The following is a 72,089-nucleotide window of genomic DNA, read 5'->3' as shown; positions in this document are numbered from 1 at the left end:
ATGGTCGCAATCAGCGGGAGTGGATAACTGTACTTCACCGTGATCTGATTGAGACCACGGTAATCGATGCACGGGCGTAAACCACCATCCTTCTTCTTCACAAAAAAAGAAACTCGAGGACGCAGGGGAAGTGGAAGGCCGTATGTATCCTTGTCTCAGAGATTCGTCTATGTAAGTCTCCATAGCTTTCTTCTCCTCCTGAGACAGAGGATACACATGGCTCCGTGGGAGCGCAGCTCCTGCCTGGAGGTCTATCGCACAATCTCCCTGCCTATGGGGTGGCAACCGTGTCGCCCTCGACTTACTAAACGCGATAGCCAAATCCCCATACTCAGGGGGAACGTGCAATGCGGGCACCTGGTTTGGACTCTCCACCGAGGTAGCCCCTACGGAAACGCCCAAACATCGACCCACACACTGGGCAGACCACTCCATCAGAGCCCTCTCCTGCCACGAAATAGATGGGTTATGGGTACTCAACCAGGGCATGCCCAGCACCACCGGATACGCAGGCGAGTCAATCAGAAATAGCTGAATCATCTCCTGATGACCCCCCTGCGCACACATCCTAAGTGGCGCAGTGACTTCCCTGATCAAGCCCGCACCCAACGGACGGCTATCTAGGGCATGAACGGGGAAAGGGACATCAACAGGAAGAAGGGGAATCCCTAAGGCTAAACAAAACTTCTTATCAACAAAAGTCCCAGCCGCACCTGAATCTACCAGCGCCTTATGCTGGGAATGAGGTGCTACCTGTGGAAAACTCACAGGTATACAGAAATGTGCAACAGAGAGCTCTGGGTGAGTGGGGCGCCTACTCACCTGGAAGGAATCCCCAGTGCGGGACCTGTCGTCCTCTCCCCTAGGAGGCCATCCCCAGCACCTAGCCGCGGTGTGTCCTCCCGACCACAGTTGGTGCAGGAGATGGACCCCCTAGTAAGCCGACCCCTCCTCTCTCTAGCGCCAGCGCCCCCGAGCTCCATGGGGCACGGCTCGGAGGCGCTGGAGGGTGAAATGGACGGACCCCCCTCGGAACGTCCTCGGGTAGCTAGCAGGTTATCCAGCCTGATGGACATGTCGACCAACTGGTCGAACGAGAGGCTGGTGTCCCTACAGGCCAGCTCCCGACGGACGTCCTCTCGTAGACTATATCTGTAGTGATCGACGAGAGCCCGATCATTCCACCCTGCATCTGCCGCTAGAGTACGGAATTCGAGGGCGAACTCCTGGGCACTCCTCCTCCCCTGCCGGAGGAAGACCAGACGCTCCCCCGCCGCTTTCCCCTCCGGGGGATGGTCAAACACCGCCCTGAAGCGGCGGGAGAACTCGTCGTAAGTGATGGTGTCCGCGTCGATCTTCCTCCACTCCGCGTTGGCCCATTCCAACGCCTTCCCGGAAAGGCAGGAGATCAGGGCGGACACGCTCTCATGTCCCGAGGGCGCCGGGTGCACGGTGGCCAGGTACAGCTCCACCTGGAGAAGGAATCCCTGACACCCGGCCGCGGTCCCATCGTAGGCCCTCGGGAGCGAGAGTCGGACTCCTCGGGGTTCCGGTGCGGGAATGGGCTGACTGGCCGATGGTGCTGGCAGGGAGGGTGGTGGTGGAGGTGTCCCCCAGCCTCGGATGGTGGTGATCACCTCCTGCAGTGCGGTCCCCATCTGCAGGATCTGGTCCCTTTGTTCCCGAACCTTGTCCTCCAGCGTCGCCTGGGCTGCTGCGGCTCCTGCTGATTCCATTCTTTAAGGTGTGTTATTCTGTCACGAGTGCTGTAGGTGGGTGTAGTGGTGGAATCAAACGCAGGACACCGAAGTATAGTCCAACAGACTTTAGTCAATCTCCAACAAGGAAAATACGACACGACTTGCCCGAAGGCGAAATTACGCACGAAGGCGAACAAACAAAAGCGCACTAAACAGGTGCGTAAACACTCCAACGCAGTGGAGGGAAGCTCAACCGAGCGAAATAGCGAAATAAGCCCAACACACGACAGACCAAAATCAATAACACACAACACTAGACAAACACAACGAGAAACTTATAGGACACTAATTACGCTAAACGAGAACAGGTGTCACAACAAACAGACAAAAGCAAACGAACATGAAACATACAACGGTGGCAGCTAGTATTCCGGAGACAACGAACGCCGAAGCCTGCCCGAACAAGGAAGAGAGGCAGCCTCGGCCGAAACCGTGACATTATGCTTGTCAACCCGGTAAATTGGCTGTACACTACAATAGATTTGTCCTTCTATAATGCAGTCATCAAGATATGTATTTAATGATCCAGGCCTAATAGCTAGCCTATCTCTGATTTGATCTAATTAGGCACTATAAAAGTAGATGTCTCAAAAGTCCTACGATATATGGGCTATATCAAGAGAAGTGAACTTGTGTCATAGAGTTCACTTGTGTGGCAGTTGCTGGATATGGTGGAAAGTAAAGTCAGTGGGAAGCAATAGGCTACACTTCTTATACTTTCATCAGTACGTTTCTACACCAGCCGTGGAATTGGAGAGAGGGTAAAAATATCCGCAGCCTGTGTCTAGAGGGTGAGGTCTCAGGCTTGGCTCTGCTCTCTGTGGTTAATACAGGGCTGTTAACACTCTGCTCTAACACGCCACCCGATGACACCTCAGAAACCGCGAGGTGCACTGCGGTAAGCTGAGAGAGAGGCTCCAGATTGGGGTCACTAGTCTACACGACGGACGGACGTGACTCTGTTCAAACGGTCGCAGGTGACTTATAATCTTACTGGGACATTTATGTCTCCTTCTGCTGTAGGCCTAGATCAGAACAGGGCAACAGGCGTAGGGCGAGAGAAGCTTATAAACACTACATTAGGCCTAGCCTAGACATTATAAGCACAGGTGAGATGATTAATAGATGCAGAGAGCAATCACTGATGACTGCATCCATGTGCTCAAGACCAAAGAACAAATGATTGAAGAAAAGACAATAGAATCTCTGTGGTCATAACGTAGGCTATACCACACACACGTCTGATCCCTCCTCTCCCACACACACGTCTGATCCCCTCCTCTCCCACACACACATCTGATCCCCTCCTCTACCACACACACGTCTGATCCCCTCCTCTCCCACACACACGTCTGATCCCCTCCTCTCCCACACACGTCTGAATTCCTCCTCTCCCACACACATGTCTGATCCCTCCTCTCCCACACACACATCTGATCCCTCCTCTCCCACACACATCTGATCCCCTCCTCTCCCACACACGTCTGATCCCCTCCTCTCCCACACACGTCTGATACCCTGCTCTCCCTCACACACGTCTGATCCCCTCCTCTCCCACACACACATCTGATCCCTCCTCTCCCACACACACATCTGATCCCTCCTCTCCCACACACACGTCTTCCCACACCTTATCTCTCACGTCTGATACCCTGCTCTCCCTCACACACGTCTGATCCCCTCCTCTCCCACACACATCTGATCTCTCGTCTCCCACACACATGTCTGATCCCTCCTCTCCCACACACACACATCTGATCCCTCCACTCCCACACACGTCTGATCCCCTCCTCTCCCATACACATCTGATCCCTCCTCTCCCACACACACGTCTGATCCCCTCCTCTCCCACACACATGTCTGATCCCCTCCTCTCCCACACACGTCTGATCCCCTCCTCTCCCACACACGTCTGATCCCCTCCTCTCCCACACACGTCTGATCCCCTCCTCTCCCACACACGTCTGATCCCCTCCTCTCCCACACACGTCTGATACCCTGCTCTCCCACACACATGTCTGATCCCCTCCTCTCCCAAGTCCCGACCCAAAAGACTGAAACCAAATGATTTAAATACCCTCTGTGTCAGTATATATGCTACCCCCATATATGCTACCCCATATATAATATGCTACCCCATATATAACATGCTACCCCATATATAATATGCTACCCCATATATAAACAGGTAGGTAGGCCTATGTTATCCCCTCTTTTCTTTTACATTACCATGTTGTCACAAAACGACTCAATGCATTGATGTGTGCCTGAATGATAACAGTTAGGGAAAGAAAACATGGCAATAAAAACTATTATGAGAATTATAAACTCTTCTCAAAAGTAAACTCCATCATCGCCGTGGCTACAATGGATATGCACATTCCCAAGCCCTTTAGCCTATCAAACGCTTTTGCAAAATCCATGTGACATGTAATCAAGTAGAGATTATGGGCAATAAACATTTCAAACCACTCAACAAAATGTTTTCAGTGAAGTGCATAAAGTAGGCCTACAATGTCCGACTGTCTTAGGCAACTTGAAAGAGTTTGCATAGGGGAAATGGCGCACTACGGTCACAGTGCGCGACAAGCGCAATAACTTGTAGACAAGGTGTTGAATGGACATCTTCGGCAGTTTGGGTTTTTGGGGAATGACGTGGAGGACAGCGAGCTGGGAAGATGAGTGGGTTCTCAGGCCTGTTGGCAGCGTTCGGAACCTTGGGGTTCCCAGGAAGTACTTAAAGATAATGTTATTGTTTCACCTTGCCCTTCAGCCAAGAGACACAGAGGGAATTTTAAGTTGAGGAACTATCTTTCTAGCTCCAGACAGAGTTGTTTGGTTGTTTGATAATATTTATTTAGGCTCAATATTATTGTTCTACTGTAAATAGAATGAACCTCTCATGCAGTCTTTATAAGACAAGCTACCACAGTTCTGGCCTTAATTTATGGCCAACAGTGGCCTGTATGAGAGAGTTACGGGTTAATCTTGGCACAGCATTCAGCTGTTAAGCCTCAGTCAGCCATTAGTGCTGCTGTTCCAATGTGTGGTAACACGAGCAGCAGCCCTACAGGACTCAGCTGCCTATGTTGACTGAGACCCAAGAGTTTGAAAACTGGGTCAGAAGCATATCAAATATAGGTTGGATGTCATGTTATCACATAAATCTCTTTACTAGCCATGTTAAAAGATAAAAAATAAACTGATATAAATGTGAACAATAATGAGTCGTTAGGACGTCCCCCGTGACATCCCAAAATGTTTGCCTGCTAGTAGATACCCATAGCATGCTAGTATATACCCATAGACTTCCAGTCATTGCGCTAACACTAGTTAGCATTGGCTGGCAAGGCCATCTGGTACGGAATATCTGGTACGGAATATGTCACAATACCTTGGCTTCAACGGCTGATTGATTGGCTGGAAGTACAGCATGACAAATAGATCAATCAGAAAAGAGAAAGCTATTGAAAAACCACCATTTACTGTCAACCACCTGCCAACAGTATGCCTGTCTGCTGACTGGTGTCATGCAGTGGTCTAAGTGGAACTCATGAAAACCAGATAGCCTTGGCAGCAAGTCCTCAGTGGCATGTGCTTCACTCCCCTCTAACAAGGGCCAGCAGGTTCATTGTGTGTTCAAAAGTGGAAAGGTCACATCAAATGAATGCAGAGGTCAGTGAGGTTGTGCTAATGAAGATTCTGGGGTTTAGGGGGGAAGGTTGGTGGGTCTTGGTCGGATAAGTGAAGGTCAATCGGGCCTGTGCTGTTGTTGCTGAGTGTTGAACTCCCTGCTGGTGTCCCCTGTAGCTCAGTTGGTAGAGCATGGCGCTTGCAACGCCAGGGTTGTGGGTTCGTTTCCCACGGGGGGCCAGTATGAAAATGTATGCACTCACTAACTGTAAGTCGCTCTGGATAAGAGCATCTGCTAAATGACTAAAATGTAAAACATGAAGACACAAATTTCACATTTTGAGACAATGGCAGAAGGAGTGTGCTGCGGTTCCCTTAATCAAATATAGCCACTCGGTGAGCCACTTTCCAAAACTTAGATTAAGCCAGCTCCTGGACTAATAAGCATGCCCAATGGAAAATCTGCCAGAGAAATGTGGCCCTTAATGATGAGCCACTCTCTCATGATTTGGGTTCTGACTGATTGAGTGAGTGACATGTGACCTTTCTGCCACCTAAGTCTATCTATCTACCAGTAGCAGCTCCATAAAGGGTAGGCCTAACTACAGCTGGGTCTTGCTGTAGTTTAGTTGGTGGAGGGCACAACAAAGTTTCTCTAGGTTCTAAACCGGCAGCATAGTTCTACAATGATCACTTTAAATACAAAACCCAAAATTACATTTGCCATTTGGACCATTTCATTTCATCACATTAGGTTGCCATTCAATTTCTCATATCAAACAGTTAGAGAAAGCTTACTTACATTGGTAAAGTATTTACAATCAAATCAAATCAAATTGTATTTCCCACATGCGCCGAATACAACAGGTGTAGACCTTAGAGTGAAATGCTTACTTACAAGCACTTAACCAACAATGCAGTTTTAAGAAAGGAAAAAAAGTGTTAAGTAAAAAATAGATGAGTAAAAAATAAAAATATTTAAAGAGCAGCAGTAAAATAAAATAACAGTAGGGAGGCTATATTCAGGGGGTACCGGTACAGAGTCAATGTGAGGGGGCACCGGTTAGTCGATGTAATTGAGGTAATATGTACATGTGGGTAGAGTTAAAGTGAGTATGTATAGATAATAAACAGAGTAGCAGCAGCGTAAAAAAGGGGGTGGGGTTGGGTGGGGTGGGGTGGGGGGGACAATGCAAATAGTCTGGGTAGCCATGATTAGCTGTTCAGGAGTCTTATGGCTTGGGGGTAGAAGCTGTTAAGAAGCCTTTTGGACCTAGACTTGGCGCTCCGGTACCGTTTGCCGTGCGGTAGCAGAGAGAACAGTCTATGACTAGGGTGGCCGGGGCCTTCCTCTGACATCGCCTGGTATAGAGGTCCTGGATGGCAAGAAGCTTGGCCCCAGTGATGTACTGGGCCGTACACACTTCCCTCTGTAGTGCCTTGCGGTCGGCGGCCAAGCAGTTGCCATACCAGGCAGTGATGCAACCAGTCAGGATGCTCTCGACTGTGCAGCTGTAGAACTTTTTGAGGATCTGAGGACCCATGCCAAATCTTTTCAGTCTCCTGAGGGGAAATAGGCTTTGTCATACCCTCTTCATGACTGTCTTGGTGTGTTTGGACCATGATAGTTTGTTGGTGATGTGGACACCAAGGAACTTGAAGCTCTCAACCCGTCAATGAGAATGGGGGCGGCTCAGTCCTCTTTTTTTTCCTGAAGTCCACAATCATCTGCTTTGTCTTGAACACGTTGAGGGAGAGGTTGTTATCCTGGCACCACACGGTCAGGTCTCTGACCTCCTCCCTATAGGCTGTCTCATCGTTGTCGGTGATCAGGCCTACCACTGTTGTGTCGTCGGCAAACTTAATGATGGTGTTGGAGTCGTGCCTGGCCATGCAGTCATGGGTGAACAGGGAGTACAGGAGGGGACTGAGCACGCACCCCTGAGGGGCCCCCATGTTGAGGATCAGCGTGGCAGATGTGTTGTTACCTACCCTTACCACCTGGGGGCGGCCCGTCAGGAAGTCCAGGATCTAGTTGCAGAGGAAGGTGTTTAGTCTCGGAGTACACGTCCTGGTAATCCATTTGGCCCTGCGGCCTTGTGAATGTTGACCTGCTTAAAAGTCGTACTCACATCGGCTATGGAGAGCATGATCACATAGTCATCCGGAACAGCTGATGCTCTCATGCATGCTTCAGTGTTGCTTGCCTCAAAGCGAGCATAGAAGTGATTTAAGCTCGTCTGGTAGGCTCGTGTCACTGGGCAGTCTTAGTCCTGTATTGACTCTGCCTGTTTGATGGTTCGTCGGAGGGCATAGCAGGATTTCCGGGTTAGAGTCCCGCTCCTTGAAAGCGGCAGCTCTACCCTTTAGCTCAGTGCGGATGTTGCCTGTAATCCATGGCTTCTGGTTGGGGTATGTACGTACGGTCACTTTGGGGATGACGTCATCGATGCACTTATTGATGAAGCCAGTGACTGATGTGGTGTACTCCTCAATGCCAACGGAAGAATCCCGGAACATATTCCAGTCTGTGCTAGCAAAACAGTCCTGTAGCTTAGCATCTGCGTCATCTGACCACTTCCTTACTAACCGAGTCACTGGTGCTTCCTGCTTTAGTTTTTGCTGATAAGCAGGAATCAGGAGGATAGAATTATGGTCAGATTTGCCAAATGGAGGGCGAGGGAGAGCTTTGTACGCGTCTCTGTGTGTGGAGTAAAGGTGGTCTAGAGTTTTTTTTTCCTTTGGTTGCACATTGAACATGCTGGTAGAAATTAGGTAGAACGGATTTAAGTTTCCCTGCATTAAAGTCCCCGGCCACTAGGAGCACTGCCTCTGGATGAGCGTTTTCTTGTTTGCTTATGGCCTTATACAGCTCATTGAGTGCAATCTTAGTGCCAGCATCGGTTTGTGGTGGTAAATAGACAGCTGCAAAAAATATAGATGAAACTCTCTTGGTAAATAGTGTGGTCTACAGCTTATCATGAGATACTCTACCTCAGGCGAGCAAAACCTCGAGACTTCCTTAGTATTAGATTTTATGCACCAGCTGTTGTTTACAAATATACACAGACCGCCACCCCTTGTCTTACCGGAGCCAGCCGTTCTATCCTGCCGATGTAGCGTATATCCCACCAGCTGTATGTTATCCATGTCGTCGTTCAGCCACGACTCGGTGAAACATAACATATTACAGTTTTTAATGTCCTGTTGGTAGGATAACCTTGATCTTAGGTCGTCCATTATGTTTTCAAATGATTGTACGTTGGCTAATAGGATTGATGGAAGAGGCAGTTTACTCGCTCGCCGTCGGATCCTTACAAGGCACCCCGACCTACGTCCACGATATCTCGGTCTCTTTCTCATGCGAATGACAGGGATTTGGGCCTTGTCGGGTGTCTGTGGAATATTCTTTGCGTTTCGACTCGTTGAAGACAAAATCTTCGTCCAATACGTAGCGAGTAATCGCTGTCCTGATATCCAGAAGCTCTTTTTGGTCATAAGAGATGGTGGCAGAAACATTATGTACAGAATAAATTACAAATAACGTGAAAAAACACACATAATAGGACAATTTGTTAGAGGGCCGTAAAATGGCAGCCATCTCCTCTGGCGCCATCTTGAATGAAATACAAATAAGGCTTGGAGTCAGCAAGGAAAACAAACAATGATAGCAACAGTTTTGTCTATGGCAAAAATGATAGCAACAGTAATGTCCATGGCAACAAAGATAGCAACAGTAATGTCCATGGCAAAAATGATAGCAACAGTAATGTCCATGGCAACTAAGATAGCAACAGTAATGTCCATGGCAACAATTATAGTAACAGTAATGTCCATGGCAAAATATGACAGCAATGTACACTTCATTATCAAAAGTATGTGGACAACTGGTCATCAAACATCTCATTCCAAAATCATTAACATGGAGTTGGTCCCCCCTTTGCTGCTATAACAGCCTCCACTCTTTTGGGAAGGCTTTCCAGTAGATGTTGGAACATTGCTGCAGGGACTTGCTTCCATTCAGCCACAAGAGCATTAGTCTCGGTCGGGCACTGATGTTTGGCAACTAGGCCTGGCTTGAAGTCGGCGTTACAATTAATCCCAAAGGTGTTTGATGGGGTTGAGGTCAGGGCTCTGTGCAGGGCAGTCAAGTTCTTCCACACTGATCTTGACAAACCATTTCTGTATGGACCTCGCTTTGTGCACGGGGGCATTGTCATGCTGAAACAGGAAAGGGCCTTCCCCAAACTGTTGCCACAAAGTTGGAAGCACAGAATCGTCAAAAATGTAATTGTATGCTGTATGCTGTAGTTTTAAGATTTCCCTTCACTGGAACTAAGGGGCCTACACCGAACCATGAAAAACAGCCCCAGACCATTATTCCTCCTCCACCAAACTTTACAGTTGGCACTATGCATTCGAGCAGGTAGCGTTTCCAGGCATCTGTCAAACCCAGATTTGTCCGTCGGACTGCCAGATGGTGAAGCGCGATTAATCACTCCAGAGAACGCGTTTCCAATGGCGGCGAGCTTTACACCACTCCAGCCGATGCTTGGCATTGCGCATGGTGATCTTAGGCTAGTGTGCGGCTGCTCGGTCATGGAAACATATTTCATGAAGCTCCTGACGAACAGTTATTGTGCTGACGTTGCTTCCAGAGGCGGTTTGGAACTCGGTAGTGAGTGTTGCAACCAAGGACAGACGATTTTTACGTGCTATGCGCTTCAGCACTCGACGGTCCCATTCTGTGAGCTTGTGTGGCCTACCACTTCGCAGCTGAGCCATTGTTACTCCTAGATGTTTCCACATCACAATAACAGCACTTACAGTTGACCTGGGCAGCTCTAGCAGGGCAGAAATTTGATGAACTGACTTGTTGGAAAGGTGGCATCCCATGACGGTGCCACGTTGAAAGTCACTGAGCTCATCAGTAAGGCCATTCTACTGTCAATGTTTGTCTATGGAGAATGCATGGCTGTGTGCTCGATTTCATACACCTGTCAGCAACGGGTGTGGCTGAAATAGCCGAATCACTCATTTGAAGGGGTGTCCACATACGTTGTATATATAGTGTACTTTACCGCACACATAACTTATTCTACATTACTAACAAACAGATATTCCCTAATTATAGCTTGACTTCTAAAAATGTATGTAAAAACACACTCTGTAGATGCAGAAACCTATTTCACTTCCTCAAAATCCCCAGGATGAATGAAAAAATAACGAAATAAATCTGCAATGAATTTTGATGTTTTTGCAGAGGATGTTTTAGTTGCGCAATTTTATATCTAACTAAGGTGTTTGGTGCAGTATTTCTCAAGTAAAAAAATGTGCGACGTGTTGTCTTATGTAAACTAAGTCAGAGCTGCTGGGCAGGTCTGTCTCACTGTCTATGCTATTGGATAGCGAGCACTCACTGCAGCTGTTCACCCCATGTTAGTGGGCAAATGGACATTGTCAAATCAAAACCCAATCTTCATTTACCCGTTGCGACGCACAGATGTTCCAAAATCCTTTTTAGACGAGACTGACTTTATGATATAAAATTATCCTATTTACACTTTGTAGTCAATTTTGACACTAGAATAACTGTTTCTGACTAATATCGATGCCACATAGCCGTTTTCAAAGGGATTCGTTGCGTTTTAAAGGCAGTCGCTCTTTAAGGCAAGTACATAACCCAAAAAAATTCTACACACTTATAAAAAGTGTACTTTAAATTAATTGTTTTTCAGTCTTTTAGTATACTATACCTTCACTGTCATTATACTTAAACACACTTATTAAAAGTGTACTTCAATTGTATATGCTTTAATTGTAATTTAGTATATTCATTCCTAATACACTTGGAGTTGTTTTTAAGTTGAAGCATTGATTTTATTAATAAAAACTCTGCTCGTGATCAAGTACACTATAAATATAGTTTCCAATAATGAGTTTCGAAATATTTTCTGAATTCCTGTTCAGAAGTGTGCAGCGAAAGAGAAAGTTGACAATGATAATGATTGTTTATTTCACATAAGGGAACATGCACTGCTGAGGAACATGCTTCTTGAGAGAATACTTTTTCGTATCTCAAGAAAATGTACTTAAAGGAAATTTTCACCCAAAAACTATCTTTTGGCATTCATTTCATTAGTCCATTGTTGATATAGTCCCAAAATGTTTTGCATGTCAGCAATCTTTTTGAAAGTTATTTGATTTGATTTATTTGAGTAATTAGGATCCCAATTACCCGATGCCAATGGCAACAGCTAGTCTTAGTGGGGTCTGACACATAACGAAACAGACATTACAGGAAAAAGACTTGACAATTTACATACATTTAAAAACATTAACATGTAGTGTGTGTGTTCATCTATCAGTTACACATACATGTCAGTACATACACACAACAAGTAGGTCACATGGGGTCACATGGGGGAAAGCCGTTGTGCTGTGAGGTGTTGCTTTATTTGTTTTTTGAAACCAGGTTTGTTGTTCACTTGCGCTATATAAGATGGAAGGGAATTCCATGCACTCATGGCTCTGTATAATACTGTATGTTTTCTTGAATTTGTTCTGGAATTGGGGACTATGAAAAGACCCCTGGTGGCATGTCTGGTGGGGTAAGTGTGTGTGTCAGTGCTGTGTGTAAGTTGACTATGCAAACAATTTGACATTTCTAACACATTACTGTTTCTTATAAAAACAAGAAGTGTCAATCTTTCCTCAATTTTACCTTATCATTTTACACACAATACCCCATAATGACATAGTGAAAACATGTTTTTAGACTTATTGAAAATTAAATAATTTACATAAGTATTCACACCCCTGAGTCAATACTTTGTAGAAGCACCTTTGGCAGTGATTACAGCTGTGAGTCTTTTTGGGTAAGTCTCTAAGAGCTCTCCACACCAGGATTGTGCAACATTTGCCCATTATTCTTTTCAAAATTCTTCAAGCTCTGTCAAGTTGTTTGTTGATCATTGCTAGACAACCATTTTCAGTCTTGCCATAGATTTTCACGCAGATTTAAGTCAAAACTGTAACTCAGCCACTCAGGAACATTTACTGTCTTCTTGGTTAGCAACTCCAGTGTATATTTGGCCTTGTGTTTAAGGTTATTGTCCTGCTGAAAGGTGAATTCATCTCCCAGTGTCTGTTGGAAAGTAGACTGAACCAGGTTGTCCTCTAGTATTTTGCCTGTGCTTAGCTCCATTCTATTTATTTTTTATCCTGAAAAAATCCCTAGTCCTTAACAATTACAAGCATACCCATAACATGATGCAGCCACCACCATGCTTTAAAATACGGAGAGTGGTACTCAGTAATGTATTGTTTTGGATTTGCCCCAAACACTTTGTATTAAGGACAAAAAGTGAATTGCTTTGCCAAATTTTTTACAGTATTAGTTTAGTGCCTTGTTGCAAACAGGATGCATGTTTTGGAATATATTCCGTACAGGCGTCCTTCTTTTCACTCTGTCAATTAGGTTAGTATTGTGGAGTAACTACAATGTTGTTGAACCATCCTCAGTTTTCTCCTATCATAGCCATTATTTCAACTCTGTAACTGTTTTAAAGTCCCCATTGGCCTCATGGTGAAATCCCTGGGCGGTTTCCTTCCTCTCCGGCAACTGAGGTAGGAAGGACGCTTGTATCTTTGTAGTGACTGGGTGTACTAATACACCATCCAAAGTGTAATTAATAACTTCACCATGCTCAAAGGGATTTTCAATGTCTTTTTATTTTTTATTTTTTACACCCATCTACCAATAGGTGCCCTTCTTTGCGAGGCATTGGAAAACCTCCCTGGTCTTTGTGGTTGAATCTATGTTTGAAATTCACTGCTTGATTGAGGGACCTTACAGATAATTGTATGTGTGGAGTACAAAGATGAGCTAGTCATACTAAAATCTTGTTAAACACTATAGTTGCACACAGAGTGACTTTTATAAGCAAATGTTTACTCTTGAATTTCTTTAGTCTTGCCATAACAAAGGGGTTCATTACTTATTGACTCAAGACATTTCAGCTTTACATTTTTTCTGAATTTGTACACATTTCGGGAAAACATAATTCCACTTTGACATTATGGGGTATTGTGTGTTTGCCTAGTGACAAAAATATCTCAATTTAATCCATTTTAAATTCCGGCTGTAACACAACACAATGTGGAAAAAGTAACAACAAAACCTGCAAAAAAGTCAAGGGTGTGAATACTTTTATAAAGCTGTTTGAGAAAAGATACTAGAACAAGGAGAGGATACAGGGCGTATAGCTCCACCCCCTCACAGTTTCGGTCAAATCTTTGGGCCAAATGTGCCCTGCCCTTTCGAATTTCAAAAGACGCTTACACCCTGCTAAATCGTGATTTGTTCAAATAACCAGTGACGAAAAAAACTTGCGAGCCGTAACAACTGTTGCTTGTTAGTTGTCCCATCCTACAGTCTTTCGACAGACATTAATATATAATTTATGTTATGTAGTCTGTCTACGAGAGATTACAACTATACAGATAGTTGAATAATCAAAATTTTCAGAATTAACACAATCTCAAACTTTCTTTATAAGTCTTGCATGATAACCAGCCATTTTCTGAAATAAACTGTTCCATCACATTTAGTGCTATGAGTTGTTGTGTTTGATTACTACCTCCTGCTGCTCACAAAAGCTGTGAGAGCACCTTCTGGTCTGCCATTGAAAGATAATGTGTAGTATAGTCTGACAGTGCTGGAGATAAAACATTAAGTAGCTGAGATTTGTCTCTGGAGGTTTAGGGTAGAGATGTCTATCATAATCTCAGCATTAGGTCAGAATCATTCAGTTTGGCTACTGCAGTTATAGGGAAACATAGAACTGCCTTTAGAAATGCACAACAATTACTTGTCGCCTAAATTATACATGATTTTTGCAAGGAACATTCAAATCATACAGAATTCCAAAGCTGGGTGACCATTACAGCCAGCACATGGAGTACCTAACATTTTCTCAACGTATTGAAAGCAGTCAGTTCTCTTAACAAAACACTGAGTTTAGGGTCAAAGTTGCTACATGAAGCAGAAACACTTAAATTGATGGATAGCCAAAAAACACTGATGGGAGTGAAAATGAGTGAAGACACTACTACCTCTCATTGAGCTTGTCGGAAACATCACACATTGTCTGTAAAGGATAGCTATGTCATAAAACGCAAGAAAACGTGATTCAAGGAAACAGGAGGCACTCGATAACAATAGCGTCAATGCACTAACTGCTATTCAACTATCTCCAGTGCTGTAAGCTTCATATATCAATTTCCTCCCAGTAAGACTGACTTCCTGTTGCAGAGACTCTGCAGCCATGCAGAGAGTTCAACAGGGCTTTGCTTACTTACTCAGGATAATGTCTATGTATCTACACACTGAGCAGCAGCGGGTAAATGTAGTCAGGTTGCCATGTAAATGTCCTGTGCAGCTCATCAGGAGAATCTATGATCAGGAACTCCACGAGGATGTGGCTATTGAGTGCCTTCTTCCTTCTTTCAGTCCACCAAAAGGAGAGGGAAATCCCACCCTGTATGAAATCACACCCTGTATGTTCCTTTCACTGTCTTCCTCCTTTTCACACATTCCTTTCATTTGGGACTACTCCTCTCAGCAGCTGTCTTTTCCTCAGTGTCGCCCTGTCTCAGGGCCACTCTGTCATCTCAGTGTTGTGGCCTGTCCTCTGTCTCAGGGCCACTCTGTCATCATAGGTCAGTGACTTTATTCTCCACGGCAGCCGAGATCTGCTGGAGCCTGTATCCCAGCTGCATCTTCTGAGCTGTGGGATCCTCCTCTAGAGCAGTGATGATCTGGGAGGAGAGAGTACCAATAAAAGGTAACTGTCCAGTGAAAATCGCACTTTTTTTATTAGGTTTTATTTTTCCTTTTCTTTCTTTCTTTTTTTACATTCCAAAACAAACTCATACGAACGACAATTTACAGACACATAGAAACAATTACTACATCTCATCTGTCCAGACCCGCCTGCTCACACCCCCATCCCTAGCGCATTATTGTTTGCCACTTGGTCTTAAATTTGACCAATTTGTTTTTCTCAGTCGCCCATACTATTGCAATATTTAAATAATAAATCATTCAATTTTTCCATTGTGTCAATGATGGCAGATTGATTGACTTCCAAGTTTTTAGTAAAATACGTTTTTTTCAAAATGAGTAATGAGAAAAGAATCGTCCAGCCCACTGGGTATCTCACTACACCCCCATATGTCATGTCTTGAAAATATGCAGACAGATGGATTAAAAGTAAGTTTATATTATAATACTTCTGACAGCCAACTTTCTAGCTTCTCCCACAACTTCCGAACTTTATAGCATTCCCAAAAAGCATGGATTATTGAGTCATTATTAGTTTTACACTTGAGACGTGACTCTGCCGTTGTGCTGTAGAGTTTGTGAATTTTGTCTCTTGTATAATCAATTCTATACATGAATTTATACCGGAGCGTACATTTTCGTTAACTGTAATTCCGTTAGTTATACTCCAACTTTCCCTCCATCTTATGCCAACATCAGTTATTTTTAAATCTTGGTTCCAATAGTTTATATTTTTTTCTAAGAGGTTGTCAGTTGGATATGCTCTCTGCAAGGTTTTGTAGATCTTTCCTATCATATGAACATCCTCTTCTGACTCAAATAAGATTCCCTCAAGGTTGCTCTGATGTCCAAAAGATTTCAAATTTATATTTCGTGATATGTATTTGAAACTATCTACATTGGTCAGTCCAAAATTACTTTTTAACTCTGTCATGGAAATACATGTATTTCCTCTTACCAAGTCATTTAAGGTTTCTATGCCTTTAGGTTTCAATGTGGGCCAATTTCTTGATTCATTCTGAAAAGCTATTCAAGGATTATTCCATAAGGTTGTGTTTCTAGGGAGTGATATTGGTTCTGGTAAAATATATGTTTCATTTTCTTCCATATCGTTATAGTGTTCTTAACTGTGAAGTTGTTAATGTTCTTAGCTTTATCTTCGAAAATAGACACGTAAAAAGATTATAGGGATGAGCATGCGCATCTTCAATATGTACCCATTGTTCCTCTTGAGTGCATTCAACTATATGTCGCAAGTAAAAGCCTTGGGTAACGAGTTGATAGAATTCCAAGTCAGGAAGGTTAAAACCTCCCTCAGATTTAGGAAGATGTAAAACTTTCCATTTTTATTCTATGAATTTTATTTTCCCATATAAAGTCTGTTATGACCGAGTATACTTTTTTAAAGAATGTCTTCGGTGGGGTAATTGCTATTACCAAAAATAATACAGAAAAAAATACAAAAACTTTGGCAGCCATGCCATTCTAAAGAGGTTTATTCTACCTGTAAGATTTTTGGGAATTTTATTCCATTTAATTAAATCTGAATTCATATTGTTGAGAAATGGAATAAAGTTATCTTTATATATTTGTGGTTTATTGTCACTTATTAAGCATCCTAAATATTTTTAAATGTTTTGTGGTCCACTTGAAGGATTGCTTTAAATAGTGAGTTATTCTTTTTCCTATTGCCATTTTCCTATTGCCATTATTTTGTTTTTTTTCCCACGTTCATTTTATATATTTCGTTTTCAATATTGGTCAGGTTTATCAGGAGATAATCTGCAAATAAGTTTAGTTTATATACATCTTTACCAATACTGATACCTGTTACACTTGTCCTGTCTAATTCTTTCCACAAGCAGTTCAATTGCCAGTGCAAACAGAAGGGGAGAGAGAGGACATCCCTGTCTTGTGCCCCTTTCTGAAGCAATTTGATCAGATAATGTATTATTCATGTGTATTTTTGCTTTAGGATATTTATACAATATTTCTATTAAATGTATTATTTCAGCTGGAAAGACGATCGAAAGCTTTTTCGGCATCAACAGCCATTATTGATGAAAACTCATACCCAAATAATGTTGTTGACTCATCCTATACTCTTATTTGTGGCCAACAAATAAATTGGAGAGAAAAAAACACCCACCTCAAACTTGTATATCTGAAGCAGACCGTTTAAAAAATGCTTGCTATTTCCTCATAGAACATGGTGTCATCCTCAGCGGTCTACTCGCTGCTTTTTAACATACTTAATTAAAACTATTTGGAAGGAAAACTATTTCACTCATATTGTAATTAATTATAGGTCATAATAGAGAAATCTGGAAACACTGGACAGTTACTTTAAGATAGACAATTACTTTTGTTTATCTCAGCTAGCTTAACATCTAATGGAAATTACAAGGAAGGGGCTCAAAAGCCTCAATGGATAGAAATGGAGGACTCACCTGATCATAGTACTTGTTGATGTACTTGTACAGCTCATGCAGGGCCACAAGGTAGTTCACCTCGCCAGCATAATTCTGTAAAGAAAGAAGGTGGAAATACTCACTAAAACTTTCTTGGTTCATAACTTCTACGTGCTCTATACAAAAACAACCAAAGGCCAAACAGAAAAGGCCTACAGCACAAAATTAACCTCAAAACATGTACCAAGTTGTAGATATTTTTAAAAGTAACATACTCGAGACAGTTCTGCAAGAGCAGAATTCATTTCCTGGTCACTGGCAGATATGGTCTGCCTGATGTCAGCATAGTATCTGAAAAGTGAGGGGGGGGAGTAGTGAGGGAATGGAAATCTGAGATTAGTGCACCCTCCATAAAATCCATATGCTACACGTCTCATACAACACTAATTCATCCATTTCATGCAAATGACTACATTAGAATTCTTCTGACATGTGTTCCCTATATAGCTATGGTAGTGGTGTGTGCTGCCAGACCGACAGACTTTCCCCAGAAGAGGCCCTGCATGCTCAGTGAGCCCGCTCCATGGCACTGACAGATTGGCTGTGCCCTCTCTGCCCTGCCCAGGGTCAGGAAGGTAACAGCCCGGCGTATTGTATTCTCACCTCTCTACCATCTGCTTGTACCGTGGGATATCTCTGGCATACAGCAACTTGTTGATAGGAGAGTCCTAGAGGGAAAAAACTAAAATGTTCTACTCAAAACAAAGTACGGTTACATGAGTGTTGAGAACGTGCATGCTCTCGTTCTCTCTCTCTATAATTATTTATTTCATTCAAAAACCCCCTGGAATCTCTACTCTCCCTTCATTTCTGCTAGACCTTCTGTTCCCCCTGGGCCCTTAACCTACTCAGTAAGGTCTCCTCTCCTTGTTTGCCTCACCCTGCCCAGCTTGTGCTCTGCAATGGTACAGGAGTCCATGAAGGTCTGGGCTATGACAGACAACACAGCATCCACGTGGTCTGATGCCTGAACGTCAAAGATGAACTGAGGGTTCTTCAGGATGTTAATCCAGAACCTCAGGGGTAAACTGGTGGGAAAACAAACAATTAGAACTCTGTATGCAGAGAGATGTTATTATATTTAAAGGGAAAATCAACCCAAAACCACTAATTCCTTTAATTTACAGTGTTAACTAACACTAATATGTGAGAACAATATTCTTTGTTTACAAATGTTTCATTTTGGCGTTAGTCATAACGTTGGTAGCAACATGGGATATCATTGTGTAAAACTGTGGCAGCTCAAATCGACTACTAAACCCACAATGCAAAGCTCTCTATGGGCTGGCTTGTAAACTATCAAACGTAGCTACACACAATAATACCAAAGACAATATCAGCATGTAACATAGCCAGTTAGATGTAAACAAACGGCACTGTCAATTTAGGAGTATCCAATCTCACCATGTTCAACCTGCAGATCAATGTGCCTCACAGAGTGGAATTTAACATTCGCAACGGCAGATGTACTTTTGAGAAGATGGGGAATGTTGCCCATGCTACGTCAATGGTGCATTCTGGGCGATTCTGGGACAAGGAGTGAATGGGAGTCTATTGAGCGCTAAACATTAGCACGAATTTTGTCAACAAGAACTACAACATTACAAATATTTTCCGAGATGTGAGATAATTAACTTGCTATCTGTAGTATCGGATAGCTTTGGAATCATGACATGATGTACTTTAGAGGAAAATAGACATGTTTCTCGACATATACATTGACTTTAAGAAGGGACTGCGTGACGATTAGTTTAGCAACCGTGTGACGCACCATGACAACGTGAACGCGATTGGTCGACAGTCTGCTGGGTGGGGCGTTATACGTTCCTTCATTCATTGGATTGCTATCTCCTTTCTATAATATCTCTGGCAACGGCACCATGTAATGCACCCTGGACTAAAGAGGTAGACCAATAGGAAAAATGTGCTAGACCCTCTGTTAAATTACACATTTCTCGAGTTAGGAATATCGCAAAAATATGATCAATGGGTCATTTGAGAGAAAATATCCTCCCGAGTTATGACATCGGCCAGTTTTGAAATCTGACATGTATGATAGACGTTTTTGCGACCTAAAAGTCGTATTCCTATTAACGTCCAGTGTAGTGAGAGCGACTTAATCACGGTGATACATAATACCGGACAGATTTCTGCCTGCTTGAACGCCAAAAACCCAGATACACATGAAAACGTGAAATGACCCAGGGAATCGATAGAACATCACTTAGAGATGCACAAAAACAATATAACATTCAAAATGGGTGAACCTTTCCTTTAATGACGAGGCCCTGATCTGTATTGGTTGCTGTTATTACAAAAGATAGGAAACACTTCAGTGTTTGAAAGCAAATGAACCAGTAGTAGTACTGAGTTGTTACCTGTTAGTCTTCCAGATGTGGATGGTCTCAGAGTCTGTGATGTTGTGTTGCAGAGCCTGCTCATCCAGCAGGTCAAAGAAGTACTTGACAGCCATGGGAACTGGCTGGTTAGTGGTCAGGATCACTGTGAACAAGTCATCCACAAACTTCTGCAGTGTGCCCTGGGAGAGACAGCGGGAAGTTATGGGAATAAATATGTGCAAATGTTGAGTGTAAATTGTTCCAAATACTGTTTGTGGTTGAGCCTATGTGTGTGTGGGATTGCTTGTTTGTTGCATGTGCGTTCTGGCACCTTCATGGAGAGTAGGCGTGTGAGGTAGATCTCGGGGATGGCCTTGGCCCTCTCCCTCTCCCTCAGACTGCCACGCCTGTGTTTGGGAAGGTCTGGCTCCTCGTTGGCTTTCACCAGGTGCCAGAGCTTCACGCCTCCCTCATCCCCATCGTCCAACATGGGCGTCTCTGACAGAAAGAGGGACACACATGGTCAGACAGTGCCCCCTGCAGGCCATCTCTGTCCTAGTCTAGGTATATAAGGTAAGGTCACCCCAATGCATTGACATGCAGTTACACAGTATCAACACCGCAACAAAATGATCTCTTGTGAATTGTCTGAATGTGGTAGCTCTGTTTTATTGATGCTAAACAATATCCTATGACCATGCTGCCCTTGTTATGTGTCATAGATACAGTGGGGAAAAAAAGTATTTAGTCAGCCACCAATTGTGCAAGTTCTCCCACTTAAAAAGATGAGAGAGGCCTGTAATTTTCATCATAGGTACACGTCAACTATGACAGACAAAATTAGAAAAGAAAATCCAGAAAATCACATTGTAGGATTTTTAATGAATTTATTTGCAAATTATGGTGGGAAATAAGTATTTGGTCAATAACAAAAGTTTCTCAATACTTTGTTATATACCCTTTGTTGGCAATGACACAGGTCAAACGTTTTCTGTAAGTCTTCACAAGGTTTTCACACACTGTTGCTGGTATTTTGGCCCATTCCTCCATGCAGATCTCCTCTAGAGCAGTGATGTTTTGGGGCTGCCGCTGGGCAACACAGACTTTCAACTCCCTCCAAAGATTTTCTATGGGGTTGAGATCTGGAGACTGGCTAGGCCACTCCAGGACCTTGAAATGCTTCTTACGAAGCCACTCCTTCGTTGCCTGGGCGGTGTGTTTGGGATCATTGTCATGCTGAAAGACCCAGCCACGTTTCGTCTTCAATGCCCTTGCTGATGGAAGGAGGTTTTCACTCAAAATCTTAATTATTTCCTTTACACGGCTCAGTCGTCCTGGTCCCTTTGCAGAAAAACAGCCCCAAAGCATGATGTTTCCACCGCCATGCTTCACAGTAGGTATGGTGTTCTTTGGATGCAACTCAGCATTCTTTGTCCTCCAAACACGACGAGTTGAGTTTTTACCAAAAAGTTATATTTTGGTTTCATCTGACCATATGACATTCTCCCAATCCTCTTCTGGATCATCCAAATGCACTCTAGCAAACTTCAGATGGGCCTGGACATGTACTGGCTTAAGCAGGGGGACACGTCTTGCACTGCAGGATTTGAGTCCCTGGGGGCGTAGTGTGTTACTGATGGTAGGCTTTGTTACTTTGGTCCCAGCTCTCTGCAGGTCATTCACTAGGTCCCCCCGTGTGGTTTCTGGGATTTTTGCTCACCGTTCTTGTGATCATTTTGACCCCACGGGGTGAGATCTTGCGTGGAGCCCCAGATCGAGGGAGATTATCAGTGGTCTTGTATGTCTTCCATTTCCTAATAATTGCTCCCACAGTTGATTTCTTCAAACCAAGCTGCTTAACTATTGCAGATTCAGTCTTCCCAGCCTGGTGCAGGTCTACAATTTTGTTTCTGGTGTCCTTTGACAGCTCTTTGGTCTTAGCCATAGTGGAGTTTGAAGTGTGACTGTTTGAGGTTGTGGACAGGTGTCTTTTATACTGATAACAAGTTCAAACAGGTGCCATTAATACAGGTAACGAGTGGAGGACAGAGGAGCCTCTTAAAGAAGAAGTTACAGGTCTGTGAGAGCCAGAAATCTTGCTTGTTTGTAGGTGACCAAATACTTATTTTCCACCATAATTTGCAAATAAATTCATAAAAAATCCTACAATGTGATTTTCTGGATTTTTTTCTTCTCAAATTGTCTGTCATAGTTGACGTGTACCTATGATGAAAATTACAGGCCTCTCTCATCTTTTTAAGTGGGAGAACTTGCACAATTGGTGGCTGACTAAAAACTTTTTCCCCCCACTGTAAGTTGAGACTCACTCTCTCCAGGAATGTAGTCATGGCTGTCATTATGGACGTGTTTGGAGTTCCGGGGTACCAGTGCAACAGTGGCTCCATCCGGAACCTGCAGACCATTTGTGAAATCATGAAATCAAGTTAACAAAGTAACAAAAAGGAGACTTTACAGTGATGTAGTTAGTAATTCTGGTTAAAGGGATAGTTAGACATTTAGGTGATATAGCCCTTTTATCTACTTCCCCAGAGTCAGATTAACTCATTGATACCATTTGTATGTCTCTGCGTGCCGTTTGACTGTAGTTTCTGGAGGCATTGCTAACTGGCGTTAGCGCAATGATGAAGTCTACAGGAGCAGCTAGCATGCTAGTAGAAAAAAGGGCTTAACAGCCAAAATGTGGAACTATCCCTTTAAGGGTGATAGGGAGGGATAGAATGTGATGGGATGTGTGGCCTGCTGTGTCTGACCTTGTAATGCTGCAGGGTGTTGAGGCGTTTCCAGGAGCCCTGCACCACCGACGTCAGGTCCTCGTCAGACAGGATCAGGTGACCTGCCGTGCCCGCACGCCACTCTGATCAAGGACACAATACAGAAGATTAAACATTTAATTATAACGGTTGGCTTTGTCAATTCTATAGCATGTCCATTAACCTGGACACCATGTTCTTTGGCTTCACTTCTACCTGGCATGCCAGGATGGACGAGGATGTCACCTCTTCAGATTGAACAGTGAATAATAGAGAGAGCTGTAGTGGGACCCTCACCCAGGTGGAGAGTGTCTGTGTGGGGCCTCTGGGAGAAGGACATGCCCTTCCATGCCTGCTCCAGGAGCTTCTCCTTCACCTGGGTTATGGTGTCACAGTCCAGCACCTTGGCAGGAGCCGTCTGGGGCACGTCACCGTTGCCTATCGCTGGCATGAGGACATTCAGCGTCTGAAAAGTCAATGGTGGTTCATTATACTGTTACACTGAAACTAAGGACTACTTCACCATGCTGCACAACTCCCTTTCTAACCTCTGCTTCATAATGCAACAGAAAGCCCTGCATGTAGACGTGTCTTTGTGGTAAAGGGACATCAGGGTTTGTGTGTGCTGTGCTCTCACCAGGGTTTTGTACTCTACGTCCTCGCGGAGCAGCCTGTTGTCGTTGAGTGTATACTTGGCCTTTCCTGTCACGGCGTCCACCGGTCCCTTGTCCACCTGGTGTTTAATGGCTCGGAACAGCATGTAGAAGGACTCCCCTGCCGTGTCCTAATAACAGAGCACAGAGACATGGTTCTCTAACTGCCTCTTTAGTGAGGAGACACAGGGGGGTGAATGGGGACATGGCAGGCTGAGAGACTCACCCTCAGGAAGGTAAACAGACACATGGACATCCAGTTGGTCAGGAGCTTCTCCACCACTGATTCAGTTCTGAAACAGGACAACATATTTGACATGAATGTGTCTGACACTGATAAGAAAACCCATCCACAAGAGACTTTAGAAGACCCCGCAAGAAGACTGTCATTACCCAAGACTGAGGACAACATCATAGTGATCAATCCCCCCTCACCTTCGGAGCATGAGTCTCGGGTTCTTGGCCACGTACTGCACCACCAGGTCGTTGAGCAGAGTCTTGAGGATGTCAGTGAAGTACTCCAGCTTCCCATGCAGGGCCACGGTGAGCAGGGAGGCCACGTAAGCCCGGTCCCGAGGGGAGAAGGTCCGCTGCACCTCCAGGGTGTGGATGAACTGGGAGAGAGGGACACAAAGGGGTCAAAACAGTGACACGGTGAAAGAGAAGCATTAAATATATGCATTATGATATTACTATGATATTACTGTAGATGTTTTAGAGTCTAAATTCTATTGAGCTGGTTCAAGTTCAGTAAACAACAAAACTGTACAGCATAATTATTCAGAGTCGTTTGAGGTTACCGTGGTGAGGAATAGTTTGCTGTTGAGGAGGTTGGACAGCTGAACCAGCCCCTGCTCCACCGTCTGTCTACGGCACTCCGGCACGTCCAAATCTCGCCTCAGTGGCGACTCCCGGTGGCCAGGGAAGAAAATGCGCTCTGCATACGCCCTGTAGTCCAGGAAGGGGATACCAGAACCCACCAGGTCACTGGAACAGTCCATCATTTCAGTCATCAGGTCTACACAGAGGAAGAGGGCGGAAAATAAACCACATTGAGATACAGTGAGAATCTTTTTAGCAAAAGCACATGTAACCCACACCTGAAAAACCCTCCTTATTTGAGGCCATAAGATTTGTGATATAAGGTGCTGTTATGTCCAGGTCTCTCTTGAAAAATAGATGTTTATCTCAAAGAGACTAAACTGGTTAAATAAAAGTTAAATAAAGAAATAAACATTTATATGTGAATTTATGGCTTATGGCGCTTTCTCTCACCTGTGAACTCCTTCTTGCAGCGGTCCCTCACACCGGTCTCCAGATTCTCCAGCTGAATCTGGACCTTCTTGTAGTCCCTCACGGCCTGTTTGCTCTTCCTCCTGACAGAGAGACACGTGGACAGACAGAAGAGCTCACGTCCAATATACCGAGCATTACTTTGAACAGATTAAATGGTTTATACTTGGTAGAGTACAGTGACTGGTCCGCTGTAGCGCAGTTGGTAGAGCATGGCGCTTGCAACGCCAGGGTTGTGGGTTCGTTTCCCACGGGGGGCCAGTATGAAAAATGTATGCACTCACTAACTGTAAGTCACTCTGGATAAGAGCGTCTGCTAAATGACTAAAATGTAAATGTGTCGGCACCCACCTGTATATGAGCACTATGATGAGGACGATGAGGGCTACGATGGAGGCCCCCACGCCAACGCACACCTGGGCCTCCAGGGGGAAGGTGGACTGGACCTGGGTGTCATACTGCACTCTGCCAAGGGAGAAGTTCAGGTTTCCCATCTGGACCTAGGACAAGACAGCAATGGAATTAAGAGTGGGAGGATTAGATTGAACTGTTTTATACTTCTCATCCCCAACTATCACCACAACTATAGTCACTAGATCATCCATCAACAGCATTACTCATCATATTCAGAGTTACAGGTGTGACTATCCCCCAAAATGTAAGAAGTGCCCTCTCTGATTTCCAATTTCAACAATGGTGACCCAAGGAGTGTGGACGTACAGTGAACTCAGGGAGAGAATCCATGCCCTCCTGCTTCCTGCTGGCCATCACTGAGGGCTGCTGGGATGGAGGCTCACAGTAGAGGTGGTTATGGGTCAAGGTCTTCACCGAGCACACCCCCTCCCCGATCAGAGCCACCACCTCCTCCTTAAAGATGGCCAGGTCCAGGTTCTCCCCCTGGATCAGAAGAATAATGATATTAGAGAAAGACAACTGGACAGGAAACAGACAACTCTCATAGGCTCTGAAAAACTGTTGCAGAAGCTTTTATGGTAGCAGAGATGGGGTTTGGCAGAGACCTCCACAGAGATGATGCTGCCAGGTTTGTGGTGGTAGGGTTTGCTGGGGTCATTCTGGTTCAGTGGGATTAGGATGGGGTTGAGCGCATAGCTGAAAGCCCCGCTGCCCACAGAGCTGAAGTCAAAGTGCAGGTTATCCAGTAGGAAGTCCACCTTGACCTGGGCATTGCAGGCCTCGGTCCCCACGGCAGGCGTAGGGCACAGAATCAGAGAGGAGCTGCTCACGGCACAGCGCGTCTCAAACTGGAGAGGGAGAGATGAGACAGAGGAGATGAGAAGCTTATTTATAGATCAAGCACAAATATTTTAGCAGCAAAAATACATGTTTTGCTATTTGATATTTAGAGAAAGCAGTGATTGATTCTCAACTTTAAAGGTGATACATCACACAACATGATCAAAGAAAAGAGTGCCTATCCCTCAATGGAAGCCAGGAGACAACTGAACATCATGTTAGAGGATTCTAGTTGACCTGTTTGACAACACAGAGTGTGTCTTCAGGACAGTCTGGCTCAGGAACTATCCGTCTTTGCCTCTTGAGTGGGATTTCTCTACATCTCACTCTACTCTCTCCATCTCTGCTACTCCTCCTCGTCCTCATCCTCTTCCTCGGAGAGAGGGACTCCAGAGGACTAAGGGTCACCCGGATTCTGGCCTCCTGCACTACATCCAGGTTTTGTCCGGACACACGGATCATTCTTCCACCACTGGACACACAGAGAGAAGACTTTAAGAAAAAAAGATATATATATATTTCTGACACAATGAGTTGTGAGTGACAGTGTGCCACCCACCTGAGGAAGCTATTGGAGGGTGTAGCCATGGTTACGTTAGGATCTGAGGTGTAGTAGTAATTGGCTCCCTCTAGATGGCGCTCTGCTCTACCAAATCGGACCGTGATTCCATGCTCCCCGGTTCTGTTGCTGCCACCAGTCATACATGTAATCTGGTCATCCACGACCTCAGAGGAGCTAGAGAGAGAATGAATTGAACCAGATATCACAACTACTGCTACAGAACATTACAGGACTTTGAGGAAACTGACAAATGAATGATGAATTCTGTCATATCATGCAGACACCATTGGTTTACAGTGTTTGATCTGGTGACTGAACGTTACAGATATGCAAGATACTCACATGAGGCATGGGACTCCTCCAATCAGCACGCTGACCTCACTGGGGTGTCCAGTCTTCAGGCTCTGGCCCATTATGGTCAATGCAGAGCCCCCGGCCTTGGGCCCCTTCTGAGGGGCTATCTCCATCAGAGCTGGGTCCTGAGGAGAAGAGGAAGAGCATTAGAAAAGCACACTTTATCAGACTTCATCTGCCGGCTAGTGTTGTCCACTCGGCTAGTTCAACATTTTAGTAGAGGATTTAAAGTCTGCTACAGTTACCTGGAAGCTAAACCTTTGATCGGAGAATCCAAGTCCTCCTCCTCTCACCTCGACTGAGGCCTGGCCACTCTTCTGTCCCCTACTGGCTGTGGTCTCACACACAATCCTACAGGACAATGGAGTGTTAAAGCAGGTTGTTACTCGGAATGCAGATACAACTAGAGATACAGGAGGTAGAAGAAATCAAAGTTGTTGCATGAGAAGAACATTACCTTGAGGAGATCTCATATCTGCTGTTGATGACTGTGCAGGGGACACCAGCTATAGTGACAGAGTTCTGGATGTCTTCAGCTTTCTGTCCCAGATTAGAGCCTGAGATGGTCACCACAGTACCACCTTCTACTGGTCCAGAGACGGGCTCCATCTGCAACACAGTCATGGAGAAGTTAAGAAACGAGTCCATTTCACTGTCTGAAGACGCAAACACATGAAAAGACAATGACACAAATCAAGCCTCACAAAGTGGATGACGGGTGCTGGGCAGGACTGTTTGATCTCTTCAGTGCAGGAGTCCTGGTAACTGCATCTGGAGCGAGCTCCCCCGCACCACACACAGCCGTACTTCTGATCAGCCGTACGACAACGGCTGCAGTCTGACCGGCCCACAGAGCAGTTAAACAACGTCACTGGAACAAAAAGGATACCAGGAGTCAACAACCCAACAACAGCACAGAATCTGAATGAGATCTACATCAATTGTTCTTGTCCTTTCTAACCTACCATGAAGGTCGTCAGCACTATCAATCTGAAAGTTGTCTCTCCTCCTCACACTGATCATGGCATTGTATTCCTCCGCAAAGGCAGTATAGGCATACTGCAACAACATGACAAAATAAGTCAGTCTTAGCTGTGAACGTAATCATAGCTACCCGCATACTGCAACAACATGACAAAATAAGTCAGTCTTAGCTGTGAAAATAATCATAGCTGCCTGCATAGTTGAAATATCACTCATAAAAAAAAAAACATGAAACATCCTACAGATAAACACTGTTCAAATTGCAATCCCACATAGTCTGATATTGAATAGAGAGTGACCTGGTGTAGCTGACAGGTGATGAAGTAGAGAGAGGGCTGGGTGTCGTCTGGCTCCACGTACGCCTCCACCACCACTGACCGGCCCTCGATGGTCAGGACACACTCATAGTCCAGACCATCATCCTGATCACACACAGATACATGCACACGCCAATAGATGGACACATAGACCGTATTTTACACACCACGCACCTAAAGTCAAGTAAACCATCAGCCAGAATTCCTCACCCACCTGGAAGAGGTGAAGGTGGAGTCCCAGCAGGGTGATCTTCCGCTCCACATTAACAGGAAGAAGAGAGGAGCCCTCGACCTTCTCCACACACGGGCAGTCCTACTCACGTTACAGGACATACGTTAAAGGACATACGGTAAAGGACATACGTTACAGGACATACGTTACAGGACATACGTTACAGGACATACGTTACAGGACATACGGTAAAGGACATACGTTACAGGACATACGTTACAGGACATACGTTACAGGACATACGGTAAAGGACATACGTTACAGGACATACGTTACAGGACATACGTTACAGGACATACGTTACAGGACATACGTTACAGGACATACGTTACAGGACATACGTTACAGGACATACACACAGGGGACATTGGACATCAAAGAAAACAATATCCTTCATCTCCAGGTGATGTCACGTAAATTTCAGTCATTAAAAGGGGAGTTCTGCAGTTTCTACATTAATTTTATGATTTAGAAATTAATGATATGTACCTTTTTTATTCTTGAAGAATATAATTTATAAATGCCTCATGAGCTTAATTCAACTGTCGTATCCCATCAGAACCCAAACTATAAGCTTGTTTTACTCCAATGTTTGTAAACAAAGTAAATGGAAACAAACACTATATACCCTCAAAACATGGTTAAAACTATATTTGGATGGTCCGTCCTTGCATCCATAGCTATGTTTATGAATTTGAGAGTGGTTGCATATCTCCAGCCCCAACTATCAGCTTTTTAATGAAAAAGGGACACTTTGCTATTGTTTTAAATTATAATTGCCGCTTTAAACCAGATTTACTGTTAGAACAATTAAGCAAATCCCACTTCAAAATGTTGCTCTACAGCAGGGTTCTTCAATTCTGGTCCTGGAGGGCCGAAACACTTCTGTTTTTTATTTCTACCTGGTAGTTAATTGCACTCACCTGGTGTCCCAGGTCTGAATTAGCCCCTGATTAGAAGGAGAGGATGAAAAACAGAGGTGTTTCGGAACCTCCGGGACCGGAATTGAAGAACCCTGCTCTACAGTCTAAAAGTCTATAACATGAGATTGAAGTAAAACAAAAACCACTGACAAACAAGGCGTAAACAAAAACCACTGACAAACAAGGCGTAAACAAAAACCACTGACAAACAAGGCGTAAACAAAAACCACTGACAAACAAGGTGTAAAACAAAAAACACTGACAAACAAGGTGTAAAACAAAAAACAACATGTTTAGTTTGAACTGAAGACAGCCATTTTTGATGGTTTGAGCTCCAAAGCATTGACAATTGACAACTTCAGTGACACTCAAAACACAAAACATAATGGCGATGCTATGTTTACACACATCAGACATATAATGACATAAATAAGAGGGTAGGAATTTGGGATCAAATTAAGAGTAACCCATTTCACACAATGCAAATGCACTTATCCGATTAAGCACATGACTTGTACTGTGTGCATCAGCTAGACTGACAGTGACAATGAAAGCCCCCGCCCACTCACCGGCAGATCAAAGGAGTCAGACTGGTAGTCTGGTGAAGACTCAGACTCAAGGTCAGGTGTGAGGGTAAAGGATTGAGAGGGCTGGTTTGGGTCATCAACTCCAGAGGGCGCTGTGGCAGAGGATGTTGCAGGGTCCATCTTTGTCTCATCCTCCCCCTTGTCCCATTTCATAGTCCAGGGGGGTGAGGCTGTACCTTCAAAGGGGGCCAGGGGGATATCATCCCTGTCAGAGCCAGTGGGCAGGTCCACTAACAGGGGGACACCACTAGAGGTGGTTGAGGTGGTGTCAGAGAATGAGGGCTCCATCCCAGTGAGGCCAGTGTCTGTCAGTCCAGTAGTACTACTAGGAGACACAGTCTCTGGAGCCTTGGGCCAGTCTAGCAGCTCAACCCTGGTGACTGTTGTCTTCTCTGTCTCCCCTGTTCCACCACTAGTCCTGGAGAGACTCCCGTCTCCATCTCCCTCCACTGTGGTCTCTCCAGCGATGGCCCCTGCCTGCAGACTGGTTGTCACCTCCAGTGCAGTGGTAGCCTGGGTGGCCAGTGTGGTTGAAGGTGTGGTGGTGGCGATGGTTGGTGAGAGAGTGGTGGGGACTGCGGTCGGCTTGGGGGTGGTGGGGGGAGTAGCTGGGGGAGTGGTCCTAACAGATACCTCTGTGGCTGGGAGTGTTGGAGCAGCCAGGACAGTATCAGATCGTTTGGTTGCTGGGGGAGTGGATGTTGGTGGTTTCAACTTGAGATAGTAACAACATGAGCAGAGAAGGGGAGAGGAAGGAGAGGAGGGAGAGGAGGGGAGAGGAGGGGAGAGGAGGGGTGAGAAGGGGAGAGGAGGGAGAGGAGGGAGAGGGGGGAAGAGAAGGGAAGAGGAGGGAGAGGAGGGGAGAGAAGGGAGAGGAGTGGAGAGTAGGGAGAGGAGGTAGAGAGGGAGAGGAGGAAAGAGGAGGCGAGAGGAGGGAGAGGTGGGAGAGGAGGGAGAGGAAGGAAGAGAAGGGGAGAGGAGGGAGAGAGGGAGAGAAGGGGAGAGGAGGGAGAGGAGAGAAGGGGAGAGGAGGGAGAGGAGGGGAGAGGAGGGGAGAGAAGGGAGAGGAGTGGAGAGTAGGGAGAGGAGGTAGAGGAGGTAGAGGAGGGGAGAGGAGGGAGAGGAGGTAGAGGAGGTAGAGGAGGGAGAGGAGGGAGAGGAGGGAGAGGAGGTAGAGGAGGTAGAGGAGGGAGAGGAGGGAGAGGAGGTAGTGGAGGGGAGAGGAGGGAGAGGAGGTAGAGGAGGGAGAGGAGGGAGAGGAGGTAGAGGAGGTAGAGGAGGGAGAGGAGGTAGAGGAGAGAGAGGAGGGAGAGGAGGTAGAGGAGGTAGAGGAGGGAGAGGAGGTAGAGGAGAGAGAGGAGGTAGAGGAGGGGAGAGGGGGTAGAAGAGGGAGAGGAGGTAGAGGAGGTAGAGTAGGTAGAGGAGGTAGAGGAGGGAGAGGAGGGAGAGGAGGTAGAGGAGGGAGAGGAGGTAGAGGAGAGAGAGGAGGGAGAGGAGGTAGAGGAGGGGAGAGGAGGTAGAGGAGGTAGAGGAGGTAGAGGAGGGAGAGGATGGAGAGGAGGGAGAGGAGGTAGAGGAGGGAGAGGAGGTAGAGGAGAGAGAGGAGGGAGAGGAGGTAGAGGAGGGGAGAGGAGGTTGAAGAGGGAGAGGAGGTAGAGGAGGTAGAGTAGGTAGAGGAGAGAGAGGAGGTAGAGGTGGTAGAGGAGGGGAGAGGAGGGAGAGGAGGGAGGGGAGGGAGGGGAGGTAGAGGAGGTAGAGGAGGTAGAGGAGGGAGAGGAGGGAGAGGAGGGAGGGGAGGGAGGGGAGGGAGGGGAGGTAGAGGAGGTAGAGGAGGGAGAGGAGGGAGAGGAGGTAGAGGAGGGGAGAGGAGGGAGAGGAGGGAGAGGAGGTAGAGGAGGTAGAGGAGGTAGAGGAGGGGAGGGAGGGGAGGTAGAGGAGGTAGAGGAGGGAGAGGAGGGAGAGGAGGGAGAGGAGGGAGAGGGAGAGGGAGAGGAGGTAGAGGAGGTAGAGGAGGGAGAGGAGGGGGAGGAGGGAGGAGGGAGAGGAGGTAGAGGAGGGAGAGGAGGGAGAGGAGGGTAGAGAGGAGATGAGGAGGGAGAGGGGGAGGGAGGAGGAGGTAGAGGAGGGTAGAGGAGGGAGAGGGGGAGAGGAGGGAGAGGAGGGAGAGGAGGTAGAGGAGGTAGAGGAGGTAGAGGAGGGGGAGAGGGGAGGAGGGAGGAGGTAGAGGAGGTAGAGGAGGGAGAGGAGGGAGAGGTAGTAGAGGAGATAGAGGAGGGAGAGGAGGGGAGAGGAGGTAGAGGAGGGAGAGGAGGTAGAGGAGGGGAGAGGAGGGAGAGGAGAGGAGAGGAGGTAGAGGAGGGAGAGGAGGGAGAGGAGGGAGAGGAGGTAGAGGAGGGGAGAGGAGGGAGAGGAGGGAGAGGAGGATGAGGAGGGAGAGGAGGTAGAGGAGGGAGAGGAGGTAGAGGAGGGGAGAGGAGGGAGAGGAGGGAGAGGAGGGAGAGGAGGGAGAGGAGGTAGAGGATGGAGAGGAAGGAGACAACGGTAAAACGAGAGGACAGGCAAGAAATATATGCAAATAAGACTGACAAAAAAAACTAAACATTCACAACAAAAAAAGCAAACACTCAAAACGACAATACGACAAGACATGAATAAACTAACAGTTACAGTGCCTTGCAATATTATTCATCCCCCTTGCCGTTTTTCCTATTGTGTTGCATTACAACCTGTAATTTAAATTGATTTTTATTTGGATTTCATGTAATGAACATACACAAAATAGTCAAAATTGGTGAAGTGAAATGATAAAAATAACTTGTTTCAAAAAATTCTACAAAATAAATAATGGAAAAGTGGTGCGTGCATATGTATTCACCCCCTTTGCTATGAAGCTCCTAAATAAGATCTGGTGCAGCCAATTACCTTCAGAGGTCATATAATTAGTGAAATAAAGTCCACCTGTGTGCAATCTAAGTGTCACATGATCTCAGTATATATACACCTGTTCTGAAAGGCCCCAGAGTCTGCAACACCACTAAGCAAGGGGCACCACCAAGCAAGCGGCACCATGAAGACCAAGGAGCTCTCCAAACAGGTCAGGGACCAAGTGGTGGAGAAGTACAAATCAGGGTTGGGTTATAAAATAAAATCTGAAACTTTGAACATACCACGGAGCACCATTAAATCCATTATTAAAAAAATTGAAAGAATATGGCACCACAACAAACCTGCCAAGAGAGGGACGCCCACCAAAACTCACGGACCAGGCAAGAAGGGCATTAATCAGAGAGGCAACAAAGAGACCAAAGATAACCTTGAAGGAGCTGCATAGCTCCACAGCGGAGATTGGAGTATCTGTCCATAGGACCACTTTAAGCCGTACACTCCACAGAGCTGGGCTTTACGGAAGAGTGGCCAGAAAAAAGCCATTGCTTAAAGAAGAAAATAAGCAAACACGTTTGGTGTTCGCCAAAAGGCATGTGGGAGACTCCCCAAACATATGGAAGAAGGTACTCTGGTCAGATGAGACTTTGGCCATCAAGGAAAACACTATGTCTGGCGCAAACCCAACACCTCTTCATCACCCCGAGAACACCATCCCAACAGTGAAGCATGGTGGTGGCAGCATCATGCTGTGGGGATGTTTTTCATCGGCAGGGACTGGGAAACTGGTCAGAATTGAAGGAATGATGGATGGCGCTAAATACAGGGAAATTCTTGAGGGAAACCTGTTTCAGTCTTTCAGAGATTTGAGACTAGGACGGAGGTTCACCATCCAGCAGGCCAATGACCCTAAGCATACTGCTAAAGCAACACTCAAGTGGTTTAAGGGGAAACATTTAAATGTATTGGAATGGCCTAGTCAAAGCCCAGACCTCAATCCAATTGAGAATCTGTGGTATGACTTAAAGATTGCTTTACACCAGCGGAACCCATCCAACTTGAAGGAGCTGAGGCAGTTTTGCCTTGAAGAATGGGCAAACATCCCAGTGGCTAGATGTGCCAAGCTTATAGAGACATACCCCAAGAGACTTGCAGCTGTAATTGCTGCAAAAGGTGGCTCTACAAAGTATTGACTTTGTCTGGGTGAATAGTTATGCACGCTCAAGTTTTCAGTTTTTTTGTCTTATTTCTTGTTTGTTTCACAATAAAAAACATTTTGCATCTTCAAAGTGGTAGGCATGTTGTGTAAATCAAATTATACAAACCCCCAAAAAATCTATTTTAATTCCAGTTTGTAAGGCAACAAAATAGGAAAAATGTCAAGGGGGGTGAATACTTCCGTAAGCCACTGTACCCCTTACCTAGGACAGTTACCAGTTTCTCTACAAAGCAAACCTGAATAGGCTGGTTAGTAGATATAGTACGTACCAGCTAGCAGTCCTGTAACTGCACTGACTGACAGCCTGTAGGTGGACTTACGTGTTGGTTGTAAATTGTGACTCCCTCATCACAGGAAATGTTTGGGGTGCAGAAGTGCTGGTGAATACACCAGTTACAGCCCCAGCGGCTGCTCACACAACCTCTGCACCTGACAACAGAGAGAAGACGGAGACAGTGAGAGGTTAACAGGGAGAAATATACAATTATATTGCGGTAAAATGTCAGCATTTTAACTCACGGCATGCGTCCAGAGAGCTGTTGGACCACGCCACAGTCAAAGAAGGTGAACTCCCAAGCAGCCACTGTCACTTTGAGGAAGCGAAGGGACAGGGGGACGGTGACTGAGTCTGAGGAGGAGAGGACAGTAGTAGGATAGTTAGCTCTGGTGATCATTGAGAATGAGAGAGGAATCATTTTGCATTTTGCTTTGTAGTGTCCTATTGGTCTCACACCAATGTCCCTCACCTTCTCCCTGGCCAATGAGAGGCAGCCTGCTGGCGTCGGGGGTAGAGCAGGTCACACCAGTGTCTGTGACGGTGGCAGGACTTTCCACATCCTGGTAGAAACATTTGTATGCTTCGCCTTCCACTAGACTTGGCAATCCCTTCACTGACACAGCAATCTGAGAGAAAGAGAGAGAGAGAGAGAGAGAGAGAGAGAGAGAGAGAGAGAGAGAGAGAGAGAGAGAGAGAGAGGGACAGACAGACAAACAGGTGTCAAAGGGTATTCTATTTTTTTCATTTCAAGCTCAAAACAACACTGTATCTTGCACTTCTCATGTCTTACGTCTGTCTCCTCTCCACGGCTGATGTTATACAGGCTCAAGGATTGGATACTGAGACACTGCTGCTGCTGGTCAAAGCTCCACAGCCATTGGCCCTGCAGAGCCCCCCGACTGCACTGGGAACGCTGGCCACACCTGCCATCACAGGGGGACATGGGGGTGAGGGGTGGAACACAGGTCCAAAGAGAGGAAGAAATGGGAAGGTGATCATAAGTTAATGTTGACATTTTGCCTTTGCTCTTCCTATATTTTCAAGCTCTTATTAACTTGACTCTCTGTGGTATAGAATTAGAATAGTGAGTTGGTGCTTCCTCACCTGCCCTCCAGAACACACCAGCCACAGTAAGGGTCTCGGGTTGAGAGACAGGACTGACAGTCCAGGTGATCACACTCTGCCACCGGCCGCTTCTCCACCTGAAAGATTACCCACATCCCTTTCTTATGAACAGCTGTACTATACATGGACAATGAAGCTGTAGAGGTGCTATAATTGTGTTATATCATTTATAAATTCCCCCTAACCCCCCACACACACACACACACTTTATAGTACTTGCTTTTCATGGGAAGGCCTTCTAATCTAAAAGGGAGTGTGCCAATGGCTGGTCAGACAAAATGCAAAAACACATCTGTACCTACCCTTGATTGACTTCACTGCATTCCACCCCCCAACCATCAGCTCAAGAAAAAAACGGCCTGTGGCTGAATGTAGTTGATGATCCCTGCTCTATATTAGGAGAGTCAAGTAGCTAGTGATGATGTGTTTGAGCTGTGTTTTGCTGTGTGGTGTCCACTCAGACTAACCATTGTGCTGGTCATGATGTAGATGTGGGACTCCGTCTGGTCCAGGAGAAGGTCGCTGCTGATGGGTGAGTTGGGCTGGATGATCATGGAGGAGTACTTCTCCACCCTACCTCCAGAGCCTAGGAACACCTGGAGGGAAGCATAAGGTTACTGTCGTAAACGATCAATCATTTCCAAGTAGGGCTGTGGCAGTCACGAAATTTCGTCAGCCAGTGATTGTCAAGCAAATAACTGTCGGTCTCACTGTAATTGAATTGTAGTTAACATAAACACATTTAGCATTATATTGACATTTTAGTCATTTAGCAGACGCTCTTATCCAGAGCGACTTACATGAGCAATTAGGGTTAAGTGCTGCCCTGGCCTCCACACATAGCCTACAAGCCACTGATGCAGACCTTTGGAACATCTACATTTAAAAAAGTATAATAAATCCATGTAATATAGCCTACACCTTCACAATAAATCCATTATTTATTTTAGACAGGTCTAAAGAAACATGATATGAAGAAAATGTAGTCTATTTCAGAAGAACAGAATAGCATACTCTGAGTTGTCCTTATGTTAGGTCCTGATCTGGCTATGCCAAATGGCTGTGGGCTACACTAGCTCATTTAGCAGACATGATTTGCTTAGAATTCCCGTGGCATGATTTTATATTATTTTATAGTATGAAGAATACAATTGAACAAAACTGAATAAAATAGAAAGGTTATTTTCTCCAAACGATTTGAGGGAGTGTGCACATGCGGCTATTCTGTGGTATTATAACCAGAGAGGCGGGGCTTCCGAGGACGAGCTCGGCATCCATTGGCCTGTTGGGCGTAATTTAAGTTTGCTTCAGGTGAATAGGATTGGTCGTTGGACTCCCCATAGTATGTTATACCTCGTTCCCTCCTTCAGGGAACAGTAGTTATATTCACAACTGTACGTTTTATATGTACTGTATGTGCTGAGTGTGTACTGTACTGTACTGTACGTTTTATATGTACTGTATGTGCTGACTGTGTACTGTACTGTACTGTATGTTTTATATGTACTGTATGTGCAAACCCCCTCCTTCAGGGAACCATAGTTATATTCATAACTGTACGTTCCCTTTCAGTCGTATAACATACTATCACGCCCCCAAGCCGGCTCAGAGGGTACCAAACTAGGGGACCCACGGCAGGCCAAGCATACACACGTTCCACCGTCTCCAAAAAGGGGTTACAGAAGCCTAATATTTACCAGAGAAGCCTAAACTGTCAAAGCCCAATATAGGGAACCATAACCTACTGCAACTTGGCTATGCGCACTGACACGCTGCCACTGCAGCCCAAGTCCCAAGACCACACGGTCCCAATAACAATACTTAACTTGCAAGCCTGAAATGTCAGAACTCGTACAAGGAACCTCAAGTCCAAAACACCTGTCGTGACTTGGTAAAGCGCACGCGCGCGCTGCATAGCATCGGCCAGAGTCGATGAACCACGGCAGCCTGAGGGTCAAACCCACAGGAAACCTGCAGTAACCTGGAAACGGTATACTCGCGTGCTGCCACGGCAGACCAAGGCTTAAACCCGCAGGGAAACTGTGATAACCCGGACAAAATGCTGCCTAACATCGATCACGGCGGCCCAAGTCCATAGACCCTACCGGTTCCAAAAAGGCTCACACCAAGACCTGAGGAGTCTGGAATGCCAGAACTCACACAAGGAACTGCAAGTCCAAAACAACAGGGCACCTGCGGTGACTTGATAATGCGCATTTGCACGCCACGTTATCGACGAACTGCGGCAGCCAAAGGCTCAAACCCAAAGGGAAACTGTGGTAACCTGGATAAATGCGCAACCTGCACTGTGCCTTACACCCACTCCTGGACCCAGCCATAAGAACACTATGAGCCACACTGGGAGCACATACGTCCAAGCGATAAAACCTCACAAAGGTATGTGGGGAAGCCCAAATCGCTGCAGCACAGATATCACCAATCGTCATGCCCCCGAACAATGCCCAAGAAGCCGCCACACCCCTAGTGGAGTGAGCACGCCCACTGCTAGGTTACCCCTGCCCTTTGCTGTCACACGCCAGGGAGATAGCCTCCACTATCCAATTAGAAAGTGCCCTACCCCGAGCTGGATTAGGGAAAAAGCTGGTCATTAATGTGGATATCCTTGGTCCTATCCATATCTACGTGCGTAAAGCGTGCATATGACACAGGCCATGCAACCTCTGTTGTTCACTGGAAGCAAACAGAGGAGGTGAGATAGGGAACAGCTTGAAAGCCAGGGACCTGTAAGACATAGGTATAACCTTTGGAGCAAAAGCTGCATTAGGACGTAACCTCACATTGGAGTCGCCAGGCGCAAACTCCAAACAGGAAGGGTGTACTAATAGCACTTGGAAATCCCCAACGCGCTTGGCCGACGCCAAGGCCATGAGCAGGGCAGTCTTGTAGGAAGGACCTTCAGGTCCACAGACTCCTTTGGTTCAAACGGCGGCTCACTCAATGTGGAACCGCACCACAAGAGGATGAGACCCTGGGGTAGAGCCGTCAATCCTGAGATGGCTGCCATATAAATCTTCAATGTGGAAAAAGGCCCTGCTCAAAAAGCTCTTGCAAGAACATCAAAATGTCCACCAAAAGAGCTCTGAAAAAGGAGAAACTCCTTTAACCTGACACCAACCCTCAAATGCGCGTCACTTATACAGTATGTATGCGATCCTCTCATAGAGGGTGAACGCGCCAACTATGCAGTCTGTGAGAGAAAAAATTAGTATTAGCATTACTTCAAGGTTAATATACAGTGGGGAAAAAATGTATTTAGTCAGCCACCAATTGTGCAAGTTCTCCCACTTAAAAAGATGAGAGAGGCCTGTAATTTTCATCATAGGTACACGTCAACTATGACAGACAAATTGAGAATTTTTTTTCTCCAGAAAATCACATTGTAGGATTTTTAATGAATTTATTTGCAAATTATGGTGGAAAATAAGTATTTGGTCACCTACAAACAAGCCCGATTTCTGGCTCTCACAGACCTGTAACTTCTTCTTTAAGAGGCTCCTCTGTCCTCCACTCGTTACCTGTATTAATGGCACCTGTTTGAACTTGTTATCAGTATAAAAGACACCTGTCCACAACCTCAAACAGTCACACTCCAAACTCCACTATGGCCAAGACCAAAGAGCTGTCAAGGACACCAGAAACAAAATTGTAGACCTGCACCAGGCTGGGAAGACTGAATCTGCAATAGGTAAGCAGCTTGGTTTGAAGAAATCAACTGTGGGAGCAATTATTAGGAAATGGAAGACATACAAGACCACTGATAATCTCCCTCGATCTGGGGCTCCACGCAAGATCTCACCCCGTGGGGTCAAAATGATCACAAGAACGGTGAGCAAAAATCCCAGAACCACATGGGGGGACCTAGTGAATGACCTGCAGAGAGCTGGGACCAAAGTAACAAAGCCTACCATCAGTAACACACTATGCCGCCAGGGACTCAAATCCTGCAGTGCGAGACGTGTCCCCCTGCTTAAGCCAGTACATGTCCAGGCCCGTCTGAAGTTTGCTAGAGTGCATTTGGATGATCCAGAAGAGGATTGGGAGAAGGTCATATGGTCAGATGAAACCAAAATATAACTTTTTGGTAAAAACTCAACTCGTTGTGTTTGGAGGACAAAGAATGCTGAGTTGCATCCAAAGAACACCATACCTACTTTGAATCATGGGGGTGGAAACATCATGCTTTGGGGCTGTTTTTCTGCAAAGGGACCAGGACGACTCATCCGTGTAAAGAAGAATGAATGGGGCCATGTATCGTGAGATTTTGAGTGAAAACCTCCTTCCATCAGCAAGGGCATTGAAGATGAAACGTGGCTGGGTCTTTCAGCATGACAATGATCCCAAACACACCGCCCGGGCAACGAAGGAGTGGCTTCGTAAGAAGCATTTCAAGGTCCTGGAGTGGCCTAGCCAGTCTCCAGATCTCAACCCCATAGAAAATCTTTGGAGGGAGTTGAAAGTCCATGTTGCCCAGCGACAGCCCCAAAACATCACTGCTCTAGAGGAGATCTGCATGGAGGAATGGGCCAAAATACCAGCAACAGTGTGTGAAAACCTTGTGAAGACTTACAGAAAACGTTTGACCTGTGTCATTGCCAACAAAGGGTATATAACAAAGTATTGAGAAACTTTTGTTAATGACCAAATACTTATTTTCCACCATAATTTGCAAATAAATTCATTAAAAATCCTACAATGTGATTTTCTGGAGAAAAAAATTCTCAATTTGTCTGTCATAGTTGACGTGTACCTATGATGAAAATTACAGGCCTCTCTCATCTTTTTAAGTGGGAGAACTTGCACAATTGGTGGCTGACTAAAGACTTTTTTTCCCCACTGTAAATTATAGGTGTGTACAATCCTGTTACTCTGGTTGCGTAAGTTGCTGTTATAACATAACTCTATCTCTGTATCTAATCCACCACGGCTGTGCACATCTCGTGTTCTTACCTCCACCATCTGTACTCTGAAACTTGCATGTTCGGATACAAGGTATCTCTGTTCCGAACGAAGTCTCTCCTTATCCTCTATTCTAAGAACAAACAGTTCTTAGTACTCGCATGAGAACACAGAGGACTCTGAATATTTGCCACCTCATCCAGTAGATATCTGTTGGTTCGACACATTGAGACAGTTGTGGTGGAACCAGCCATGACTAAGCATTATTGGTCTACTATATAAGACCTCTGTTTATCTCTGTATGTCAGAGCTCTCGGCCCAACACTCAAGAGTGTGGGGTCGACCAGCCTCATTATTGCAGAGCACTCACTCTATTCATTTGTGTGTGTGGTGTGACCTGCTCCCTTATTAATACATTTTGAATAAAGTAATATCCTGATTGGTGATTGACCTTGTCTCTCCTCATTAATTAATTAGCATTTCTAAGTCATAATCACGTTAGAGGGAAAACCCCTAGCTGACAAATTCAACCTTTCAGGGTCCAAACCCACAGATCCCATATCTGCGGTCGTGGGTGCCAAATTCTTCCGTGCGCCTGGGACAATAGATACCGATGACCCAGCCCAACAGGCGGATTATCTCTGGGAACCAGGGTTGTCTGGACAACGGGGAGCCACCAAAATCAACAACACACCCTCCTGATGGACCCTATCCTCGATGGCCTGAATCAGGTCCACCAGAAAAACACATAGAGCAGGGTACGGGGCCGTTCCCAATGGAGCGCTCAGATCCCTTATTGAGAAGAACAGATGACAATGCGTATTCTCGCGCTGCATAAGATCTACGTTGGCTCTGACGAACCGGTCCCATATCTGGTCCACCACCAAGGGGTGCACTCTCCACTCCATAGAGATAGGACCCCCCCTAGAAAGTAGATCTGCACCCACGTTGAAAGATCTGGGAAGATACGTCGCCCTCAGCGACAGGAAATGCGCACTGCTCCATATGAGCAGACAACAGGCCAGGTTTAGGAGAGAGAGAGAGAGACTGCGTCCCTCCCTGTATGTTGATGTAGCCACCACCGTCCTGTTGTCGGCAATAACCCAGCGCTGAAACAGACACATCAACAGAAGTCCCAGAGCCACCACAGCTATTACAGAGGCCATCAGATCCAATAACCGCAGGCACAAGAGAAAACGCACCGAGTGCCCAAGCTGAAACCGTGACAGACAGAGCCGGAATGCGACCCTCCTCTGTTGGGACAAAAACACGATTCAGAACCGAGTCCAGAGCAAGACCCAGAAACTGAATGCGCAGAGCTGGAGTCAAACAACTTTTCTTGTGATTCACTATGAACCCCAGAGACTGAATATGCGAAACCAGCAGTGTGGAGCTCCATCAGTTCCCTCAACTCTGCTACGACCAGCCAATTGTCCAGATAGGCCAATACTCTGATCAACTAGCACCGCACCGGTGCCAAAGCTGCCTCCACCACCATAGACAAGGTGCGGGCGATAGGGAGATTGGGAGGATGTATAGCACATGAAAATATGCATCCTTCAGATCTATGGACATGAACCAATTGCTGCAAATGCTGGCGAAGTGTGAGCATTTTAAACTTACAACCTTGACCATTGACGTAATGACGCCACGACAAGGAGGAGGACGCACAGCGAACTGTTGACCTGGAGGAAGTCCGCTGCGGGGGAGAAAATGCCATCAAAGGCGCATTCACCACCAATTGTTCACTCTCCACTGCCGAAACCAAAGCCAGGGATTCAGGCTCATGTCATCCGATTCCCTGAACCCTCCAGAGCCATTCAGGGATAGTAAATCATCCCCGGAGTCCTGACTCTGAACACTGCCAGAGAAACCGGAATGAGCCTCACTCGGCTGAACTCCACTCTAACCACCAATCTTCTTCACAAAGGCAGCCCGACTCCCAATGGAATTGAACCCAGCCGGAGACAATGGTCACACGAACTGGTCTGAGCCAAGGCCTCCTGAGCGTGTTTCCACCCCAGGAAATAGGACAGCACTCGTGAGTATCTTTAATTTTCTTTGTGAAAACCACCTAGGGCACGGTCGGAGGTTCAAACTCGGCTGGTTAGCCTTTTTGAACTTACTCTTACCACTGGCCATCTTAGTCAAGCAAGGAAGCATTGGCTACACAAGCAGAGCAGAAAGTAGTGGGTTTTTCACAAACACAAAAACCGATACCAAGGCCCAAAACTGGCAACATCTAGGGCAGAGGTTCCCAAACATATTTGGCTCACAAGTCACGACCCCATTTTGATGTCAAACAAACATTTTGCGACCCCAACATGTAAAAAAATATAGTTATGTAATCCACAGCCAATGTTTACTTTTTTAATTGAGACTGTGACAGTCTATTACAAATCAGTCTGACAGTACTTCAATAACCCCTGTTCTATTAACCAAGTGCGATTTTATATATTTTATTTCAGAGTTTCTCTCACGACCCAAGGCGGGGCTTTCGAGGGCGGGCTCGGCATCCATTGGCCCGTTGGCCGTGATATCCGTTTGCTTCAGGTGATTAGAATTGGTCGTTGACTCCCCATAGTATGTTATACAGAGTGACCGACTGAAAGGCAACTGAAAAACAAAAGTTACATTTTTGGCTAGAATATGTGGCTAAAAGCAAATTAAAGGTGCATTTGTACTGTCTGCAGGATTCTATTGTAAAAAGAACAGTTAATTTGATTGTCAGTCAGTAAATCTAATCTGGAGGATACCAAGACACCTTTTCCTAAGTGAATCATAAGCCCTCAAACTCTCAAGTTACCTGAGTTTAATGAGATTAGCATAGATTTGATGCTGGCCTCCATTAACCTCCAGTGATCACAGTGCTGTAAGTAGGAATCTCTTTGGTTTGTCAAGTGGACTCTCAGAACATCTTAGCGAGCTGACACAATGGTTTAGAAACCTGCAGGTGGTACCCACATTGTGTGTGTGTGTGTATATGTGTGTGTGTGTGTGCATGTGTGTTCACACATGCATTTGCACATGTGTGTGTGTCTGAATGCTGGTTGTGGAATTTGGTGTACAGCGATGAGATATTCCCTTTAAAATGGGTAACTTCAGTGGGCTATATGCTGAGGGACTCAAAGCCCTCTGTTCTGTTCTGTCTGGGGCTGAGGAGAGGAGGGCTGAAGGAGGAGGGCTGAAGGAGGAGGGCTGAGGAGAGGAGGGCTGAAGGAGGAGGGCTGAGGAGGAGGGCTGAGGAGAGGAGGGCTGAAGGAGGAGGGCTGAGGGTGGAGGGCTGAGGAAGGCTGAGGGGAGGAGGGCTGAGGAGAGGAGGGCTGAGGAGGGCTCCCCCACCTCCCCCTGGCCCTGGCTTTAACAACGCTTTTAGACGATGTCTAGCTCCATTTGAGTAGAAGTATGTCTGAAACACTGCTATCTTGATCTAAATCTCATGTATTAACTGAAACATGCATCATGACCTACTGTAACTTGGCATACCTTGTGCAAATTCCCTTTAGAGTCTCCTAAAAAGGCAATTGTGTGCCCTGCTCTCACACTGACAGCAACAGCAGTGAGACGGGCGGACGGGCTGTCCAATACCGCCTCAGCTTCTATGGGTACCCTGCTGGCCATTGGACTGGGGGTGTGGTCAGAGCCACAGGGATAAGCCTTCAGGGTGTTCTGGAACACAGAGAACAAACAATACACTTCTCTCAGAGAATGTTCTGTTCACATTATCACTGGAACCTGGTTAGTCATTCAACAGTATTACTTCCATTCAGAAATATTTCTTTCACACCATTGACTCACAGTCTAACCAATCCTCTTAGTTTTTATAAGAGGATTAATATTAGATTAGATTGGAAGCATACCAAGGTTGCAATCTTGCTCCTTTGATTTTGGTAACACCCTTAAATCCCTACCAATAAGTATTCAGCTCAACTCCAGTAAATTGGGATGTATTTTGTTCCAGGGCTTGTTTCCTTTAAAGCGCATTGTTTACCAAATTAACTTTCTGTTCCAATCCATCTGTCCGTCTCGTTGGACTTCAAAGCGCTCCTCCCCATCCTTGTCAGCCTTCATTTAACAGTCCGATAGCTGAGTCGGGACAGTTTGTTTTATTAAAATGCCCCGGGCTACAGGGCAAGCAGGCCTGATGAGCTCCGGGCTCCGGGCCCAGACTGGAGGCTGGGGGTCATCCCGGGTTCATAAGCCTGCGTGGCTACTTCACTCCCAGGCATCAGGGATCTCTTGGCTGTTTGACACAGGGCTCGTTAAGGCTCTTCATGAATCATTGGCCTTCCTCTCTCTACAGCTGTTCTGCTTTAAGCATGGATCTAGTCCAATAAGCATTACATCGGCCAAAGTAGAGAACAAGTGGGATTGAACTAGATTATAAGGCATTCCATTGGTAGTACCCTGACCTTAGGGAAAACAAGGCAAATGCATGGCATTGAGCAGTGGAAACCTACATTGACATTTCTTTCATTCTGATGAAACAGAGGAATCATGTGAAAGGTTTACAACATCTGCTCCCCTGAATACCTTACCGTGGGTAAGTTGGCACAGCTGGACTTGACCTCGTACTCGATGTAGGCCACCTCCCCTCCTCCCTCCACCCGGCCATCCAGCGTGTAACACATGTCTCGTGTGGAATCGATGTGTCTGTCCAGCTCGTCCAGGGGGTACACACACAGAGCCGAGTCGTCTGAGGGCCCGTTGGAGAAGCTGGCCCGGGTGGAGAAGACCCCGAGCAGAGCCTCCCCTTCTCTGCCGCCCCCCTGACCCACCTGGGCCGCCTGCAGGAGGTTGTAGTTCCTCTCTGGGGAGGAGGTATAGGAGGAGTGACACACCAGGGGTACCTCTACATAGGAGTAGTAGGAGGTGTCATCCAGACACACACGGGCAGCATACGTACGGTATTCCCGCGACACAGCCTTAATGTCACGGCGATAGAACAAGAAGTACACATGCCCACGGCGAGCGAAGGCAGCTACAAAATGGTGGTCGTACTCCGAGAGCCTTCCCGCCACGGCCAGCTTGGCAGTCTCGTCGTATGAGAACACAGGCTCATGGGCCAGATGCCGTGTGGAGATGGGCGGATGGCTGCTTGTGTAACCACGGCCCACATAGAGCACAGCCCGCTCCCCGCCTCGGGGCCCAACCACCAGCCCCACCGTGGACACCCCCGGGTCGTTGGCCGCCACGTACTGGGTGTCCACCGGCCTCTCTGTGGAGAACAGCACTTCCTTCACAGAGGCAAGGCTGCGCTTCTGGCAGGTGCCCTGGTGGACGTTACCACAGGTGATGAGCTCCATGGCTGAGGGGTCCACCAGGAGCAGCTTGTTGTGGTTGGAGGTGCGCCGGGCCTGGGGGCAGTTGGCCTCGGTGACAGGGGGAAGACACTCCTTACTATCAGTCACTGGGCCGGTCCCCTCCTCCTGCTCCAGACGTAGGCCGTCCAGCCCGTCCAGTTGGAAGAGGTGGTCCCTGGCCCCCACGTAGACTGTGCCCACAGAGGGGTCTGGGTGCAGGACCAGGTGCTCAAAGGAAGTATCATTTCTGGAGAAGCGGGGATAAGTGCGGACAGCGAGGGAGCATGAGGGGGTGACCAGGAGGAAGACGAGCAGAGTTGAGATCAGAGACATACCAAGTGGCATAGCAAATATTCTGCAAAGAAAAGAAAAACAGTTTTTAAAAACAGTTGTTAAAAAATGCTCAACATCAAATTTGTTATACAAACATATTAATATATATTTATACAATGTCTAACCATTTGTTTCTGACGTTAAGCTCAAGTCTCCTCCTCATCCACCAACATAACCACTCCACCTGTAGAGAAAAGAAAACATGAAAATATTATTACAATCTAATATCACCCAATAATCCAGCAGGAGTTACATTGGTTGGATCATGTTCATGAACCTGCCATGCGGACATTTTAATAAGGGGATACAGCCCATTCTCCATTGTCACTCGTCACCTCACTACCCCAGTGTATCAATGGGCCAGTGAATCAATGGGCCAGTGTATCAATGGGCCAGTTGGCCAGTGGGAGTCCTCCAGTACAGCTGAAACCCCAGCTCTCCCCCGTCCCCTCACGAAGGACTACAGTATGTGACTGTAGCCAGTGACATGAGGATGGGGCATAAGAGGGTGAGGAGGGCCCTAGCTGGTGGTCCTGGAGTGCTCTGATACACTAGGTGTGTCTCAGTCAGACCCTTCTTTACTTCTTCATGATAAGAGGTCTGTTACTTCTTGGACAGTAACCTCCAGGACCACTGCCACAGGGGGTGGTCACGTCTTGGACAGTAACCTCCACACCCACTGCCACACGGGATGGAGGAAAGAAATCGCCAAGAGGTTGAAGTAGTCCATGAAATATACATCAAACATACAATTCCATGTGCATCATGTTTTATTGAGTCAAACCTACAGGTAAATGCCAAAATAAAGGAAACACCAACATAAAGTGTCTTAATAGGGTGTTGGGCCACCACAAGTCAGAACAGCTTCAATGCACCTTGTCATGTCTGGAACTGGAGAAATTCCATCATTTGGTGTTTTGTTGATGGTGCTAGAAAACGCTGTCTCAGGGGCTGCTCCATAATCTCCCATAAGTGTTCAATTGGGTTGAGATCTGGTGACTGAGGCAGCCATGGCATATGGTCTACATCATTTTCATGCTCATCAAACCATTCAGTGGCCACTGGTGCCCTGTGGATGGGGGCATTGTCATCCTATAGGGGCATAGCCATGGTAGCCAAAATAATGGCCTGCCCAGTATTTTTATACATGACCCTAAGCATGATGGGATGTTAATTGCTTAATTCACTTAGGAACCACACCTGCCTGGAAGCACCTGCTTTCAATATACTTTGTGTCTGGGCCTCCCGAGTGGCGCAGAGGTCTAAAGTATAATTTCTGAGGCTGGTAACTCTAATGAACTTATCCACTGCAGCAGAGGTAACTCTGGGTCTTCCATTCCTATGGCGGTCCTCATGAGAGCCAGTTTCATCATAGTGCTTGATGGTTTTTGCGACTGCACTTGAAGAAACTTTCAAAGTTCTTGAAATGTTCAGTATTGACTGACCTTCATGTCTTAAAGTAATGATGGGACTGTTGTTTGTCTTTGCTTATTTGTGCTGTTCTGGCCATAATATGGACTTGGTCTTTTATCAAATAGGGCTATCTTCTGTATACCCCCCAACCTTGTCACAACACAACTGATTGGCTCAAATGCATTAAGAAGGAAATAAATTCCACAAATTAACTTTTAACAAGGCACACCTGTTAATCGAAATGCATTCCAGGTGACTATCTCATGAAGCTGGTTGAGAGAATGCCAAGAGTTGTGCAAAGCTGTCATCAAGGCAAAGGGTGGCTATTTGAAGAATCTCAAATATAAAATATATTTCGTTTTGATTAACACTTTTTTGGTTACTACATGATTCCATATGTGTTATTTCATAGTTTTGATGTCTTCACTATTATTTTACAATGTAGAAAATAGCACAAATAAAGAAAAACTCGAATGAGTAGGTGTGTCCAAACTTTTGACTGGTAGTGTATATAAAAAAAAGATAATTTACGTCATGATTTGACATCAGAGTTTCCAGTTGTCTTTAAAGCACCATAAAACTCAGTGTAGGCTCCCCTTCGCCAGCTCATACCAGTGTGAAGCTGGATTCAGTGCTCTCGTCTGCATTAAAACTAAATATCGATTCTGGTTGGATGTGACAGCAGAAATGAAGTGCGCACTGTCGACCACACCCCCTGACTTTGAGAAGCTCAGACGTAACATGCATCAAAAACACACATCTCATTATTGGTGTTGAGATAAGAGACATTATGTCAGACAAATTTGCAATTGACTGTCATAGCCCTAAATAAAAAAGTAAACATTGGCTGTTAATTACATATTTTGTTTCACATGGTTGGGGTCACAAGAATTTTCAGTTATCAAAATGGGGTTGTGGGCCAAAGAAGTTTGGGAACCCCTGGTCTAGACCTAGTGGCCCGTGATACACAGCTGCACTGTGAGGCCTGGGAAGATTAGAGAACACAGCCATGCTCTGCTGTCCTCACCTGCTCTTTGACCGGCTGATGTCCCACTGTCAATATTTTTAGTGCAGAGGGAAAAATCGTCATGGGAACTTCCTCTTAGTAACAGGAGTAGCAGCGTAGGATAGGACTGGGAAAACAATACTAATCATTCCTTTGTACCAACATAAAAAGGAGCCTCATTTCCAATGTCTGCCAACCGCCCAAATTGTAATAAGAATGTAGCACTTTATTGTTACTACTACTACTGCTACGGTCCAGTTTGTAATGATCAAACATAATAACATGGGAGGAGAGGGGCTCGGGGACAGGGGCACGCTGAGCCAACAATCTCCAGAGTTCATGGGCCGTGTCTGGAATGCATGGCTCTGCCCTGGTGCAGTCCAAGGAACCTATAAATATTAGGCTATTAGGCTGTCAGCAGCACTGGTGGTCTGATCAGGGTTTTACAATCCCACTACACTACAGCCAAGTCCGATGTGCTCCACAGCTCTACGCACAGAGACTCCTCAGAAACAAGAGAGAGATCGGGAGACTCTCCTCTATGTTGATCAATCATTGAAAGTGGCTGCAGTGTACGTTGAACATTCAACTCCTAATGACTTGTGACAGGGTTCTGAAGGCTAAGACACCATAAAGATGAGAGGTCAGCAGCGAATGCCTCCAAAAAGACAGGGGTGCGATTCTTCGGGCGACGTCTGAATGAGACGGGCCTCAGGCTCGGAGACCTGACATTGTTCTGCTGTTCCTGGCATCTCCCCCTCTGGCACATGGCCAAATGGTGCTGTACCGTACTGTATCGTCTGCTTGAGTTATGACAGGCTCCGATGAGCACACACAGCCATCACAGTTCATAGTTTCATGACTACGAGGCAAAGGCAGTATCCAACTACAGTACAGTTAATCTTATGCATAGATTTTCTGTTTTACAAAACATAAATGTCACAGCATAGGGTGTAGTTGTCAGACTTCGAGGGTCTTTTTGTAGGGAATAACACCGGCCAGTCACAGTCACAAATGTCTTCTATTGTAGCATATAATAGAAAATGTTGGTATAGACAAAGATCAATGTAAACAAGCTAATATCAAAGGCGGTTGTACACACACTTTGCCCTCTGCCTTTTCCGTCCACTTCTTTAGGTCTACAGCAAACAGCTCTCACATAAACACACAGAGGGTCTGTCCCCAGTGTTGAAAAGGGGGTCTGTGTAAAGAGATAGAGAGAGAGAGAGAGAGAGAGAGAGAGAGCACAGGGGAGAGAGCAGAGAGAGAGAGAGAGAGAGAGAGAGAGAGAGAGAGAGAGAGAGAGAGAGAGAGAGAGAGTGAGAGAGAGAGTGAGAGAGAGAGAGAGAGAGAGCCAGAGAGAGAGAGCAGGGGGAGAGAGAGAGAGAGCAAGAGAGAGCATTCTGCAAGAATGACGAATGGAGGAAGCTGAAGCGCTTTCCAAGGGTTGAGGATTATGTATTCATACATAAGCTATACATCAGAATTAATATACTTACAGTGCATTCGGAAAGTACTCAGACCCCTTGACTTTTTCCACATTTTGTTATGTTACAGCCTTATTCTAAAATGGATTAAATAACAACAATGTATCATCAATCTACACACAATACCCCATAATGACAAAGCGAAAACTGTTTATTTTTTATTTTTGCAAAATTATTACAAAAACATAAATACTTTATTTACATAAGTATTCAGATCCTTTGCTATGAGACTGGAAATTGAGAGCAGGTGCCTCCTGTTTCCATTGATCATCCTTGAGATGTTTCTACAACTTGATTGGAGTCCATCTGTGGTAAATTCAAATGATTGAATATGATTTGGAAATGCACACACCTGTCTATATAAGGTCCTACAGTTGACAGTGCATGTCAGAGCAAAAATCAAGCTCAGAGACAGGATTGTGTCGAGGCACAGTTCTGGGGAAGGGTACCAAAACATTTCCGCAGCATTGAAGGTCCCCAAGAACACAGTGGCCTCCATCATTCTTAAATGGAAGAAGTTTGGAACCACCAAGACTCTTCTTAGAGCTGGCTGCCCGGCCAAACTCAGCAATCGGGGGAGAAGGGCCTTGGTCAGGGAGGTGACCAAGAACTCGATGGTCACTCTGACAGAGCTCCAGAATTCCTCTGTGGAGATGGGAGAACCTTCCAGAAGGACATCCATCTCTGCAGCACTCCACCAATCAGGCCTTTATGGCAGAGTGGCCAGACGGAAGCCACTCCTCAGTAAAAGGCACATGAACGCCAGCTTGGAGTTTGCCAAAAGGCACCTAAAGACTCTCAGACCATAAGAAACAAGATTATCTGGTCTGATGAAACCAAGATTGAACTATTTGGCCTGAACGCCAAGAGTGACGTCTGGAGGAAACCTGGCACCATCCCTACAGTGAAGCATTGTGGTGGCAGCATCATGCTAGTCAGGATCGAGGGAAAGATGAACGGTACAAAGTACAAAGAGATCCTTGATGAAAACCTGCTCCAGAGCGCTCAGGGCCTCAGACTGGGGTGAAGGTTCACCTTCCAACAGGACAACGACCCTAAGCACATAGCTAAAACAACGCAGGAGTGGCATCGGGACAAGTATCTAAATGTCCTTGAGTGGCCCAGCCAGAGCCCAGAATTGAACCTGATCGAACATCTCTGGAGAAACCTGAAAATTGCTGTGCAGCGGCTCTCCCCATCCAACCTGACAGAGCTTGAGAGGATCTGCAGAGAAGAATGGGAGAAACTCCCCAAATATAGGTGTGCCAAGCTTGTAGCATCATACACAAGAAGACTCTAGGCTGTAATTGCTGCCAAAGGTGCTTCAACAAAGTACTGAGTAAAGGGTCTGAATACTTATGTGAATGTATTATTTCAGTTTTGCATTTTTATTACATTTGCAAAAATTTATAAAAACCTGTTTTTGCTTTGTCATTATGGGGTATTGTGTATAGATTAATGAGGGACAATAAGGCTATAATATAAGGCTATAACGTAACAAAATGTGGAAAAAGCAAGGGGTCTGAATACTTTCTGAATGCACTGTATATATAGTAATGTGTAAAACTAAAGTATATGTTGCATTCAGATTCGATCAAATAATACACTACTGTAAAATAAGGGGCCTTTGGAAGAATGGTAGTGAATGATGGTGGTCAGGTCCTGCTGAGAGGCTGGTGGTCAGGTCCTGCTGAGAGGCTGGTGGTCAGGTCCTGCTGAGAGGCTGGTGGTCAGGTCCTGCTGAGAGGCTGGTGGTCAGGTCCTGCTGAGAGGCTGGTGTTCATGTCCTGCTGAGAGGCTGGTGGTCAGGTCCTGCTGAGAGGCTAGTGGTCGGGTCCTGCTGAGAGGCTGGTGGTCAGATCCTGAGGAGAGGCTGGTGGTCAGGTCCTGCTGAGAGGTTGGTGGTCAGTTCCTGCTGAGAGGCTGGTGGTCAGGTCCTGCTGAGAGGCTGGTGGTCAGGTCCTGCTGAGAGGCTGGTGGTCAGGTCCTGCTGAGAGGCTGGTGTTCATGTCCTGCTGAGAGGCTGGTGGTCAGGTCATGCTGAGAGGCTGGTGGTCAGGTCCTGCTGAGAGGCTGGTGGTCAGGTCCTGCTGAGAGGCTGGTGGTCAGGTGCTGAGAGGCTGGTGGCCAGGTCCTGCTGAGAGGCTGGTGGTCAGGTCCTGCTGAGAGGCTGGTGGTCAGGTCCTGCTGAGAGGCTGGTGGTCAGGTCCTGCTGAGAGGCTGGTGGTCAGGTCCTGCTGAGAGGCTGGTGGTCAGGTCCTGCTGAGAGGCTGGTGGCCACAGCACCAGGACAGGAGCCAACTACTCCAACCAAATTACAGACAACACTACTGACTGGGGTTTCCTCAGGGAATGATCTGAGCAAAATCTGAACATAGAGGAGCATGTGAATGCAGAAAATAACAAAGTGAAAACACATTCTTTCTTCCTGGATTTCTTTCTTTCTTTTACACTCTTTCCCTATTTTGTCTGCTGGGAACTTTAAAGACCAAACCAACATGATCAGATTGACCAATCCATTTGCAAGTGAGATATAGTTGGCATTTAGCAGTTCGGCCATAAGTGTTCTGCAGAGCAGAAGTAGCTACAATGGAAGTGAGATTAAAGAATAATTTATGTTGTGTGATCGTGTCAATATGTTTTATTCAGACCATATGGTGTTGTTAGCATCCTGTCAATAGGATATTGATTATGTATGTCTTTGTGTTGCCATCACAGGAGGCTGAAGAGGTGGAGAAATAGGGTTGTTGATGCGTTTGTGCCCTAGCTGCATACCTTACCAAACCTACTGCATGTGTTATTACATCTCCGTCAGTGGAGGCTGCTGAGGGGAGGACGGCTCATGATAATGGCTGGAATGAAGTCAATGGAATGGTATCAAACACATGGAAACCACATGTTTGCTGTGTTTGATGCCATTCCATTGACTCCATTCCAGCCATTATTATGAGCCGTCCTCCCCTCAGCAGCCTCCACTGATCTCCGTCACACAAAACAGCCTGTCTTTCATATCGCTGAATAGACTGAGAAAGCCCTTTGTCATTGGTGGTTGTCTTGACGACATCCCGTGGTTGGATGAAAAGAGAGCTGAAGGCTAGCGTCAACTCATAGGCAATTCAATTAGTAGCAACTGTACAACCACTGATGCTTCCCGACAGAATAATTAATGGTTAGGTGGTTGGTATTATAATTTAAGAATAGAGGTCATGGTAAGAAACGCTCCATGTGCTGCATTGAATTATTCCCCTCACTTGAAGAGACATTAGTATGTTTAAACAAAAGGTACACCAGTAAGAATGATTTTCGATGTCCGAGCAAAAGCTATTTGTTTCTGTAACCTGGGAATCTACAGAGATGGACCGAAAATAACAAGACACATTTTTCATAGAGGACTGAGGAAACTAAATAAACCATTAGCGATTAGCACTTCATATATACACATAGGCAACAGCAGAGGGACCCCATAAGCCTATAAGAACAGAGATACATCGCACTCCACCCTCTCCTCTTCCTCAGTGACTGGTATCACAGGCGCCTATCAGAATGCCAACTATTTGTTTAATGCTTGGCAGGGAGGGCTTCTCCTAAGCTCAGGCCTAGAGCGGTGTGGAGGAGAGTACGTTCTAACAAAACACTCCACTACTGGGGAATTTTAAATGGGGAAGCTTTAGTTTACTGATGGTCTCAATGACTTGGGTGGCAGGCAGACTAGCGGTTAAGAGCGTTGGGCCAGTAACCGAAAGGTCGCTGGTTTGAATCCCTGAGCCGACTAGGTGAAAAAAATCAGTCAATGTGCCTTTGTGAAAAGCAATTAGCCTTAATTGCTCCTGTGAGTCGCTCTGGATAAGAGCGTCTGCTAAAATGTCAGATGGAAGCGCTTACACTGAGTGTACAAAACATTATGGACACCTTCCTAACATTTGCACCCCTTTTTGCCCTCAGAACAGCCTCAATTCGTCTCCAATGCTTGCCACAGTTGTGTCAAGTTGGCTGGAAGTCCTTTGGGTGGTTGACCATTCTTGATACACATGGGAAACTGTTGAGCGTGAAAAACCTGCAGCGTTGCAGTTCTTGACACACTCAAACCGGTGCACCTGGCATCTACTACCATACCCCGTTCAAAGGCACTTAAATATTTTGTCTTGCCCATTCACCCTCTGAATGGCACACATACACAATCAACTTCTCAATTGTCTCATGGCTTAAAAATAATTATTTAACCTGTCTCCTCCCCCTTCATCTACACTGATTGAAGTGGATAAGGGATCATAGCTTTTACCTGGATTCACCTGGCCAGTCTATGTCATGGAAATTTGTTTTGTACACTCAGTGTATAATAGGCCCTTAAGTACTCTGAGTAGACATAGGCCAGTCAGCCCATTGGCCAGTCAGCCCATAGGCCAGTCAGCCCAACGCCAGTCAGCCCAAAGGCCAGTCAGCCCAAAGGCCAGTCAGCCCAAAGGCCAGTGAGCCCATAGGCCAGTCAGCCCAAAGGCCAGTCAGCCCAAAGGCCAGTCAGCCCATAGGCCAGTCAGCCAAAAGGCCAGTCAGCCCAACGCCAGTCAGCCCATAGGCCAGTCAGCCCAAAGGCCAGTCAGCCCATAGGCCAGTCAGCCAAAGGCCAGTCAGTTCAGCATATGTTTTATTTTCAAGTAGAAACAAGCACATCTCTGCTTTGTATCATGGTACTCCCTGTATATAGCCATGTTATTTTCTACTCTCTGTATATAGCCATGTTATTTTCTACTACCAAATTCTCTAAAACTACGTTGGATGCGACTTATGGTAGAGAAATGAACATTCAATTCTCTGGTAACAGCTCTGGTGGACATTCCTGCAGTCAGCATGCCAAATGCACGTTCCCTCAAAACATGAGATATCTGTGGCATTGTGTTGTGTGACCTTTTTTTGTCCCCAGCACAAGGTGCAACTGTGTAATGATCATGCTGTTTAATCAGCTTCTTGATATGCCACACCTGTCAGGTGGATGGATTATCTTGGCAAAGGAGAAATGCTCACTAACAGGGATGTAAACAAATTTGTGCACAAAAATGTAGAGAAATATGTTTTTTTTTAGCTCATGAAACATGGGACCAACACTTTACATGTTGCATTTATATTTTTGTTCAGTGTAGTTTGCCTAATTTCAGTTTATGTGACAAAACAAACAAGTATTGTGTAGCGAATCATTGTACCATCTAAACCGCTGTGAAATATATTTTCCATAACCCAAAACATTGTATTTTCAGGTGTTTGAATCTGGTGTACAAAACCGAAAGTAAAAGACGCAAAACCGAAACTTAAGAACGGGAAGCATAGAAATAGCGCACATAGTACAGATCTACCACTTCCTAGACTAGCTTTCAATGAGAATGACAGATCTATGACACACATATCTATGTGAATTTGGTTGGGTCGCCCCAAAAGTGACATATTGCAGCTTTAAACCTTCCATTTGAATCCCATACTGTACAGAAGCAAGACCAACTACAGTGATCTTGCTTTAAGCCCCATAGTAACTGATGCTTCTGGCTCTTTAGTGGTCTGTAGCTAAGCCAAAATAAAATAAAAACTTGGCCAGATTACCTCATTGGCATGATTGTGTATGCAAAGACTGTTACTTTCATCACAAATGTGTTTCATCGGTTGCCAGAGGCGTCATGCAGAAATAATCTCTGAATGGTTAAAGGTCCTGTGAGAAGCGTTCCAAATTCACTTTTCACTATGGACCAAAATAGGACTACTCATAGACCAGGGTTGCCCAACCCAGTTCCTGGAACGCTACCGTCCTGTAGGTTTTTGCTCCAACCCTAATCTAGCACACCTGATTCTAATAATTAGCAGATTGATAAGATGAATCAGGTTAGTAACACCTGGGGTTGGAGCGAAAACCTACAGGAGGGTAGCTCTCCAGGAACAGGGTTGGGCAACCCTGTCATTGAGGATTACTTTCTTTTCCCAGAGTGGCAATCAAATGTACCAAGTACATTGGTCAAACTATAAAAACATGTTTCTAAACTGATGATAATGCGTTGTAATGCTTTTTTCAGGAGAAAATACACTAAGCTACATACTCTTATTACATACATGATGAATCTTTGACCCTTCACAACGTGCCAATAATTGAGTAACACTGTTGAGAAACATACCACACTGAGGAGTGACTGAAAGTGGAGGGGTTGTTTCAACATGGGAAAGGAGGTCAGCTTTTATGAAAGAAATACATATTTTGACATTGTTTTCATTGTCTACTCTCATAAAAATCACGGCAAAAAAGGATCCCCTTCCAATTTGTTTCATTTTGGGCAGAGCCAGGCAGGTGAGAGCTGTCGTGGCCTTCTGTTCGTGTGCCAGGTGACAGACAGCTTCATTTAAAAGATAATAGCGCCCGCAAGACACCCCTTCGTTTTCCCTGGGAGAGAATCAGAGCTGGCATCTTTGAGTGGGAGGTCTTCAACTGTCAAATGGTTAATAGAGTGCACTCTCTCTCTCTTAAGTAGAAGCAACACACAACACACACACACACACAAACACAAAACATACACACACAACACACATACACACACACAACCCCTTTCTCTAATCCCTGACAGAAAATAATTCATTCATTCAGAGGTGCTGAGACAGTCTGCTAACATGACTGACACCCGGGGACTGCATTAATCATTGATCAGACCAGTGTGAGGGAGTGGATGGGCTTTAATGTGTTTCAGCCAGATTCACAGAGGGTTTAACTCTGCGTTGGCGTATTAACCCTCGAGGCAGTGAGTCAAGTCCACCCAAAGAAAAGGCCAAGCAAAACTCACATGGTCTGACAAAACCCCCCCATGTATACTGTACATACTAACATCAAAGCACAGCCCTAAATACTGGTATGCTGCCAATGCCAGATCAGTGAAAGATAAACAGAGCAGTAAAGTGTTCCAGAGACTGAAATGTGATGGTTAGTTAGGTACACTCCTCTTCCACGCCACTCCTCCCTCTTCACTGCCCCGGCCCGCCCTCTCCAAAACAACACCTAGTGTATGCAAACTTTAGCTCAACAAGATACAGTACTCCTCTCTCTTTATGCCTTTACTGTTATAGCGTACTGTACAAATATGTAGAGGAGAACACCAAAATTAAACTGACGTAAGCCTGCTTTATTCTTCTAGTGCAGCTAGTCATGGGAAAGCCCAGCCTCCATACCAGTGTCTGGACTGAGCAGAGAGTGAGCTGACGAAGAGTTTTGCCACGGCCATTACAATACAACAGAGGGAGGTCTGGGCTGGCGGCACTGCTAGGGCTGTGGCAGTCATGAAATGTTGTCAGCCGGTGATTGTCAAGGAAATAACTGCCGGTCTCATGGTAATTGACCGTTAATTAACATAAACATGGCTTCCATGCATAGCCTAACATGCATAGTCCTCGACTAACCGGTGCCCCCGCACATTGACTCTGTACCGGTACCCCTTGTATGTAGCCTCGCTACTGTTATTTTACTGCTGCTCTTTAATTATTTTTATTTTATTTTATTTTTCACTTCTCTATTTTTTACTTAACACTTATTTTTCTTAAAACTGCATTGTTGGTTAAGGGCTTGTACGTAAGCATTTCACTGTAAGGTGAACTGATTGGCTCAACCGCATCAAGAAGGAAAGAACTTCCACAAATTAACTTTTAAGAAAGCACACCTGTTAATTGAAATGCATTCCAGGTGACTACCTCATGAAGCTGGTTGAGAGAATGCCAAGAGTGTGCAAAGCTGTCATCAAGGCAAAGGGTGGCTATTTGAAGAATCTCAAATATATAATATATTTTGATTTGTTTAACACTTTTTTGGTTACTACATGATTCCATATGTGTTATTTCATAGTTTTGATGTCTTCACTATTATTCTACAATGTAAAAATTTGTAAAAAAATAAAGAAAAACCCTTGAATGAGTAGGTGTGTCCAAACTTTTGACTGGTAGTGTATATATATAAAAAAAACTGAATACATACAATGAATGACAGAATAACTTAGATCTTCTTGACATCCTAATTCCCAGTTGTTACTGCGAATTCTTCAAAGTACTAATGACTACTGTAATGCCATACAATAGCTATGAATGATAGGGCCAACATGTGCTTCCTCTTGGTGAGGGGATAGCCTCCTGAGCCCAGGGATCTCTGCTGGGGCCTTTGAGGGCTGAGCATTCTCACAGTCGTTAAGCCAGCTAGTTACCCTTCACCCCCTTACCCCCCCTTACCGTTCACCCCCCATACCACCAACCCCCTACCCCCTACCCACCAATCCCTCAGTCCTATGAGAAGCAGGGTTGATTCTGCTCTGGGCTCTCTGTGGGTTCTCTTCTCTAAATTAAAATGAACAGATTCCCTCTGTTCACAGGTCAGCAAGATTCAGGCTCCAAACAAATGATTCTATCCACTTTTCAGGATAAAGTTGGAGAAATTCTAGTAATAGGCCTACAATGTTTCTAATGTCCCCAAACCCAAAAAGTTACAATCAAAACAACAATGCTGCATATTAGCCTATAGCCCCTCCAGTCATGTACAGTGAGGGAAAAAAGTATTTGATCCCCTGCTGATTTTGTACGTTTTCCCACTGACAAAGAAATGATCAGTCTATAATTTTAATGGTAGGTTTATTTGAACAGTGAGAGACAGAATAATAAGAAAGAAATCCAGAAAAACGCTTGTCAAAAATGTTATAAATTGATTTGCATTTTAATGAGGGAAATAAGTATTTGTGCTCCTAATCTCAGCTTGTTACCTGTATAAAAGACACCTGTCCACAGAAGCAATCAATCAATCAGATTCCAAACTCTCCACCATGGCCAAGACCAAAGAGCTCTCCAAGGATGTCAGGGACAAGATTGTAGACCTACACAGGGCTGGAATGGGCTACAAGACCATCGCCAAGCAGCTTGGTGAGAATGTGACAACAGTTGGTGCGATTATTCGCAAATGGAAGAAACACAAAATAACTGTCAATCTCCCTCGGCCTGGGGCTCCATGCAAGATCTCACCTCGTGGAGTTTCAATGATCATGAGAACAGTGAGGAATCAGCCCAGAACTACACGGAAGGATCTTGTCAAGGATCTCAAGGCAGCTGGGACCATAGTCTCCAAGAAAACAATTGGTAACACACCACGCCGTGAAGGACTGAAATCCTGCAGCGCCCGCAAGGTCCCCCTGATCAAGAAAGGCACATATACAGGCCTGTCTGAAGTTTGCCAATGAACATCTGAATGATTCAGAGGGGAACTGGGTGAAAGTGTTGTAGTCAGATTAGACCAAAATTGAGCTCTTTGGCATCAACTCAACTCGCCGTGTTTGGAGGAGGAGGAATGCTGCCTATGACCCCAAGAACACCATCCCCACCGTCAAACATGGAGGTGGAAACATTATGCTTTGGGGGTGTTTTTCTGCTAAGGGGACAGGACAACTTCACCGCATCAAAGGGACGATGGACGGGGCCATGTACCGTCAAATCTTGGGTGAGAACCTCCTTCCCTCAGCCAGGGCATTGAAAATGGGTCGTGGATGGGTATTCCAGCATGACAATGACCCAAAACACACGGCCAAGGCAACAAAGGAGTGGCTCAAGAAGAAGCACATTAAGGTCCTGGAGTGGCCTAGCCAGTCTCCAGACCTTAATCGCATAGAAAATCTGTGGAGGGAGCTGAAGGTTCGAGTTGCCAAACGTCAGCCTCGAAACCTTAATGACTTGGAGAAGATCTGCATAGAGGAGTGGGACAAAATCCCTCCTGAGATGTGTGCAAACCTGGTGGCCAACTACAAGAAACGTCTGACCTCTGTGATTGCCAACAAGGGTTTTGCCACCAAGTACTAAGTCATGTTTTGCAGAGGGGTCAAATACTTATTTCCCTCATTAAAATGCAAATAAATTTATAACATTTTTGACATGCGTTTTTCTGGATTTTTTGTTGTTGTTATTCTGTCTCTCACTGTTCAAATAAACCTACCATTAACATTATAGACTGATCATGTCTTTGTCAGTGGGCAACCGTACAAAATCAGCAGGGAATTAAATACTATTTTCCCTCACTGTATAAGCTGAGTTGTGTCAAGGGTAACCAGGATCAAATTGTGTACCCTGGAAAATAAAAGATACAAGGAGAGAGGAGGAAAGGAGAGGAAAGGGGCCGAGGGAGACAGGCGGACATGGCCTTTGGACATGTCACTCTGAGTGAAAGGGAAAAACAGAATCCATTTATGTCGTGACAAATAAGATTGGATAACTCTCAGTGAGTGTGTGAGTTGTGTGAATTGGGTTGTTAACTGGATTCATCCTGACATTCGTGATTTCTTGTTAATGATTTGTTATTATTATTTGTGTACATTTTTACTGTACTGTTAGGAGCTAGTAACACAAGCATTTCACTGCAACCACTATAACATCTGCTAAACTGTGTAGGCAACCAATAAACTTTGATTTGATTTTGAGTGTGTGTGTGTGCAGGGGAATGTGTGTGTGTGTGTGTGAGCGAATGCGTGTGTGTGTGCATGTGAATGAGTGTGTGTGCACGTGTATTCAAAAAGAGTGAGAGAGGAAGAGAGAATTGCGAAGGGGGAGAGAAGGGGGGGTAGAAGGGGGTGTAATCCAGCAGCTGGACAAACAGACCTGATCAGACTGAGGCACGTCTCAGAACAGGAGAGAGAGAGGAGAGGCCACTGAATGCCCTGGAGCGACCAATTAAAACACAGCCACTGTGGGGGGGCTGCGCTCCTTCTCAAATTGCCATTACACACGCTGAGCTGAAAGCGAGATATTAAAACAATATGCTGCTGGGGCTGCTTGTAGGGAGCGCAACACGGGGAGGCTCATCTGTATAAACACTGAGAGAACACTCCTCCTGGTTAGCCACAATGGATGGATTGTATGGAGCTACTGTGTGGTCACAATGCATGATGGGGCTACAGCATCGGCATGTACAGTACCTGTACTACAGCATATCAGATGTTATTTGGGCATCTGGTATCATATCCTCTTGCTTGAGGTGGGATTCCATTTCGCCAGCTAATGCTCATCCAATAGACTCCACGTTTGCCATATTTGCATCTCCAAAATGTTATCCAATGTCTAAAAATGGTGATAGGCAACAAGCTGTGTGAAAGTTCAAAGTTAAATGTCTGACTATGTGTGAAATTAATGCTGTCTAAAAAGTGATATGGAAACACTTACCAGCCTAATTGGCTCTGATTTGGTCAGCAACAATGGCCACCCTCCCAACCCTCCCTCCCCAGGTTATCTCTAGCTTGGCACGTCCTTCTGTGTAATGTTTAACAAGGACATCTGCTGCTTGGTCCAGTGTTTACATCTTTTTCAACTTCAGTCTCCTCCACTGTGGCAGAATGAAACAGAGCCCTGTTCTGTGCTACTTTCTGATTAGCCAAGTTTAAAGCTGCCGCTTTAAAGGAGCGGGACACAAATCCGGACGCTTATAAGAAATCCCGCTACGCCCTCCGACGAACCACCAAACAGGCAAAGTGTTAATACGGGACTAAGATCGAATCCTACTGCACCGGCTCTGACGCTCCTCGGATGTGGCAGGGCTTGCAAACTATCACGTATTACAAAGGGAAACCCAGGCACAAGCTTCCCAGTGACGCGAGCCTACCAGATGAGCTAAATGCCTTCTATGCTCGCTTCGAGGCAAGCAACACTGAACCATGCATGAAAATACCAGCTGTTCCGGACGACTGTGTGATCACGCTCTCCGTAGCAGATGTAATTCACAAGGCAGCAGGGCCAGACGGATTACCAGGACGTGTACTCAGAGCATGCGCTGACCAAATGGCAAGTGTCTTCACTGACATTTTCAACCTCTCCCTGACCCAGTCTGTAATACCCATATGTTTCAAGCAGACCTCCATAGTCCCCATGCCAAAGAATGCCAAGGTAACCTATCTAAATGACTATCACTCACATCTGTAGCCATGCAATGCTTTGAAAGGCTGGTCATGGCTCACATCAACACCATCATCCCAGACACCCTGGACCCACTCCAATTTGCACACCCCCCCAACAGATCCACAGATGACGCTATCTCTAGTGTAGCGCCAGGACAACAACCTCTCCCTCAACGTGAGCAAGACAAAGGAGATGATAGTGGACTACAGGAAAAGGAGGGCCGAAAATACGCCCCCATTCACATCGACGGGGCTGTAGTGGAGCGGGTCGAGAGTTTCAAGTTCCTTGGTGTCCACATCACCAACAAACTATCATGGTCCAAACACACCAAGAAAGTCGTGAAGAGGGACAACAATGCCTTTTCCCCTTCAGGAGACTGAAAAGACTTGGCATGGGTCCCCAGATCCTCAAAAAGTTATACAGTAACACCATCGAGAGCATCCTGACCGGTTGCATCACCGCCTGGTATGGCAACTGCTCGGCATTCGACTGTAAGGCGCTACAGAGGGTAGTGCGTACGGCCCAGTACATCACTGGGGCAAAGCTTCCTGCCATCCAGGACCTATATACTAGGCAGTGTCAGAGGATGGCCCCAAAAATTGTCAAAGACTCCAGTCATAGACTCCAGTCATAGACTGTTCTCTTTGCATTGACACCCCCCTTTCTTTTTACACTGCTGCTACTCGCTGTTTATTATCTATGGCCAAGAACCCGATGGTCACTCCAGAGTTCCTCTGTGGAGATGGGAGAACCTTCCAGAAGGACAACCATCTCTGCAGCACTCAACCAATCAGGCCAGATGGAAGCCACTCCTCAGTAAAAGGCACATGACAGCCCGCTTGGAGTTTGCCAAAAGGTACCTAAAGGACTATCAGACCATGAGAAACAAAATTCTCTGGTCTGATGAAACCAAGATTGAACTCTTTGGCCTGAATGCCAAGTGTCACGTCTGGAGGAAAGCTGGCACCATCCCTACGGTGAAGCATGGTGGTGGCAGCATCATGCTGTGGGGATGTTTTTCAGCGGTAGGGACTGGGAGACTAGTCAGGATCGAGGGAAAGATGAACGGAGCAAAGTACAGAAAGATCCTTGGTGAAAACCTGCTCCAGAGTGCACAGGACCTCAGACTGGGGCGAAGGTTCACCTTCCAACAGGACAATGACCCTAAGCACACAACCAAGACAACGCAGGAGTGGCTTTGGGACAAGTCTCTGAGTGGCCCAGCTGGAGCCCGGACTTGAATCTGATCGAACATCTCTGGAGAGATCTGAAAATAGCTGTGCAGCGACACTCCCCATCCAACCTGACAGAGCTTGAGAGGATCTGCAGAGAAGAATGGGAGAAACTCCCCAAATACAGGTGTGCCAAGCTTGTAGCGTCATACCCAAGAAGACTCAAGGCTGTAATCACTGCCAAAGGTGCTTCAACAAAGCACTGTGTAAAGGATCGGAATACTTATGTAAATGTGAAATTTCCATTTTTTATTTGTAACATTATTGTTATTTTATTGTGTTATTATCATTATTATTAAATGTTTTACTTTAGTTTATTTAGTAAATATTTTCTTAACTCTATTTTCTTAAAACTGCATTGTTGGTTAAGGGCTTGTAAGTAAGCATTTCACGGTAAGGTCTACACCAGTTGTATATCGGTGCATGTGACAAATACAATTTTATTTTATTTGATATTGCACTCCACACTGCCTTTTCCCACCTGGACAAAAGGAACACCTACGTGAGAATGTTGGTCTTTGACTACAGCGCAGCGTTCAACACTATAGCGCCCTCCTAGCTCATCACTAAGGACCCTGGGATTAAACACCTCCCTCTGGATACTGGACTTTCTGACGGGCAAAAACACATCCGCCACGCTGACCCTCAACACGGGGGCGTGCTTAGCCCCCTCCTGTACTCCCTGTTCACCCACGACTGTGTGACCACACACGACACCATCATTAAGTTTGGCGACGGCACGACAGTGGTAGGCCTGATCACCGACGACGATGAGACAGCCTACACAGGGAGGAGGTCAGAGATCTGGCAGTAGGGCTGGGCGATATAACAAATTAATTGGATTAATTGGATTTGATGTTTTGTTATTTTTCATTTTTAATTAGCGTTTGTCTGCTTGTTCTCCTGTTGTATTTTTGGTCTCGTCCAGAGTTGCCAGGACTAGGTAAAATTTCCAGACCAATGACCACTCAAAACTAGGCCAAAATGTTTTCACATAGCAAGAGAGGAGTTGCCACATTTATACAATAAACCCTTTATCAATTACGTTATCGAGCCAATTAAGAAGGAATATCGACGTAACTTGTAATGACGTTAGAAGCAAAACTCGGTTTTCATCAAAATAATAATTATTGCGAACTATGACATGATGTAATAAATTCATTTCAATATGTCGCAAGAGAGAAAATATAATTTGCCCTTATTAAACTCCCCAGATCATTTTCCATCAATGGATGCCGATTTAACTAGTTTGACTGCTATGATTAAGCAATAAGGCATGAGGGGGTATGATATATGGCCAATATACCACGGCTAAGGGCTGTTCTTAAGCACAACACAACACAGTGCGCCTGGATACAGCCGTTAGCCGTGGTATATTGACCATATACCACAAACCCCCTGAGTGCCTTACTGCTATTATAAACTGGTTATCAACGTAATTAGAAACAGTAAAAAGTAATTTTTTGTCATACCCCTGGTACACAGTCTGATATACCATGGCTTTCAGACAATCCGCATTCAGGGCTCAAACCCGGTTTATAATTGTAAATAAATCATTTTTTGTTCATGTGCATAACTATAGATACATCTGACAGGAGAGTTTGAGTGATGAAAGTTGGACAGAGGATCTCGAAATCTCTGAGCAAGAAACACTTAAAAATGAGAATGTTAGGCTATTTTCTGCCATTAGTGGCTTTATTATGTGCCAATGTTAAAAGTACAAACAGTTATAAATGGCCCATTTGCGAGATGTACTTGTCATTTCAATAGGCATAGGCTACAGACTAAAATCAGGGTTTATGATCGTAATTCCATGTTCCCATAGTTTGCTTAGCTAAAGGAAGGTAGCCTATAGCCCCTGATAGGCCTACATCTCATTTCAGAGAGTCTACAGTAACCTAGACAAGATGTAGGCAAGAACGAACGATTTAGCAGCTCGCTTTAGTTCAAATTAACAGACTAATTTATTCAACATGAATAGCGAGGCGATTTCGAGGTAGGCCTAAGAAGTGCTTGTGTTTCCCAATAGCCTGATGGAATAGGTTACTGAGGATGGGGTCGTAATTTCAATCACAGAATTAAATATTACTAATATGTACACTACCGTTCAAAAGTTTGGGGTCACTTAGAAATGTCCTTGTTTTCCATGAAAATATACATGAAATGAGTTTGAATAGGAAATATAGCAAAATGCATAGGAAATGTAGTCATTGACAAGGTTAGAAATAATGATTTTTAATTGAAATAGTAATTGCAGCAATTACAGCCTTGCAGACCTTTGGCATTCTAGTTGTCAATTTGTTGAGGTAATCTGAAGAGATTTCACCCCATGCTTCCTGAAGCACCTCCCACAAGTTGGATTGGCTTGATGGGCACATTTTACGTACCATACGGTCAAGCTGCTCCCACAACCGCTCAATAGGGTTGATGTCCGGTGACTGTGCTGGCCACTCCATTATAGACAGAATACCAGCTGATTGCTTCTTCCCTAAATAGTTATTGCATAGTTTGGAGCTGTGCTTTGGGTCATTGTCCTGTTGTAGGAGGAAATTGGCTCCAATCAAGCACCGTCCACAGGTTATGGCATGGCGTTGCAAAATGTAGTGATAGCCTTCCTTCTTCAATATCCCTTTTACCCTGTACAAATCTCCCACTTTACCACCACCAAAGCACCCCAAGACCATCACATTGCCTCCACCATGCTTGACAGATGGCATCAAGCACTCCTCCAGCATCTTTTAATTTGGTCTGCGTCTCACAAATGTTCTTCTTTGTGATCCGAACACCTCAAACTTCGATTCGTCTGTCCATAACACTTTTTTCCAATCTTCCTCTGTCCAGTGTCTGTGTTCTTTTGCCCATCTTAATCTTTTATTTTTATTGGCCAGTCTGAGATATGGCTTTTTCTTTTGCAACTCTGCCTAGAAGGTCAGCATCCCGAGTCGCCTCTTCACTGTTGACGTTGAGACTGGTGTTTTGCGGGTACTATTTAATGAAGCTGCCAGTTGAGGACCTGTGAGGCGTCTGTTTCTCAAACTAGACACTCTAATGTATTTGTCCTCTTGCTCAGTTGTGCACTGGGGCCTCCCACTCCTCTTTCTATTCTGGTTAGAGCCAGTTTGGCTGTTCTGTGAAGGGAATAGTACACAGCGTTGTACGAGATCTTCAGTTTCTTGGCAATTTCTCGCATGCAATAGCCTTCATTTCTCAGAACAAGAATAGACTGACGAGTTTCAGAAGAAAGTTTTGAGCCTGTAATCAAACCCACAATTGCTGATGCTCCAGATACTCAACTAGTCTCAAGAAGGCCAGTTTCATTGCTTCTTTAATCAGCACAACAGTTCTCAGCTGTGCTAACATAATTGCAAAATTGTTTTCTAGTGATCAATTAGCCTTTTACAATTATAAACTTGTATTAGCAAACACAACGTGCCATTGGAACACAGGACTGATGGTTGCTGATAATGGGCCTCTGTACGCCTATGTAGATATTCCATTAAAAATCAGCCATTTCCAGCTACAATAGCCATTTACAACATTAACAATGTCTACACTGTATTTCTGATCAATTTGATGTGATTTTAATGGACAACATTTCTAAGTGATCCCAAACTTTTCTTACATTTCTTTTATTTTTTACCTGTAGCCTAATCTGACTGACTGTAACCGTCAATCTATTGACGGTTACAGGGAGGCATTCAAATGGTCTAATGCCTCCCATTAAGAAGAGAGCTGGCCCAAGCAAGCACAGGTTACACCTGAAGCATGAGGACCTGCAGCGAGTTGTGAACTTCATCAACAACTACGCAGAGGATAATGCAATAGTATTACCAGGACACAACCCAGGTCACAAACACTTTGGTGGAAAGCTCAGATCAAGCAGTACCAGCACTTCAGGTGAATATCACTTTAATTGCATTGTATGAGGTTATTCTTCTTATCTTGGGGGGTGAATTGATGTTGTCCAAGGTTGTAATGTCTTCACATGTTTTTTGTGTTATTTCCTGTTTTACAGCTTCGGTGCTCTGGAGCCTGGTGTTGTCGCCAAGGAGCGTTCGGACTCAGTCGGGACCAGGTTTCAGCTGCTGCGCAACGCTGACATCCTTCCTCCCATAGATGGTCTGCTTATACAAGCACCACCTGGAATGGACATAGCTGGACAAACATATATTTTTGAGAAGATCAGGGAGTTTTGCGACGAAGAGGCTATGGACATCACATGCCCTGCACCAAAGTCAAAGGCAGGACAGAAACAGGCGCTCCAAATATAGATTCCTTTGTTTCATCAGCACTATCTGCAGTGCCTCTATTCAAATGACTCTCTTCTAACACAAACGCCATACGTTGCTGCTACTTTTTTAATTTTTTATCCTGCTGCTCATCTATCACTGATATCATTATTGATATTGTTTTTGTACATACTGTATATTATTTATTTATATTGACACTATCTATTTCTTATATTACCTTCTGTAGAGACCCATCCACTTAGCAAGATGTGGCTGGGGGTTATAGAATTTCTTTCACATGACCCATCAATTTAGACAAGTGTGTCTGGGTAAGCGTCATCTAATATGTATAGAATATTTTTATCTGGACACTTTCTGTTTACCTGAAATTGTTCCTTATTGTAGGCTACTACTTTTACCACTTTTAGTCTTATTCTTTACTACACTACTCACTGTTTAGCACATGACCTCACATGTGAATACTTAAAGGGATGGGTGGGGCTGGCTTAAGTGTCAGTAGCTGAGTGTAGATGCGGTGTGGAAATCAAGCGCAGGAAACACGGGCGTTCGTGAACAGACTTTAGTAAATGAAGTCAGCACCAAACAGGCGAACAGCCAACCCAACCGGGAGGCAAAATACAAATTACGCACAAAATACAACGTGCGTAAAAGGCAATAGCGCACACAGTGCGGACTCTCGAAAACAACAAAACACGAGAGTAATAACGAGAGCAACAGCTAGACAATACCCAATCACACATAACACCTGACCCAACACACGATAACTAAATAGGAAACCAAATCAAACACTAACAAAGGACAGGTGTACAAACAGACAAAACCAAACAAACATGAAACATCGAACGGTGGTAGCTAGTACTCCGGGGACGACGACCGCCGAAGCCTGCCCGAACAAGGAGGAGGAGCAGCCTCGGCCGAAACCGTGACATTAAGAGGGTGTGAACAATGCTGAATGGGTGTAGACCAAGGATAGCTCTCCAGTAGGTACCAAAACAGTCAAAAGTCATTTTCTCAAAAGTGAGTTTACAAGTTTATCAACTTTCAAAGCAGAATTACTTTCCCATTGTTCCTCAAAAATGCAGTGTATGATATACCATTTTGTAGCTCAGAGTCTCTACTTTTATCCAATGTAAAAAACACAATTTCCAATGTTGCTATATAAGACCGATTTGAGCCGGCCGGTGACATTTACATAAGTATTCAGAAACCTTTACAAAGTACTTTGTTGAAGCACCTTTGGCAGCGATTACAGCCTCGAGTCTTCTTGGGTATGACGCTACAAGCTTGGCACACCTGTATTTGGGGAATTTCTCCCATTCTTCTCTGCAGATCCTCTCAAGCTCTGTCAAGTTGGATGGGGAGCGTCGCTGCAGAGCAATTTTCAGGTCTCTCCAGAGATGTTAGATCGGGTTTAAGTCCGGGCTCTGGCTGGGCCACTCAAGGACATTCAGAGACTTGTCCCGAAGCCACTCCTGCGTTGTCTTGGCTGTGTGCTTAGGGTCGTTGTCCTGTTGGAAGGTGAACCTTCGCCCCAGTCTGAGGTCCTGAGCATTCTGGAGCAGGTTTTCAATCATCTTTACAATCTCTCTATACTTTGCTCCGTTCATCTTTCCCTCGATCCTGACTAGTCTCTCAGTCCCTGCCGCTGAAAAACATCCCCACAGCATGATCCTGCCACCACCATCCTTCACCGTAGGGATGGTGCCAGGTTTCCTACAGATGTGACGCTTGGCATTCAGGCCAAAGAGTTCAATCTTGGTTTCATCAGACCAGTGATTCTTGTTTCTCATGGTCTGAGAGTACTTTAGGTGCCTTTTGGGCAACTCAAAGCAGGCTGTCATGTGCCGCTTACTGAGGAGTGGCTTCCGTCTGGTCACTCTACCATAAAGGCCTGATTGGTAGAGTGCTGCAGAGATGGTTATCTTTCTGGAAGGTTCTCCCATCTCCACAGAGGAACTCTGGAGCTCTGTCAGAGTGACCATCAGGTTCTTGGTCACCTCCCTGACCAAGGCCCTTCTCCCCCAATTGCTCAGTTTGGCCAGGCGGTCAGCTCTAGGTGGTTCCAAACTTCTTACATTACTAATGATGGAGGCCAGTGTGTTGTTGGGGACCTTCAATACTGCAGACATTTTTTGGTAACCTTCCCTAGATCTGTGCCTTGACACAATCCTGTCTCGGAGCTCTACGGACAATTACTTCGACCTCATGGCTTGGTTTTAGCTCTGACATGCACTGTCAACTGTGGGACCTTATATAGACTGGTGTGTGCCTTTCCAAATCATGTCCAATCAAATGGAATTTACCACAGGACGATTCCAATCAAGTGTTGTTGTTTTTTTGGGTGAAGATGAGCAGATAGATTAGACATAACTTCATAAGCCCTCAAGCATCCAGACAACATTGGCCTGTCAAGAGGAAAGGCCAAGACACACTTATTTACAACAAATCTAAGTTAAAATGCCTGCTCCAGTCTCTAGTAGCGTTGTGGCCTACATAATTATTGTGCTTAGAAATCAAATAAAACACATTAAAAGCTTCAAATGCTGTCATCTTAAACCCAAATGGATGGTTTGAGGCTAGTCTCTTTCTAAACAGCAGCAATTAGAAAGGTCAATTACACACACAATTGCCTGGGCTAACATTGCAAGTCTCAAAAAGTCAGAACACATTGGATATTGTCTTTCCATGGACATGGTCATGGATGTTTTCCAACTATTCACTTAAGTTGTGGCAAACAACTCAAAGCTTGACCCATAACACGTCCTCACGGACAACACAACGTTGCAGATAATGAGAGCTGACACGGCTATGGGTCCCTGGAGTATTTCGCTGGATCACCAGAGAGTTGTATCTTTGCCATGTTCTACAGGGAGAAGCAAGCAGCAGAGCTGTGACTGAACAGAGAGAGGAGAGAGGTTTAAAGTATTAGACTGAGCTGGCGGATATGTTAGCTTTGTGTGGCTCACTTCCCCCTTGACAAAGACTGTGTGGTCTACTGTAATACTGTACTGTTCTATGAAAAACTCATTTTATTCTAGAAGTATCTACCTAATTAGAAACATAACCATCTCCTTGTTGTTTCCTTACCCCCCTGCTGTCCCTCTCCCGCAACTTGACTTCCGCTCAAGGGTCCCCAAGAAGTCTTTACAATAGAGGGTAGACTGATGTATGAAGGTGCTGTGACGGCGAGTTGATCCCCAGACAAGACTTTCAGGAGTCAAATGAAAGGCAATGGATACTAAACCTAATGCAAATGTACACAAGCACACAGAAATAAAAAACATGCTTGTGTTATATGTTTGTGTTTCTGAGAGCTGTTTGAATTTGCTGTAAGTCTGCAGATTCACTTGCAGTGGTCAAAACATATCTTTAAATTATTTCCTTTCTCTGCTAACTATAGAGCTGGAACAAACAGCGGTCTTCTTGGTCAAGATCCTCTACTTCATTATAAAAGCTCAACAGACAGACGTTCCAAAACTTCCCCAAATTTAAGCAGTCAGTCTCAGAGCCCAGTAAGTAGGGATGCTTGGCAGAAGGCATCTTTCATTGGTCTGAGACGTAGCTAGGTTCCAACCATAGGTCTCTTCAGGTTCAATACAATCATCCAGATGAATCTGTCTGCAAAGAAAAGGCCTCAGCATCTCCTCATGTACCACTGTCTGAGAGAAGCTAACCTTTGACACAACTTGAAGAATAGGCTCAATCACTATAAAAAAAAAAGTTTAATAATTCTATGGAATAGTTTTTGTCGAACGTACAGTAAAAAAGGGCTACTAGCAATATATGAGAAATGTATCTTTAGCTGAACAATCCATTTAATGACATCTGGTAAACATTAATTGTGGGCTCAAAATACTGTTAGCTTCTGTATTGAACTTCAGATATAAATCTTAGATTTATGAGGGTATTTACTGTTCATTTAAGTACAAGCCTCTTGCGAGATCCTCTCTACTCTGCTCCCACCATAAGGCTCTGGTTTGGTCTCTGAATGTGGCTTCTGAATACACACCATTATTGCACATCCATGTGCATTATCAGGATTGTTAAACAAACCAGGGACTATAATGCTGATATCTATGTAGACATTTCAGAACAAACATGTCATTCCTTTGAGATCAAAAGGGAATGTTTGTGAAGCCAATTACTTGCCTTTGACTGTGAGCCCTAAGGTCAAAATCGTGCAAAAACATGCAAAGATACAAATATTTACTTCAAATAAATTACATTAGAAATATTTTTGTTATCTTGCTTTCCTTGTTGCTGAGTTTTCCCCTCTAAATATCTAAACAAACTGGCAAGTCATACTCTTAGCCATGAAGGAGAGGGGATCCATGAAGGAGAGGGGAGCCATGAAAGCAGAGGGCATGAAGAGATCCTTTTGCCTAACAAGAAGGAAACTATGCAGGGCTTTCACATGTGTTAGCTAATGAATACTCCATCCTGGGTGGGCTTAGTGATGGGATCAAGAGCAGACAGGGAGTCGGCATGGTAACTGTACTGTACACGCCCCCCTGTGCAGTGCATCTAGCTACAGGTCTGACTGACAGATGGAATTACCATTATATAATGTCATTGTATGAAATGAGATCAAAACCTTTTGACTGTTAAACACCATAAGTGTTACAAACAGTTAGCAGACGTATTTCAATACTTATAGTATTCCTTACATTTTTATCACGGTGATGTTCTGATGTCCAGACTGGTGCTCCCTGGTTAAAGCCCCCTGATTAGTGCCCCCTGGT

General features: G+C 45.3%; 1 protein-coding gene across 1 annotated transcript; it reads right to left on the bottom strand.

The window, feature by feature from the left end:
* Nucleotides 1–18,501: 18,501 nt before the first annotated feature.
* On the bottom strand, nucleotides 18,502–46,044 carry LOC121538267 (plexin-B1). The gene is made up of 32 exons (XM_045207340.1): nucleotides 44,940–46,044; nucleotides 43,888–44,070; nucleotides 35,952–36,080; nucleotides 35,464–35,561; nucleotides 35,150–35,282; nucleotides 34,829–34,985; nucleotides 34,602–34,710; nucleotides 34,403–34,511; nucleotides 29,963–30,694; nucleotides 28,453–28,551; nucleotides 28,221–28,343; nucleotides 27,903–27,996; nucleotides 27,642–27,808; nucleotides 27,395–27,546; nucleotides 27,183–27,288; nucleotides 26,926–27,062; nucleotides 26,581–26,757; nucleotides 26,259–26,493; nucleotides 25,787–26,029; nucleotides 25,488–25,664; nucleotides 25,119–25,267; nucleotides 24,750–24,850; nucleotides 24,275–24,492; nucleotides 23,910–24,088; nucleotides 23,701–23,767; nucleotides 23,459–23,605; nucleotides 23,119–23,287; nucleotides 22,822–22,925; nucleotides 22,378–22,462; nucleotides 20,382–20,548; nucleotides 20,090–20,250; nucleotides 18,502–18,739 (listed from the first exon to the last, which is right to left on the bottom strand). Exons 1-32 carry the CDS (start codon nucleotides 46,035–46,037, stop codon nucleotides 18,556–18,558), a joined length of 6,189 nt encoding a protein of 2,062 aa, XP_045063275.1. The 5' UTR covers nucleotides 46,038–46,044; the 3' UTR covers nucleotides 18,502–18,555.
* Between the last annotated feature and the right edge of the window lie 26,045 nt (nucleotides 46,045–72,089).

Source organism: Coregonus clupeaformis, chromosome 24 (assembly GCF_020615455.1).
Source record: "Coregonus clupeaformis isolate EN_2021a chromosome 24, ASM2061545v1, whole genome shotgun sequence".
In the NCBI taxonomy this organism is placed as follows: Eukaryota; Metazoa; Chordata; class Actinopteri; order Salmoniformes; family Salmonidae; genus Coregonus; species Coregonus clupeaformis.
This window is presented reverse-complemented; position numbering and strand designations above follow the sequence as displayed.

Excerpts from the sequence above, each read along its gene's own strand:
- LOC121538267 (XM_045207340.1), bottom strand. The coding sequence starts at position 46,037 with ATGTCTCTGATCTCAACTCTGCTCGTCTTCCTCCTGGTCACCCCCTCA. Across the intron at positions 24,089-24,274 it reads GCAAACTATTCCTCACCACG|TTCATCCACACCCTGGAGGT; the intron begins GTAACCTCAAAC and ends CCTCTCTCCCAG. Across the intron at positions 20,251-20,381 it reads CACGCCTACTCTCCATGAAG|GGCACACTGCAGAAGTTTGT; the intron begins GTGCCAGAACGC and ends TGTCTCTCCCAG.